The sequence below is a fragment of the Etheostoma spectabile genome, chromosome 16, assembly GCF_008692095.1.
Source record: "Etheostoma spectabile isolate EspeVRDwgs_2016 chromosome 16, UIUC_Espe_1.0, whole genome shotgun sequence".
Lineage (NCBI taxonomy): Eukaryota > Metazoa > Chordata > Actinopteri > Perciformes > Percidae > Etheostoma > Etheostoma spectabile.
This window is the reverse complement of record NC_045748.1, coordinates 9235889-9302720: the sequence shown is the minus strand read 5'-3', so window position 1 is coordinate 9302720 and position 66832 is coordinate 9235889. Positions and strand designations below refer to the sequence as shown.

The 66832-nt window shown below is 39.3% G+C and overlaps 3 protein-coding genes and 1 long non-coding RNA gene across 6 annotated transcripts; 1 reads left to right on the top strand and 3 right to left on the bottom strand.

The window, feature by feature from the left end:
- The first annotated feature begins 19193 nt into the window (after window positions 1–19193).
- On the top strand, window positions 19194–24511 carry stard7 (StAR related lipid transfer domain containing 7). The gene is made up of 9 exons (XM_032539384.1): window positions 19194–20123; window positions 20594–20757; window positions 20979–21028; window positions 21474–21584; window positions 21741–21823; window positions 21919–22018; window positions 22105–22189; window positions 22436–24008; window positions 24203–24511. Exons 1-8 carry the CDS (start codon window positions 19669–19671, stop codon window positions 22612–22614), a joined length of 1227 nt encoding a protein of 408 aa, XP_032395275.1. The 5' UTR covers window positions 19194–19668; the 3' UTR covers window positions 22615–24008; window positions 24203–24511.
- Window positions 24512–26230: 1719 nt separating this feature from the next.
- Window positions 26231–28078, bottom strand: LOC116704488 (uncharacterized). The gene is made up of 3 exons (XR_004335694.1): window positions 27800–28078; window positions 27381–27469; window positions 26231–26772 (listed from the first exon to the last, which is right to left on the bottom strand). It is a non-coding gene; the product is annotated as an uncharacterized LOC116704488 (long non-coding RNA).
- Window positions 28079–33486: 5408 nt separating this feature from the next.
- drg1 (developmentally regulated GTP binding protein 1) lies at window positions 33487–40237 on the bottom strand. The gene is made up of 9 exons (XM_032540013.1): window positions 40030–40237; window positions 38511–38634; window positions 38186–38361; window positions 38019–38088; window positions 37293–37462; window positions 36424–36554; window positions 34903–35070; window positions 34618–34740; window positions 33487–33835 (listed from the first exon to the last, which is right to left on the bottom strand). The coding sequence occupies exons 1-9, from the start codon at window positions 40066–40068 to the stop codon at window positions 33736–33738; spliced, it is 1101 nt and encodes a 366-aa protein (XP_032395904.1). The 5' UTR covers window positions 40069–40237; the 3' UTR covers window positions 33487–33735.
- An 889-nt stretch (window positions 40238–41126) lies between these two features.
- Window positions 41127–65883, bottom strand: kcnn2 (potassium calcium-activated channel subfamily N member 2). Of its 3 annotated transcripts, none has more exons than XM_032539994.1 (9): window positions 64921–65883; window positions 64423–64515; window positions 52418–52836; window positions 52014–52155; window positions 51753–51863; window positions 51531–51658; window positions 49623–49631; window positions 46656–46725; window positions 41127–43157 (listed from the first exon to the last, which is right to left on the bottom strand). In XM_032539994.1, the coding sequence occupies exons 1-9, from the start codon at window positions 65692–65694 to the stop codon at window positions 42882–42884; spliced, it is 2022 nt and encodes a 673-aa protein (XP_032395885.1). In that variant the 5' UTR covers window positions 65695–65883; the 3' UTR covers window positions 41127–42881. The 3 variants fall into 3 exon arrangements, with proteins under 3 accessions (XP_032395885.1, XP_032395884.1, XP_032395886.1); XM_032539993.1 differs by having other exon boundaries at window positions 64423–64518; window positions 64921–65694; XM_032539995.1 differs by lacking the exons at window positions 46656–46725; window positions 49623–49631 and having other exon boundaries at window positions 42890–43157; window positions 64423–64518.
- Between the last annotated feature and the right edge of the window lie 949 nt (window positions 65884–66832).

Here is a 66832-nt window from a genome sequence, read left to right as displayed (position 1 = left end):
AAGGGGATCATAAACCATCCCAACGGAATGCATACAGACTTTTTTTAAAAAGCCCCCCAAAGTATGCTTAAAAAAGTAAAATCCCCGGGTAGGGGAAAGATGTATAAAACCCTACACTTACGGTTTGAGAGGTTTTACACCCCATGAAAGTTATTAAAAAGAGGAAAAAAAAAACATCTTTTAAAAATTGATTTATGCCTTAATTCAAAAAGCTTTAAAAAAACCAACCTTTTAAGGGGGGGGGCCCCTTTTTTCTTTGTAAATGAAAAGATTGTAAAAAAAAATAAAGTTTTCCCTTTAAAAAATAAACCCGGGGTTTAAAAAACCCCCTTTTTAAATTCCCCATAGGGGGCAGACAGTTTTCTGTCATTAAAGACCAGTTTTTAATTGCCGGATACTTAAATTTGAAAAGTTCCCTGGTTTTTGGAAATTTAAACTACCCCAATCAACTTTGGCATTTTTTTTTTCATTTTTTTGAATAGCGGTTTTTGACTTAGGGAAAGTTCCCCATGTATTTTAGTAGGTAAGTGTTGTGATGTGTGGGGCTTTTAACCCAAAAGGCCAAGGGAATTTGACAAAATGCTAGTACCTGACCATGAAATAACTGGCCTTTAAAAAATAAAAACGCTGTTCTAGGGAAATTTTAACATAGGGGTATCCTTTTTCCCCCCTGTATTTAAGGAAAAAATTTATTTATTAAATACTTTTTCATTCAAAAAGGCAATTGGTGTCCTTTAAGGTTGAATTTTCCATTATTATTTTTTTTAAATTAAGACATTAAGATAAATTTCCCAAAAAGATTTTTTTATTCCCTTTTTTAACCCTTTTTGCTTTGGTGTGTAAACTTTTCAAGACACGTATGTCTGAAAAAAGGGGGGTTTTTGCCCCTTGCTACTTTTTATTGTTTATTAATATTTTTATCTTTAAAACCCATGGGGGAAATTGTTACTATTTGCAGGCTGCCAACTCTCACGCAGGGCCCGTGAGACACCCCTTTTTTACTGGTTTCACCGCCCACCCCCGTTTTCACGCTGAATGTAACCCGGCGGTCAGTTTTTGAAAAGAGTTTTGTAGATCCCCTTTTGACCACTCGTGATGATTAGTTTCTTTCAGAGATGTGAGGGGGTTCAAGAGCGCCCCTGTCTTGGAAGTTTCGAATTTTCGCAAATGAGAACATTTTTTTTTTCCCCATCCATCCCCGTTGAAACCCTGGCTAGGTATGAGCTCTGAGTATCACAACCCATCCCCTCGTTTTTGGGGCCACTCTCTTGAAAGATAGAGGTGAGCACGCGGTGGTGTAGCACCCTTTTATTGAAACCAAATTTCAAAACACGGAAATTTTACAGAAAAACAAAAAAAACACGCCAAAAAAAAATGCAAACAACGCGCAAAAAACGCGCAAAATACACGTAAACAAAAACGTCGATTTTTTCACCGTTAACAAATAAAATACACGAAAATCAAAAAAAACACAAATCGCGTAAACAGCGTTAAAAACACTAAAAGCTAGACAAAATGTTGTTTTGTGTTCTTTCATGTGAATTTTACCTTTGGTCCTTTTTTCCCTTTGAAAGGGTGGCGTCCTAAGCTCCCAGGGTGTGAGCTGGGTTAAACCATTTTTGAAGCTGGGGAGGGGGGCCCCTGCCAAAATTCAAAATGCAAAGGGTCCTCTCCTTTTTTTTCTTTCCATTTTTTTCTTTTTGGGTTTGCCTTTTTTTTTTTTTAAAAATTAAATTTAAATTCAATAAAATTTTCCCTTCAATTAAAATTATATTTCTTCTTTTTTTTGGGTTTGGCCTTTGAAAAAAAGTTCCCAAATTTAAAAATTTTGAATTTACTAAATCAAATTTTAAATTTTTTTTATATATTTTAAAAAATTTTAAAAATAACAAATATATAATATAATAATTTACCTTTTTTTGGGGGCCTTCCCGTTTTAAAACACCATTCATTAAACCCTTTAAAACCCCAAAAAGGGTTGTTGAGGGGGATGGCTTTTTTGTTTTTTTTTTTTTTTTAAAAGATTTTTTTTAATTGCCCTTGAGAGAGGGGCAAGTTTAATTGTTTCTTTTTTTTTTTCTTTTTTTGCAAATTATTGTCTGGGGGTTCCTGGTTATTTGGGTGGTGTAAGTTTTTTTCTGTCCAAAGGGTTTTTTTGGACTATTTTTAAGGGCGCCCTTTTTTCTTTATTTTTGGGCTTTGTCCCACGGTTTTTTAAAACCCCCCCAAACCCGAAAAAAAAAACCCCCCGCCCACAAACCCTTTTGGGCCCGTCCGAGGTTTTCCCCCCAAATGGAGTTTTTTCCCCACCACTATTAATTTAAAGGGTGGAACCCCCCAATTTTAAAAAGGCAAAAGTTATAAGCTGTGAATTTTTTAACCTGAAAGGTAAACCATTCATTACAAATCATCTAGCCCTTCGCCCTTTTTGCGGGGAAAGGGGAAGGGTTCCAACGTTTTGGGTTGGGGGTAGTGTTGGTTTTTTTTTCCCTTAAAATTTCTGACCCAAACCTGTTTCTTAGCAAAAATTTTTATTTTATTTGGATTCCAATTTTTCAGAAAAACCCAAATTTTTGTTACAAACTTGTGATCCGTCTGCCTTGATGGTTAAAATTATGGGGATATAAAAAAAAGCTTTTAAAAGCATTTTGGGGGGGTTTTGGCGTAGGGCAGATAAAAACCCTACTTTGGGAAAAACCCGAAGGAAATACCCAACCCCAAAACCACATTTAAACAAAACCCGGATCGTTTAAAGCAAAATACACCAACCCTCTTTTTTTTTTTTTAAAGGTTTGTCATTTGATACCCTGTAATTCCCGTTTCTGTAATATATAATTTTGTTAAAACCGAGAATTTTATATTTTAAAACCCAGAATTTCAAAAAAGGAAAAAAAATACAAAATTTTGGGGAGGATTTTTACCCCAAAAACAGGCATGTCTGTGGGAAAATGTAAATTTTTAAAAATATTTAAAAGTGTTTTTCAAATTTAAAGTTGAAAAAATTTTTAATTTTAAATTTTTTAGTTTAAAAATCCCGTAAAAACCCTTTTTGTAATGAATTGCAAAATACTTTTTTTAAATATTTTTTTGTTTTGATACAGGGTTTTTCAAATAAGTATTTGACACCTTGGGGGAAAACAAGTTTTTTTTGAAACCGTAGCCTTTTTTTGCAATTTCAAGGGGTCAAAGTTTTCCCGTAGTTTTTTCCCCCAATTGGGGCACACACTGCAAAAGGGATTTTGGCCAATTTCCCCCACCCAATTTTCTTAGGGTCATTTAGGGGTTTCCCGGGTGTCGGGTGAGAAAAACGGGGGGGTTTTAGCTCCCTCAAAAAAATTTTTCTATTGGGTTTTTGGTTGAGACTGCGCCCACGCCGAACCATGATAGCTTCATCCAAAAGCCCCTCCTTGGTTTTTCCCGGCTGTGTGCTTTGGGTCTTTTTTGTTGGGAAAAACCCCGCCCGAAACCCTTTCCCAAAGCTCTAATGAGGGAAGGAGGTTGGTCCCCAAAATTTTCCCAAAAACCATTGGGCCCGGTCCTCCCCCTCCCTTTAAAACATGCAGTCGCCCTGTCCCTTTTTGCAGGAAAAAAACCCCCAAAAAAAATGCTACCCCCCCCATTTTGGGTAATAAAAGGGGGGGGAGGGGCCCTTTTAAACAGACAACAGGTCTTTGAGGGGTCAGAATTTATTTTATCCCCGGTGTTTAAAAACTTATTTGCACTGTACATACAAATAAATAGTTTTAAAAAATCATACATTGGGATTTTTTTGGGGTTTTTTTTTTTTTGTTATGTCTCTTACAGTGGGGCATGCACCTAGTGAAAAATTTTAGTACCCCCCATAAATTTTTAAGTAGAAAAACTTGCAAAAGGAAAAGGGGGTTTTAAAAATTATTTTTTCACTGGGAAAATTTCCCATATGTGACATTCCCCGATTGCCATTTCCCCCTTTTAACGATTTGATTTTTAAAAAAAAGGGGACACCGTTGTGTTCACCATCCCGAAAAACCCCCATATTTTGGGAAATTTTACACTATTCAACCTTTTTTACCCAAAAATAAGGTATTTTTTCCCCCGGAAAGGTTTAAACCCTTTTTTTAAACGTTTAATTTTCAAAAATGGTCACCCCCAATGAAAAATAATTTTTGGGCGACAACCCACAAAACCCGTCTTTCAAATAAGTTTAATTTTTTAGCTTTTAACAAAACTGTTGAGTTTTTAAAAGCAAAAGTGGGACGGGGGTTGTTCATTTGGGCCCCCCGGATTAGAAATTAAACCGTTTAACCACATCCCCCCAAATTCCCCAAAAAAAATTTTTTTTTAAAATTTTACTGTTATTTATGGAACTACTTCCAAAAGGTGTTATTATAGTAGGGTTGGTTTTTAAAGGGGTATAAAGTCTCTTTTTAAAGTCTGTTAATAACTAAATTTCCGTCCCTTGAAACGCGATGGAACCCGGGGGATTGAAAAATCATGCACAACATTTATTTTTGAAATTTAAAAGCTAGAAAAGTAGGGTTTTCCAAATTTTTAACATGTTTTTCTATTGTGGAAAAGGGCGTTTTTACAAGGTTTTTACAAAGAGTTATACCATTGGGCTAAAAAACGCCCCCCCGCCCCCCTTTTGTCCCATAGGATAACATGGGAAAACTCGAACCCCCCCCCCCTGGTGGGGTGAAATATTTTTCATCTTTGTAATATAATTCATTATTTAATTATCATAAAAAAGAATTTAATTAAAGGGAGTAAAAATTTATTTTAATTTTTAAAAAATATGGTTTTTTAAAAAAGCCCCAAACCCCAAAAAAAAAGAAATAATTTTATAATTTAATAGTAAATTCATTTTAATTTAAATTTTTTGCTAAACCCCAAAAAAAAAGAAAGAAAAGAAAAAAGGTGAGAGGAAACCTTTGCATGTTAAAAATTGCAGGACCCCCCCCCCCAAACTTCAGAAATGGTTTTTAAAAAACCCACCCGCTCAGCAGGGCCCAAGGGGGGCTTGGCGCCCCAAACCCCCCCCAAAAAGGGAAAATTAAACCCCCAAAAGGCTCAAATTCCCCATTGGGAAATGAACCCTAACAACACCCTTGTCTAGGTTTTTCCCATGTTGGGTTTCCGCGTCCCTTACCCCGTTTAAATTTTGTGTTTTTACGGTATTTTTCGGTTTTTACCCCGGGTGAAAAATCGACGCGTTGTTTACGTGTATTTTGCGCGTTGTTTGCGCGTTGTTTGCGCGTTGTTTTTGCGCGTTTTTTACGTGTTGTTTACGTGTTGTTTACGTGTGAAAATTCACGTGTATTTGGATGTTTGGTTTTCCATAAATTTCCCAGTTCATGTTGTGGACCCGCTCTGCTGGGGGCAGTGACGCGTTGCATCCGTGTAGTCCTCGATAATGCGCAGCGTACAGCTCCTCTAAACTTTGTCAAGACCAAGAACCAAATGGGCCTCTGTGTCTGTGTGACGGTGTGAATGACCACCATATCAGCGGACAATGACATGCACAGCAGACTATATTACAACTCTCCAAATCTCGGACACCAGATGGGAGAGTTTATTCTAAATGTGCAAAAATTTGTAAACATGGGGCAGAAATCTGATGAAACCATCTATACTATACTGCAACGTTGGGCCACTGTTGTGCTTCTCTAACCTCGGTGCATCTCTAAATGTAACTGTAAATAATTAATTTGATGTTTTATAAAATGAAAAAATAGTCTTTATTTTCCAAAAAAATAAATCCAGTAAGTGGGGCCCAGAGGACGAGGGCCAGACTTACTGAAACCTCGTCACAAAGGTTAAGATTAGAATTTAGTAACTCAGGGTTTCCTCATTCTTTAAATTTCAGTGGTCTAGTTGATCCTCACATTTAATTTAAACCTTTGGGTCCCTGGTCCTACCCATGGCCCCTGGACCTGTCCCTACACCAGGGCCCGCTTGACCTGTTCCCCACCGACCCCAATCTTCTCAGCTGTTCTGACATTCCCTGTCCCCCTCTTCATGTGGTCTCCATTGTCTGGGTCGTGGTTATATCATAAGCATTAATAATGTAAATGGCTGACTGCCTAATACCGGATTGATGTACTACAACAAATGCGAAGGCCTCTTTGTGCTCTTTTTGAAAAAAAACTCTCCAGAAAAGTGCCATTTAATGTCAGTTTCAATTTTTTTCCTGGGGGAAGCATACCCCCAACCCCTTAGGGAGCGCCCCCTCCCCCCACGCTAACAAATCCCATTTAAACCCCGAAGAAAAGCGCACGAAATTGCTTTGTACCTGCAAAATATTGGGTTTGTCCCCCCCTAAATCTCACTCCAAGGTTTGGGAAAAGTTTGGCAGCCCTGCAAACATAACAAATAACAATTCCGTTGTAATAAATAACTAACCCGCTTTTTAATATGTTGTGTTTTTCTTTACACAATCAATGCCCCTCATGTCTTTTCTATATTTGGTGCCAAGAGTTCAACCTGAGGGAACCGGCACCAGATCTTCAGCCTGGAGATAAAACATTCAGGTATTCTGCTAAAAATAACAAAGCTCTCGTCAAAGTTTTCCGTTCTTATTTCAAGGTTTAGTGGGATTTTACTCCACTTTAACCAAACAAAGCTGTCCTCTTCTCACAGGCACATGGATATACAGCTTTTTTTGAATATAGATCATAGGTATGCAGTGGTCCCTCCTGAAACGTTTCTGAACACTGTTGATTGCCTATCATCAGAGAAGGCAGCTAGACTCAACTAAGACCTCTAAAGAAGAGGGACATGATGAAAAGAGTCGAACAGACATTTTTGTTTACTCTCATATTTATACACCGAGGAGACTGACCTGTTCTGTCGGGACTATTTATAGAAGAGATTCTCCGTAGCCCTTGATTCAACAGGGAAAACCACTGAATGTAGTGATCAAGTCCTCAAAAGGCCATCATGTGTAATTAATATTTTGTATACAAAAGAAGCTGAAGATGTGCCTGCTCTGAGCAAATGTTACTGTGGTCTCTGTACATATCTTTTTTTTTTTTTGTCCCCTAACAAACTCATAACTTCTTTAATACACATAGATTAGGTTGTAATCCGCAGATTGACTGAATTGACCACTTGGGGACAGAGCCCCCTCTCCTTCTTCTTCAATTAGCCCTTTTTTTATTTTTCCCCTTGGTTTTTTTTTAAAAACATATTATTTAGAGATGTTGAAAAACCATTTTCCTGGTCGCGTGCATATTTTGGAGGACAATGTTCGTGCTTTTCATGTGGAGACGAATGTAGGTCAAGGAGGGGTTGATTTTGTTTTTTTTTTGAAAGGTTTTTTTGTTTTTTTCTCTCTCTTCTTGGACGTGGAAGAGTTGAGAAGTCCTATCCGCCCTGGCTTCCATAAACCTGTGCGCACTCCTCCACGTACAGACCACTTCTGTTCCCCAGTTCCTTCCCTCACAGCGACTGCTGCATATCACCGGACCGTACCCTACCTTCTTGTGGAAACAACCCCTCGCAGTATAACTTCTGGAGACTGTTGGGAGGGAGTCCCTGCGTGTGATTTAAATAGGACTGTTAATGGAAAGGAATTTAATATTGGCAAAATGGGAGAGGATATGTATAGCATTTTTCCTCATCCTTAATCTGATTTTGCATTCAAATGCTGTTGTTTTAAGCAAAGTTATACATTTGGGAAACGCTTATTTAGCTCTCAGGCGACTTGGAGGATGAGAATATGTACAACAACGAGCACCAAGAGCGTAGCTATCGATCCACTCCGCTACTCTGATCTTTTTTTCCACCAGAAAGTGATACACGCACTGTATTTCCAAAAATTTAAAAACTATTCTTTTAAGCAGAGAGCCGGCGGTTATGCTAGTTAACCAAAGCAAGTTTTGGAAATTGTGGACTGAAGGAAAAGCATCAGACAACTGACAGAAAGATATCTTTGACAAAGAGCAGGTCAGTTGGCTCATAAGGTTTTTTTTTATTTATTTTTTTAGGGCTTCATCTTTTCAGGCAGAATGAGTGGATAAGTGTTTGTTTTCAGGGGTTTTTCAACATCTTGCCGTTTAATTTTTTTACATGGGAGAAGACCACAGTTTGCCTTTTGGTTCTAAAAAATGTCCTCATGCTTTTTACTTTGATCACTTTGGAGCATTTTTTTCTTTGCTGTACAGAGTAGAATGGGATAAACACGTGGTCAAGTGCCATAGACCTTGAACTTTTTACTAGGGGAGTACCTTTGACCCCAGAACCCAAGCAATATTCACATGTTCACATCCTTTTGCAGCATAATGGCTTAAAAGTAAGCCTTCATTTTCATTCAGAAACATCGGATTGCATTTTTTTTTTTTTTAAACAGTCTTTTAGTGATCACCGAGGATTTTACATGAATTTTATATTGTGAAGAAGAATCGTTTTTTGTAATGAAATAGCACAGAAAATATATACAGCATTGCTTAAACAAAAGATTTCTCTGCATTGTGTGTAAGTGAATGTTTGTGTCACTTTGCCTAAGAAGAGCTTTTTACTGTTTGTCACTTAGATTACCATAACTCCTGATGTTTATTTGTGCAAAATCAACTTACAGCGTTGAAAATCCAGTCAAAGCTGCATCTCCGAACATTCCTAATGTTTGTCAAAGAAGTGTCAGAAGGAAAGGAGTTTTTTAAAGGCAGCATGTTACCTCTCTGTTAATATTCATTCACTGGTTAAAGGAAACTCTTTGAGACGTGTTTCCAAAAGAAATGGAAATGATCAACAAAGTGAGTAAAGGCCTGAACAATACATGTGTGACCACTGAATAGTTTGTAATAGAATATCATCACACAGTGTTTCCTCGTCTTGTTTACCGCGGAGTGTGTCATCTACTGTTCCCACATGTAGTTAAGATTGACCCATAAACACTGTGGTAATTAACCAAAATTAAATACCCCTTTTAATAATAGCAGTCACACTCTTTTAAGGTAGCTGTTCTAAGTGAAGCTGTTTTTTTTTTGTTATAAAAGCTAAATCTAAAATTGGTCATTTTATTTACAAGTAAATTACATTAATAATGTGTATTTCCCAAATTTTCCACAGAATGTAGTATTTTACACATGAACTGTTTATTTCGATTAATTTGATGGTGGTTGCTGTTGACTTTTTAAGGGGGGGGGGGGGATTTCTGTGGTAAGTCACTTTATATTCATGGCAAAAAAAAAGTCTGACATCACAGACTATCTAGGAAGATAAAACATTTTCTTCATTCATGTCCGGTAGGTTTCATATGCTCCCACTTTCTTATTTATTTAGTCTTCTGTGGTTTTTAGACCTTACTAATCAAATTGTAAATACTCTTTAAAAAATTGAGAAAAGAATTAATAACGGCAATAGTGACTTGCGATTGTAAAACCAGCAATAAATTGCAATGCAGAGGCACTCATTTTAATGTATAGCTAGTATTTCTAAGGTTTCTCTGGAAACAGCCACAGCGAGATGATGATTGATATGCATTTATCCAACATTCCAGATTTTTGTACATAATTACCTGTTTCTGAAGTAACCTGTGGAAAATAAACTAATTAATGCTCTTTACACGGATTCTTCTTCTCCATTTCATCTCCTTGGTTTCAGCTTTAAATTAGTCACGGTAACAGATGGACAGTCAGTGTGCCGAAAAACAGTGGACTGTGTTCAGGCTGCATTGGTTACAGTATAAGATGTGTACAGCGCTTAAATTAGCGGTCTAGCACCAGGAATCCCAATAAGGAATTTAATTCCTACTTACTGGTAAATTGTGTGTGTGTGTGTATGTGGTGTGTGTGTGGTGTGTGTTACAGACTCCTGCTTGCTTCTTCTGTCAGTTCAACAGTGCTGAAGGCCTTTTACTCACTCAAACCATGCTGATGTTCTTAATTGTAATTTGCATTGAAATCCCTTTGTTTTCCTCTGAAATTATTTATTATTATTATTTTCTTCAGCGGTCAGTTTCCATTGAAGTGTAGCAGAAATGTTTACATTTTTGACTAGATCAGACTGGTGAGTGTTGTGTTGAATGATTGTTCTGTCACGTAACAACATGGGCCATACTTCTGGTGCCACCCTTAGGCCAAACCATGTTTTTCATCCCTGGGGGGTTTGGTGTGGGGGTCTTGGGGTGTGCCGGTCCTTTCTATATTAGTGGGTGCATGATCATTATATCCTCATATCCTTACCTTTAGCATGGCTTATTGCATACTTATTGTATGTGTGGAGGAAGCATACTTTTTGTTTGTCTTACACACCCTAATTGATGCTTGATTACTTAATGAAATAGTTAGATTACACAAAACTTTAACTGTGGTTTGTATAGCAAAAATGATAGCAGCAATTTTAAATGCATAACAAAATCATATGTAGGTGTATGTACATTTCCAAATGTCCTGTTACCGTTCATTCTTAGATGATGTTGATATAAAGGAAGTGTGTCCCATGTGTTTTGACTTTTTGATCTTTTGCAGTGGCTACATGCTTCAGTACGCTCTGTCTCCCATTTCTGAAGTGGACCTGCTTGTTAGGACCCTTTAAGCCACTATACATTTTATGACATCTGAAACCACTTAATTATTTAAAGCCTTTGTCTTAACTAACATCACTGAAGTAAAAAACAAAAAAAACAATCTCATAATACAGTGTAATTTTAAAAGACTTAAGTGTTTTTTATTAAATCCAAAACCAAACTAGTTAAGTTGATAAAATAGGGTGACAAAGTGAGCTCAGAGGGCGCTGGATTCTGGCTTTGTGTGCTTTGGTTGACGCTGACTGACTCCAGATTGACTCCTGATTGACTCCAGATTGACTCCAGATTGACTCCTGCCCTAAACCAAGAAACACACAGGTCTGTGCTTTTTTTAATGTTTAAGAATGTCCCAAATTCATCCAACATTAATCTGACACAAGTATACATCATTTTAATCTAGAAATCATTTATAGACTACATCTTTTATACTGACTATTAGAGCGATGAAATATTAAAGAAGTTAGCTATTTTTGTTGAGCTCTATAGGACCTGTGTGAGGAAAAGAAATTAAGTAAGACATACATAGTAAGACTTATGAATTATAAGGATGAGCAGATGCTTATATTTGAAATAATGACATACATTACCGTTCTTTATCATTATATAAGTCAGAAGCTGATCACCTCGCCGTCCACATGCAGAGAACGGCAGCAGCTCAGGAGGTGGAGGAAGAGAAGAAAAAGATAAATAGTGAGTAAGACAAATAATTGTTTGCTTATTAAATCACTGAGAACCAGGTTTACAAAATAACATGTTATTACCTTCTCAGTCAAGTCAGAGGCTCGTACATAGCGGAGTAGGACAAAAGTATGTTGAAATGGTTAGTCAAACAATATTTGAATTATTGAAGTAGTATGAATAAGCATACTATTTAATAATAATCAAAAGAAATTACAATACAAACACACATTTCTTATTTTGTCTTTACATTAGACTATTCTAAGTCACTTTCTCTTCAGTCAGAAGCTCGTACTCACCTTTTTGGGCCCCAGTGAACAGCAGCGGCGGCTCAGGTGAGAGGGAAAAATAAATAATGGTCAGTAAGATAGACAAATTATTTTTTTAATTACTAAATAAGTGATATTATATGAACGCATAGATGTAACATACAGTTTGTTGGTAGGTTACATTATATTGATTTATTGTAGAAAGTAGTCTGAAGCTCGTACTTACTTTTTTCATCCACAGTGAACAGCAGCGACTCAGGTGGAACAATAAAGAATGGTTAGCAAAACGGACAAATAATCTTTGAACTATGAAGTGATAATATATGAGAAAGCAGGTGTGGTATAGAGTGTGTTTTTTTGTCTTTATATTATATTTTTAAGTCAGACGCCCGTACCTACTTCTTTCGTCCACAGTGAACAACAGGTCAGGTGGTGGAGTTAGATCAGAGTAAAGTCAGACAAAAATGGTTAGTAAGATGAACAATCTCTAAATTACTGAATATTATAAATAATACATATTTTATATTGTTACTGTACCTTTTTTGGCAATGTTAATTTGGGCATTTTTAACCTCTGGATGAAGATGTTCAAACTGCCCTTGGGGACGTTACTTGGTGCCTTGGTGCCATGAGGTTTGCTCATATCTTTGGATGTGCGGTTTTTGCAGGTGTCCAGTGCATTTCCAGTCAGTTGATGACATGGGAATAAAGTGCTTTGTCTTCTCTTTGATATTGCAGATTTTTTTCCTGTTTCTTATATTAGTGCAGTTGTTTTTAGCGATAGATTTAGTGTTTAATGGAGGGCTGTCTGCAGTCCTCCAACTGCAGGCAGCTTTACATTACACACACGCCTAATGTTGGGCAGACTTTAATTAAACTGCCTCTGGGAGCTTTCTTGGTGACTTGGTTCCATGAGGTTTGCTCATATTTGGATGTTCTGTTTTTGTTGGTGTCCAGTGCATTTCCAGTCAATTGATGCTATGGGAGTAAAGTGCTCTGTCTTCTCTTTGAATTTGAAGCTTTTTTTCCAGCTTCTTACATCAGTGCAGTTGTTTTTAGCCCTCCATTGCACGCAGTGCTGTCAGCTTCACTGTAAAGGGAGGGATTATTGTGTTCATTTGAACGACGACCAAGCTGAAGGTTCCTTGCCCCGCCAGACGCAAAAGCAACTTTGTCTTCATCAGCCCCGCAAGACGCAAAGGCTACCCTTGTCTTCATCAGCCCCGCCAGACGCAAAGGCTACAACTCACGGGGAATCGACAGCCCTGCCAGACGCAAGAGCTACCTGAGGCATCACAGGCCCTGCAAGACGCAAAGGCCGGCCGTCAGGGTGACAGAAATACAGTCGATCGATTCCCCATACATATATGAAGAGATACAAATATATATTTACAAAACATTTCCAAACAAGCCCCAGTGCAAGACGCTACTTGGGGTGTTGACAGCCCTGCTAGACGCAAAGGCTACCCTTGTCTTCATCAGCCCCGCCAGACGCAAAGGCTACCCTTGTCTTCATCAGCCCCGCAAGACGCAAAGGCTACCCTTGTCTTCATCAGCCCCGCCAGACGCAAAGGCTACATGCACGGGGATCGACAGCCCTGCCAGACGCAAGAGCTACCTGAGGCATCACAGGCCCTGCAGACCCAAGCCCAGCAGTCAGGGGTGACATAAATACAGTCATCGGTCCCCTCATTCAACAATGAAGAGATACAACCACATATATATACAAAAACTTTTTCCCAAACAAGCCCAGTGCAAGACTTCTACTTGTTGTTTTGACAGCCCTGCCAGACGCAAAGGCTACCCTTGTCTTCATCAGCCCCGCCAGACGCAAAGGCTACATGCACGGGGAGTCGACAGCCCTGCCAGACGCAAGAGCTACCTGAGGCATCACAGGCCCTGCAAGACGCAAAGGCCGGCCGTCAGGGTGACAGAAATACAGTCGATCGATCCCCTATGCAAAAATGAAGAGATACACAAATATATATATATACAAAACATTTCCAAACCAGCCCCAGTGCAAGACGCTACTTGGGGTGTTGACAGCCCTGCCAGACGCAAAGGCTACCCTTGTCCTCAGCCCCGCCAGACACGCAAATTATACTGCACTATGGAGTCGCAGCCCTTCCCATTAACGCAAGATCTACATGATGCATCACGGCCCTGCAAGACGCAAGGCCCGCCATCATGTGACAAAATACAGTCGATCGATCCCCTATGCAAAAATGAAGAGATACACAAATAGATATGTACAGCCCAAAAGCTACCATGGGAACCATTGGTCCTACTGTGATGTGGAAGTGATGAAGGGCAGGTATGGACTTGCTCCAATGTTTCAAGGAGGGATGTCAGCCCACCCATTGTAGAGTTAATCCAAGTCCCACACATCAGACCACTTCCACCTCTTTGCAGGAGTCTCCTCCTCGTTGTCGCTCTCGTGCCTGCGTCTCCTGGAGCAGCCGAGGCCAGGGGATTCAGGAAGGACTACCGCGTCAGACCAATCTACTAGGACGACTGACCGGATGAGCTCAGCATCCCGTTCAGAGATATCAAGTCCAACGATATCTATCTCAGAGTTGTGCTCGTTGCTCGTGCTCGTGCTCGTTTTCACCCTCATGCTCGTCCTCGTTCTCGTCCTCTTCAAATTGCTCATACCTGTACCTGGCCAGTTAATTGTCAACATCAGGTATGTAAGGATCATGAAAAGGTTCACCAGGAGGATCAGCAGGAGGATCAGCAGGGGCATGAGGATAAGCGTAATGATCTTGGTGAAAAGCATAAGGATCATAAGGGGGTTGAGGATAAGGGTGAGGAACAGCATTGGGAACAGCATAGGGAACACCATAGGGAACATCATAGGGAACACCATAGGGAACACCATAGGGAACAGCATAGGGAACACCATAGGGATCAGCATAGGGAACACCATAGGGAACAGCATAGGGAACACCATAGGGATCAGCATAGGGATCAGCGTAGGGAACAGGGTAGTAAACAGGGTAGTAAACAGGGTGGTAAACAGGGTAGTAAACAGGAAAAGGAACTTGCTCTTGTTCTTCCTCCTCCACCCAATTATGCAGTGGTGGAAACTGCTGCTCACCTTCCGCATTACCTCCCTGAGGCTCAGCCTCCTGAAGCCCAGCTTCCTGAAGCCCAGCCTCCTGAAGCCCAGCTTCCTGAAGCCCAACCTCCTGAAGCCCAGCTTCCTTGAAGAAGCCCAGCCTCCTGAAGCCCAGCCTCCTGGAGCCCAGCCTCCTGAAGCCCAGCTTCCTGAAGCCCGTCCAGGATTGGGTTATAGGGGGCGATCACAGCGACAGGGCGGTCAGGGTTCGGAGGCCCGAATAAACCACCTGAGGATTCAAAAATAAATTCAAAAAAGTCACATTGTCCACTTCCAAAACACAGACTTAAACAGGAGGATTAAATGCCTAATTAATCATTTTTCACCAGATGCGTTACAAGCACCGTGTAGAAATACAACCAAGAAACACGGTGCCATAGCCACATCTAAGATCAAATACTGGGCTGTTCTGCTGCTGTTATTATTATTATTATTATATATTATTATTATTATTAAACATTGTGACAGGATGATTGTGCTCTCACATTGTGCTCTCACGTAATTATCTAAAAGTTTTGCTTTTAGATAATTACAGATAAATTAGGTACATTTTAGATAAATTGTGCCATATTTGACCGCCAAATGCTAAATGCAGATTTACTGTACATCATTCTTACTGGAAACGGTAATGCAGGAATGTCAGTGATATTTGAAATAAGAGAAAATCATGTAAAAAAAATATTGAAATCTTGATTTTGCAAGATGAAAATTCCACATAAAGACCCTGTTAACATTCCTGTTTTTTGCTTTACTTGCTTTACATTACTTGTTATTTAAAACAACAAAAAAGTCAGATTAGTATAAAGCAGTCAGAGCAATGTGCCTTAATTCTGTCATGTTGCATCACATTCCGGTTGTAGGTGGCTCTGACTCTTCAGTGATATAGAGAGAAGAGATGATGTCCATGACACTGTGGGAACTTTTTTTTTCCAAGAGCATGGTATAACGTTTGCAATAATGTGTGAAAAACACAGATGTAGCCAAAACGTGTGATGCGTAAAGATATGCGTGCGTAATTACGCACGCTTAAACGCCTAATTAACAACAGCGCTTCTCCAAAAAAAACAACCCTAGCTAAATATGGGCATCTTCGCAAAATTATACATATTTTTTATATTTAGCCACTTCCCAAATTCATTTGATTTCCATGGTTGCCTATCATGCAGCGTGAGGGAGACTGTGGCATCTTGAACGCAGGATGTGCACAGTCCCTGCATGACAACCCAACCTCATCTCTTCCATTTAACGTTACAAGAGAATACCAGGTGAACAAGCAAAGCATCTTTCAATGTTATGACATGCAAAACATGTCAGTAGAAGCTCTGGGAAGATATACTGAAGATACTTTAGTTTTAAGGCCTAGACTTTCGACACTTTTCGTTCACTCATCCTCCTTCATTCAGACTCATTAATAACCTTTGATCAGAAGTATCTGGGAAGACTTCACAATGTGATAATGTCTTTTTCAAAGCAGACGACAGTTATCTCCGGATACATTTTAAGCAGCGAACGTACAGTAGGCGTTCCTCAAATTAACGTGCACTGATTGTTACACCTGCAGTTCTAATCCGTTCTTAAGTTCCATCGTTTTCCCATGGTTCACAGGAAAGTGTATTTTTTTTTTTTTTGTCATTATTGCGAAAAATGGCCCATCGCCATCTTGTAACCCAACCTTATTTTAATATTTTCGAACAAAAAATGTGTTTTTCCAAACCTCTAGCTACCCCATTATACCTAATCACCACGCCCCGCCATACTCAGTACATTATTACCATAAATTATTATTTTATACACCGAGAAAACGTCCAAGTGTCCACCAAACTGGTTTTCCTAACGGCCATCTAAATATAATAATTTCCTATTTTACCTACCAACTAACACTCTTTAAATCCAATTGTTGTTCAATTGCTCTTTTAAAGTTTAAGGATTCAGTGAATATAATAATGTAATAAATACATTTGGCATAACATTAAAAGATGTCTCACGTGGAAAATGAATTCTCCGTGTGGTCGACAGGTCCACAGCCGCAGGGGCTCCACTAGAAGTCATTTTAGCAGGAAATTCCAGTAGGTTTTACTGTAGTTTTACTGCTGTATGTTTTTTCTTCAGGTATCAGTTTGTTTTTAGAAGTTGTTTTCCAGGTGATCAAGTCTCCAAGAATTTCAACTGTCCGGGTTTTTTTTTGCAGGTCAACTTGTGTCAAGTCCAAATGCAAAAGAAATTCTAAAGGCCTGCAGCTATTCACATCACCTTGGTCACCGCATTAACATTCTGTTGCCATGACTTTCACTGACGCGTGCGAGCGTGTGCGTGAGCGAATGAGAGACATTATAAACATTATTGATAAAATATATATAATTGTAAGTTGTTTGGATTTTTGTTGTGTTTTTTAGGTGTTTCCATAAATAATTGATGTTGAACTCACCTGACCTAGAGTTCACTTACCAGGTTAAACCAAGAATGAATCTGTCAGCATCGGGAATACGATAATTAAAACTCAACTAAAATGTGTGAAAATAACATTTGTATTAACTGAAATAAAAATGACTACATTCTTCAAGCAAGTTTCATGAAAATTGGGTCATGGTGTAAATCAACGGAACTGAAAACATAACCTCCGTCACATAGGTAATAATAATAAAGCCCCGATTTATACATCATATCATTTTGCATTTTTCCTTTGCCATTGGGGTGATAGAGGGGAGCCCAGGGTTCCCCCAAAGCTCCACGTTCACTGTGTGGTACAACGATGCCTGGACACAACACATTACAGCGTGGTGTTTTTATATATAAGTAAACGGTCTGATTCCTGGTCTGAATGCTTTCTCCATCACTGTAAATGTGAGCATCTTTCCGTTGCTTGGGGCCATGGGCAGGGCTGCCAACTCTCACGCATTGGCCGTGAGACACACGCATTTGACTGGTTCATCACACGCCACACCCCCGATTTCCTCCAACGCTGAAGTGAACCCTGTCGGTTCAGAGTTTCTGAAAGCATGAGTTTTCTCTGTAGATCTAACCTTTGAGCCACTCGTGATCGATTAGTTGTGCTTCAGAGACTGTGAGGGGGTTTCAAGAGCGCGCCCTGTCTGTGGAAGTTTCGAATTGTCGCAAACTTAGCACATTTTTTTACCCGCGAGCCATCCCAGTTGCATATCCCTGGCTTAGGGAGCGCTCTGAGATCACAGAACCCATCCGTCGCTTCGTGCCACTCTCTCGTAAAATAGAGGTGGGCACGGGGGGGCGCTGGTGTAGCAACTTCAGTCATGTTAGTGGACCCGCTCTGGCTGGGTCAGTGGACGCGTTGCATCCGTGTAGTCCTGCGTAATGCTCAGGTACAGCTCCTCTAACTTTGTCAGAGACCGAGACCCAAAGGGCCTCTGTGTCCTGGTGACGGTCCTGAATGAGATCCACCATTAGCGTAGCAAATTACATGCAACCAGCAGACTATATTACAATCTCCAAATCTCGAAGACCAGAGATGGGGAGGAGTATATTCTAAATGTGGCACAAAGTTGTACATGAGCATAAATCTGATGAAACACAATCTATACATACTGCAAGGCAACGTTGGGCCCCGGTTTGTGCCCTCTCTAACCTCGGTGCATCTCAAATGTAACTGTAAATATTATTTGAGGTTTTATAAATGAACAAATAGTCTTATTTTCCCAAAAGTAAATACAGTAGTGGGGTAACAGCGGACGAGGGCCAGACCTTTAAAAAACCTTGAACTCGGCACAAAGGTTAAAGGATTAGAATTTATGTAACTCAGTGTTCTCATTTTTTAGAATTTTCAGTGGGTCTTAGGTTGATCCCCTTCATTAATTTAACTTTGGGTCCCTGTCTCCTACACAGGACCCCTGACTGTTTCCCACGACCCAATCTTCTCAGCTGGTTCTGACATATGCCACTGTCTCTTCAATGGGCTCATTGTCTTGTGTGCTCGTTGTTATATCATAAAGTTAATAATGTAATGCTATGCCCTAATACCTTAGTGATACCAAAACAAGCGAAGGCTCTTTGCTCTTTTTTGAAAAAAACAAACTCTCCGAAAGTGGCCATTTAATGGTTTATTTTCAAATTTTTTCCTGGGGTAGCATACCCCCAGACCCCCCTAGGGAGAGCCCCACCCCGGCCACATATAACAAATCCCAATTTAAACCCCGAAGGATAAGAGACTCAAAGAATTGCTTGTATACGGCAAACTATGGGTTTGCCCCCCAAATCTCACTCCAAGGTTGGGGAAAAGTTGGCAGCCCTGATTTTGACATCCCCCCCTCATTTTCACTAACTTGTCATAATTCCTATACATTATGTTATGTATAAAATATGGGTTAAACTGAATATATTCTGTTTAGGAGGTGTGCATTTATTTTAGAAACTCATACTTATATTGTTCCACACCGAGTTTGTATCTGATCCCAGATAATCCATAGACAGTAAAAGAAAGAGATAATCGAAGAAACTGGAAAGTGGGTAGCCTTGGTAGAAATGTAAAGCTGGACAGGCGCACATGCTGGTGCCTGAGCAGCTAAATATAAAACAGACTCCCACTAGGACCAATCAGAATTGCCCTGGAACAACAAACGCCCAATGAACGCCCGACTTACAGTTTTTAAGGCTGGATTTCCGAGTGGGTGTGTACGCAGACTGTAGGAAGAGGAGGTCAAATGCACTGCTAGCTAGAGTTTGAAAAAAACGTGTGGCCGTCCAGCCAGAAAAGAGACAACGTTGACAGGTAGACAGTTGTGTGGAGTTACAGTAACGTTAGACGATAACATTTACAGTGCCGTCATTAGAGTTTCGAGTGCGGCGGTGTTGGGTGCGGTTGTGTGTCGTAGACTACTAGTAAGCAATTGACAGATAACGTTAGCTAATGCTAACGGTAACGTTAGCTACATGACCCGTGCTCGTAGACAGCTCGCAAACTAACGTTACAACTAGAGTAAAATTATCATCCGTACAAAGGCAATGCATGTTGCATCTCCGCAGACCACCAGGTTTAGCCGCAGAGTTCGTTAGCTAAGGTTAGCTACGGCCTATTTGTTGACATTTATTTTGTCTTTGAGAACTTGCGTCACGGTCACAGCTGTCATGTTTCACTCTGTGCCCCGTCGCCCGATCTGCGAGATCGGTGTAAATACAATGAGGCTTCAAAGCAGCGGGTCATTCAAAAGGACTGTCGAGGAAGGCAAAGGAAAGCGTGAGGGGTTCCCGTTACTGGGCAGGAGCATGGGACTGCTGTTGTCCTGGCTTCAGAAGGCAGGTGTTGGTGCCTGTGAGGCCGCGGGATCTGGCCGAAAGAGGAAGGGCTTGCTCTCCATATTTGCAGACCACTGCAGCTTTGTGACCGGGCAGAGGCTCCGGCGTGCTTGCCAGATCGGCGAGCTTTACTCCAACCTGTACTCCGAGCGGACCAGGCGGACCCTGGTCGGTAACATATGGCGTAGATTTCAAAGCAAGCACGCCCCCAATGGGAAACTTGTCGCGGCCCTGGCTGGTCTCTTCATGTGGGAGAATGAGAAGATTCACGATGAGGAAATTCACAGGTTTGATATTTCTTTTAAATGAACATATGGATGCATTTGTGCTCAGATAAATTGCATCAGGGAAATCTGAATAAGTAAGTGGAGCCATGACAAAAAGAGATGTCTTTGTATGGAGTTACTCAATTGTATGATGTGAATTATATGTTATGGTCTTGAGATTCACCAGATTTTAACCCAGTTGAACACCTACAGGACATCTTGGGCGATCATGTAGAAAGCCATCTTCATCAGAATAAGGGAATAATCCTTTGGAGAATAGTGTTCATCCCTCTAGAGTAACAGATACCTTTTAGAATATATGCAAAAGAGCATTGATGCTGTTCTGGTAGCTCAGCACTTTATTAAAACAGTTACCATAGTTTTCCTTCCTTTCGCTTTGCAGTGCAGCATTTCATATTAATGGGAGTATAATTTGTAATGTCAAATGTGCAGTATGCTAAACCAGCTGTCCTGTTTGTATCCATTGAAAGGTGTGGACTTGAACTACAGGCACTGGGGGCTGTCAAATCTCTAAACACGGCTTCAGGGACAGTGGCTGGGCACCTTGAACTTGGCTGGGAAGTTGTGATGGAGAAAAAAGGCTTTAGAGTGTGGAAGCGACCTATACCCAACAGTCACCTCTATGAATACAGAGGTCAGCCAACTCGCAATCTTACATGTGTAACCAGGTCTCTTGAGTTACTTTTGTGCTTTTAGTTTTTCCTGAGACTTTGGTTGTGGTGATATTGGTATGATTTGTCTGATTGAGTCAGCATCCTTTTATTTCAATTTAACCTTTTTTTTTTAAATGTGCAGCACCTTGAATTGCCTTGTGGCTGAAATGTGCTATACAAATAAAGCTACCTTGTCTTGCAGTGTTGGGCTCCTACAACGATGTCACCCCAAGGCAGTTCTTCAATGTACAGGTACAATCTGTTCAAATGTCCTTATGTGCTACTAGGAATATGGGGGTCTCAGTTAATGGAAAAAATAAGTGAAAAGAATAACTTATTCTACTGAGGTACTGGCTTACAATAAGAAACATGAAAAGGGGGGGGGAGCGGTACTGACGCAATCACCTCACTCCTGATGTTTGACTGTTAAACCATTGGAAATCTTTGTACTACTGAAATTACATTATTATGCAAGTGGATCCAACTGTTAATTTAATAGTTATAGCAGTGGGATTTTCATGTATATATTTTTTTCATTGATTGTGTTTGGTATATTTGTTTGGCATTTCTATAACCCACCTGCTTTTGCGCTGCTTGTGTGCTGTGCAAACACTCAACTGTGTTGAAACTGTAACACTCACTCTTTGTGCTATATTAAGCATCTCATCCGTGACTTATGCGTTCTCCTTTCCCCTAGTTGGATACAGAGTACAGAAAGAAGTGGGATTCGCTGGTAATCAAACTTGAGGTGGTGGACAGAGATGTCGATACAGGCTCAGAAGTTGTGCATTGGGCTACACACTTTCCTGTGAGTTTCTGTAGTATTGCCTTTTTGTGTGTGTTACAAGCAAAGTATGATTTACCTTGGCTTATGTGATTAAGAACTACTAGCCAAGTTTCACTATATCTTCATCAGCTGTTATTTAATCTTGTTTAATCCCCCCCCCTTCAACTCCACACACAGTATCCCTTGTACTCACGGGACTATGTATATGTGCGCCGCTATGATGTTGACGTAGAAAACAACCTGATGATCCTGGTATCCAGGTGAGACTTCAAAAATGTCTCTGGAGTGAATTACGGTTTAGTTTTTGATACAATAGTAAATGAGTAACTTGTATATCTGTAATTCTGCTGTATAGAGCCGTGGAGCATCCTAGAGTCCCAGAGACGAATCAATTTGTGAGAGTCCATTCATACCAGTCTAAAATGGTCATCCGCCCTCACAAGTCCTTTGATGAGGTTTGTGTTGCTAGACAAATTACTTAGCTTGCACCTAGGTTCCTGTGTATTATAGCCACCGAGTTTGACTTGTGTTTTCATTACAGAATGGATTTGATTACTTGCTGACCTATAGTGACGACCCTCAGACTGTCTTTCCCCGTTACTGTGTGAACTGGATGGTGTCGAGTGGTGAGCTCTTTTCACTTATTGGAATGTATTAGGTCTGCATGTAATGATTATTTTTACAATAATTTTCTAATTTATTTGTCCATATTACATTTACAATCGTTGAGCAGCAAATCTGCACACTTGGAACTTGCAGATGTTTAGCATTTTCCTTTTGCTGTTGCATTCAGTTTTTATACATTTCATGTTTTATTTTCCAACTGAGTTTGTTTATTCAACCCTGATAATAATCCCTTTTGCACCTGGCAGGTATGCCTGATTTTCTGGAGAAGCTGCATGCTGCTGCCTTGAGGGCCAAGAACTTGGAAGTGGGAATCTTTGACTACACAGCTGTCATTAAATCCAGCGACACCAACCGCCAGCCAAGCCAGGAGCGCCTCAGTGGAGAAAAGCCACACACAGGTGGTCCTGGACAGATCTACGCTTGAGATGGACAGTTGGACCAGGAGTTATGTTGGTGTGTTTTCACTCTCACTTGAATCTCAAATCAAACCCTCCAGCCCTAACTTTCTGGGTAGATTGCATGAACTGCAAATGGAAGTTGCAACCTACATAAAGGACTAATATACAGTATGTCCATCTGTAGATATATGGCTACATTGGTTGTCAATAAGATGTCACAACAACAATGGACTGTATTGATGAAAGCATTTCTGTCCCTTGGGGGGGGGAAAAAAACGTCTCCATAGAAATTTTCATCTAGACTGCTGGCATTGGCACTATATTTGCTTAGCTGCCAATACATCGTGGCATTTTGTTTTTGCCTCCTTTGGTAATGTTTGTCTTAGAACTGTTGGTAAGATTTGAGCCAAAAATCCTAATTGTAGAAATGCTTTTGCCAAAATGCTGTTTTTCCCATTTTAATGTTCTATGCCTTGTCTTCCATTGTTTGACCAGATTTGACTTTTAAGGTTGTGGCAGGCTGATTGCAGACAAATTACTGTTTGTGGTGTGATTTCACCAAGATGTAATGGAAATGGTTGTGCAGTATTAGAACGGTAACTGACTGACTTCTAAAGGACATTATTACTGAAAGTTAAAACTACGGCCACGATTTCTGGACTGACCGATGATAACTAGAGGCCTCTGCCAGGAATACTTGCCACCGTGTTTCGTGGCTTTTTAAGCAACGGATTTCCTGTTTGCTTGCAGCATGAGTGATCGTCACAAGACTGGATTCGACGGATTAAAACAAAAGTTTAAATAATGCATTATTGGGGAATTTTTCCACAGAATTGTCTTCGTGTTTTGGATCTGGCATTGTTTTGCTGTCGGCACAGTCGTGGTTTCACTCTGTTCATCTCACCGTGTCTGTTCGAAACTGCCAGCAATGAACGGCCTTCAGAAGATAAACCAGTCCTTCAGTGTTAGGGGCATAGTGTCTTATAACAACCACATAAATCCTCTCATTCAATGGTACACTTTAGTTTCCCTAGCAAGTAAACTCTAAAAGACTTTTTTTAATAAACCAATGCCCCTTTTTAAGAGCTATTTGGAGCACTTAGTTTTGCCACATTATTTAACATGTTTGTCCTGCATTCTTCAGGTTTTGATATTAATGTGAGTCCTATGCGAACTCCATAGAATTAGTCCTTTCAAATCATCTTTTTTTTTGTTTTTTTTTAAATGAATGTACAAAGAGCGTCACAGTGGAATAAAACATTACCTAATAAAGTACACAGTTTACAGCCTAACAATCTGGCACTGATATCTTGAAATTCAATTGTTTAAAAACATCTCATCACTCATCTCATGTACTAAAATGTGATGTAATGTTGTTATACATCAGATTGATTCAGCTGCAGTACCTCGAGATAAAGCAGTACAGTGGTGTTTTTGTCAAGGAGGTCCCACCTGTATGAGTGTCCAATATTAACATATCCCCACTGTGTCAACATGTATAACTCTGTTCTGTAGTGAAGTATTTCTAGATATTGGATTAATAAAAACAAAGTATAATGTGTCAAACGGATGTTTAAAGTGGGAGGGAGGGAATTTTTTTTAAGTTTTCTCTAGTGATTGGACAAAATACTTTTTAAAAGAGATCACAATAACCCAATTAAACCTTATTCAACACTTGCTAATGTTCAGTTTGCGAATGTAACTATTGATGATTTGTTATTTGTAGACACCTGTGTGCCACCTGCAGTAGTCATACGGTTTATCTTGTTTTTTTCTGCAGGCAGTAACATGTTATTGGTTAACACGACAATTACTTTAGGAACAGAACTGATTGTGTGACTATAAGCTTGTGCAGCCTGTGATTTCAAGACTGAATGAAATCAAAGATTGACTCATCAGATCAAATAAACATCTTTGTGTAAAGCTTTCATTGCAGAGCATTCTTCTTTTCGACCTTGTCTTGATTTGAGAAAAAGGTGATTAGCATTGTTTGTGTGTGAAGCAACCAACGTGGTCCAGTCTAATGAGATAATCTGTAAAGCCTAAACTCCCTGTCTGGGCATAAGGTCAGGCTCCACAATTTACTGAAAGCTCTGTCTGCTCAATCGATCAGCTTGGAACAAGACTCTACTGGCAAAAAATAGCTATGTCCCAAATCCACACTACATACTAATGTGAAGTAGCTCCTCCAGTTTCTCTGTGCATTGTATTGTGGGAGAATAGTATCAGCAACACACTCTTAACACACAAAGAAAAAACAGTTTACACTACATCCCCAGTCCTGCATATAATCCATATGATTTCATTGGTGTGTGTAAGATAAATTGTTGTTAGAATCTAGCATTTTAGCTTAAAGTACCTACAAGGAGTTTATATCTGGTTATGAAACAGTCAATTTAATACAGTATATGCCTCTACATGATGTACATAAGCAAACAAGACCGTCAGCAAGAAGATTGTTTATTCCAATATAGTTATTCTCAATGCCTGGCCCCCCGATCCGATTCCCCACGAAATCAGACAAAACAATTTATGGCGCGCAGACTGGATGTACGGAGCTAGCTTTGTTTCTTTATTACATGCGAGAAAATAAATGATCTAAGAGAAAAGAACACAAAAAAAAATGTTTGAGAGAAAACGTTATCACACTGATAGAAAAAAAGCATTTTATGAGAGAAAAAAAATATTTGAGAGAACATTTTCACACCAATAGCAAAAACGAATCTCTTTCAAAATACTGTTTTTAAACTTTCAAAAAAAAAATTCTCTCAAAAAGAGTTTCTCTCAAAACGTTTTTCTTCTCGCTTTCAAAACCTAAGTCTTTGCTCTCAATTCGATTTTTTGCTCTCATCTCGGGATTTTTCTCTCGATGTGAAAATAGTGTCATGGGCGGGGTCATGTTCCTATTGGCCAGTTGGGTGAGCACTGTCTTGTCTTGGGAGTCCATCGGAATCATTACACCACTGTCACCATCATAGATAGATAATTAGCAGCCAGCCCACTTCTTAATAAATACCTTTTGATTATCTAAACACTTTTTAACAGTCAAACTGAAACACTGGCGGTGAGCTCCAGGTCCTGCAGCCGCAGACGGACCATCATCAGTGGGGCTCGGCCAGAGTGGAAACATTGCTAGAAAGCTTCGCTGCCGACCTCAACCTGATCGGAGCGATACTTAAAAGGTATTTATTTAGAAGCGGGCTGGCATCTAAATACGCTAGCTTCTGCACTCAACTAAGGCTGTGGTGACAATGGTGCAATGTTTCAGATGGACTCCAAGACAAGACGGTGCTCACCTGACTGGCCAATAAGAACGTGGCCCCGCCCATAACAATTTTCACATATATATTTGAGTTTAAAAAAGTATATTGAGGAATTTTTTTCCTCAGAAATAATTTTAAAAATGAATATTTATAACTTTTTTTTGTCTCAAATATTATTTTTTGCTATTGGTATGAAAACGTTCTCTCTCAAATATTTATTTTTTCCTCTCATAAAATGCTTTTTGCTATCAGTGTGTTTAATTTTTTTTCTCTCAGATCATTTATTTCTTGCATGCAATAAAGACTAAATCTAGCTCCATACACCTGCCCCAAAAAAGAAGTGTGCAAAAGCACAGTTTTTTAATCCAGAATTATTTAAAAACTTTGGTATGCAAATAAGTAAATCTCCAAGAAGAAATTGTTTGATCAAACTCTACTTGTAGGTTTTGTTGTGAGTGGCTTGTTAGATATCATTCCTTGAAAGGCATTGCTGTGCAGGGCTGGTAAAGTTGAGAAACTAGCAAGATTTTAAAGTAGCATCTCCTCTGGGCTTCGTCTCACTTGGATAAGGACTGGGGTTAAACTCATCAACACGCCATCATTTTACATACAATTCTACACAATTTACATAGTTTACCTTTGTATTTAATCCTTTTTAAAGTATGCCTTGTTTTTTTATATTTTGTTCAATAAAGATGAATTATTCAATGCATGCTATTACAACTATCACGACATATCTCATTCCTGTACATGCTGCACAAAATAATTTCAACCAACTAAAGTAAAACTTGTTTATTTTTCATATAGACAATTAATATATAGTAATCAATCTTTGTCTAGGGGTTCAGTGTTAGAAGACAGGTCTGGCTCTGGATGTGGTAGTATCATCAGCTGTGGCAAACTACTCTGGCAGAGATTGTCCTAGAGAGAGAATACAGAAAGACACCCACAATGAACAGCAGAACCTTTACCATCTACCTCTGGAGCAATTTACTACCAACTAGGGTGTCATTTCCACTGGGACAGGACAGGGGGGGCCATGCCTGCAGAATGTTACAGGTAGGTTATGAGCTATATGGAGGCCCAGACGATTTTGATTTGTTGATAATAAAAGATGTACATGAAAAGTAGTGCATACAGTTTGAATATTATCAAATTGTATTTTTTTTCTTGAAGGACCCAAGTTGAGTAGGGATATTGGGAGAGTTAGAATAAAATGCATCCTTATTTATAGAAACCCTGTGTCGTTTACCATGCTTTGTGGGTGTGATTTTTTTTGCAATGTCTTCACTATTCATATTTATACAAACAATGTTCTTATGGTTACATTATTTACAAGAACACAATATTGTTCTTGTAACCCCCCCCCCGAAAACCAAAGTCACACCCCTTTAATACCAATGTATTTCATTGATATAACTCATTGTTATTTCTTTATTTTACAGACTCAAGGTCCAAATGAATTGTGTATGTGTTGCCCATCAAAACAGTTCACTTCTGCATCAAGCAATAGACCTAACGTTACTCACCGGTCGGAGACAGACTGTGAAACACAAGTTAACACAGCAGGAGAGAACCGTGATTTCCCGGTGTCGACGTCGAATTATCCTCGCCATAACTACCAAATAACAAAAAGAAAGCGCAAATTCTGCATCAGCACATTTCTGAAAAGTTAATATGTAAATTACACATGTTCAGACCCTCGCGACCATATAACGTTCCACAAATTAGCGTTTTGTTAGATAAGAAAACGTAAACATACATTAACGTTAGCTAGTGCAGCTTAATTGCTAGCTAGTAGTAGCCTAGATCGACAGGAAAGCTAACGTTAGCGTTGGGCTAATATGACTTACAACAGTAGCTAACATAAATCTACGTTGGCTAGACATTTCGTGAAAACAACAAATCCCCCCCCCCCCAAATAAAAACCACGTAACTTTAACCTTACCTGTCCAACAAAAAACGACAATCATCAGTTTTTATCCCTTTCAACTCTTTCAGCGGTCTCCATCGCTGAAAAGCATTTCCACAATGTATTCCTGTTTGTCCTCTTGCTGCGTCTAAAAAGCCTTTAAGTTGTCGCTGTTTCAGCTCCACTCTTTCTTTTCTTTTAAGAAACGCCGGTGGGTGCAGGTAACTGCAGCAAGTGGTTAACTTTGCTGAGGTTTCTTCCATTCCGGCGGCACGGACACATAGACAGTTAAAGAAACGTACACCTGTGGTGGACCCTCAGCGGTCTGTGACGCAACCGACCAATCAAACAGTTCGGCCCGATCATTTTGATTGGTCGGAGTTTTTAGTGGGTCACGGCAGCTACAGATGATGTATCTTTTCACTTCTTTTTCAGAGCCCATAAGTTATTTCTAGATGTCGGGTTATGACGATTTTAAAACATTTTTATTAAATTAAATTCGCATATCAGAAAATGTTACCAACAGAAATGTGTGCCATGTTGTCTGCGCCTCTAATTCTGATTACTGGCCTTTAGGATTTTGATTTTATATCCCTCTTAGTCTCACAAAATAATCTTCAATAGGCTTTTTATAGAAGGCATTTTGACTTGTGACAGTAGGAAAAGTACAGGTGTAAATAATAAAAATGAATTGCTGAATTCCATTTAGCTGCTTCACTTCATGGTCCTGGTATATTGTGCATGCTACTAAATAGAACACAGCCATCCGTATTGTTACAAATAACATGTAAAGGAACACTCCGACTCATTGGGACTTTAGCTTGTTCACCGTATCCCCTAGAGTTATATAATTCCGTACATACCCGTCTCCACTCCGTGCACTGCACCACCACCAAAGTGAACATAAAAGAAATGTACATACATATGACACTGTTGTCAAAACCATCGCAAACAACATACACACACTTGAAGGTGGCATCTTGGAAATTTGTTTAACCAAGTGGTGTGCCATCTCATAGGGGTGTGTTCCCAGGCCCTTACCACTCGGCGAGGGCCAAGGGCTAGGGGTCAGATGAAGGGGAAGGGGTAAGACAGAGACTTAGGATTCAGCCTAAGTTTCTGCGGTAAAAAGGCTATTTTTATTTGTTTTTATTAAATGCATTTGATAAATTGTATTTGAAACATAAATAAAATAACTGCATTCAAGACAGCAGCTACAATTGAGGAATTACGTCACCTCATCCATGGTGAGAATGCAATCCCATAAAATAAAGGCATGGCCAACAATGACAATCTATCATCATAATTCTCAGTCAAAGGGCTTCATTTGGTTTGGAAATATGTCATCTGAGAAATGACAAATGCATGGATGGATATGTCTCCAGGATAGAGTGCATTTACTCAGTATAACATGACAAGACGAGGTTCTTGGTGTACTTTATTGCTGAAAGGTTCATTCTGACAGTGATTCAAACTCAAAAGTCATACATCGATATTTTACAGTGTACATTATCATGTAATGCCTGCAGCACATGAAGTGTTAGTGAAGACTATATTCATTAAAATAAGAGTCTTATAGAAAAGGGCGAGTGCGGTTCAATCATTTCAAATTTATTGGTTAAATGTGATTTGACTTATGGGACAACATAGACTGAAAAATAACTAAGATATTTAATCCTCATTTCATGAACAAAAACTAACCGTCTAAAACCCCATGGGCTTGGATGTCTAAGGTTTTGATTTACAGATCAGTGATGTGTCTAGTCTTGACAGACTGCACGTTTTATTACAAGACATCCACTGCCTGAAATTATTAGCCATAGTTAAAAGCTGCGGAGCACTTACATCAATTGATCGTTTACACAAATCTGCCATATTGAAAATGACTGTTTTATCTGTATGAATGCTATAAACCCTTTGAGCCCCACTCTCTCTCTTTTTTAAAATCAAATTTTGCCCTTCATTCAACATTAAAAAAACAATAAAACACACAGGATGTTTAGATGATATTTATTGGTCATAGTCATGCATCTGAATGTACACAGTGAGAAAAAACAACAGGAATAAGAATTATTAAAACTAAATTAGAGCCAAAGCTTTTATTACATACACCATATTTTTTCCCAAAATATTCAAGTTTCATTACCCTATATTAGAGTTAATTTCATGTATATTTCTAGATTCCCAAAATATTCAAGCACATGAAAATGAAAATCTGAGTTTTTTTTTTTTTTTAAATGGATTTCACAACAGAAGGCCGATAGTGCACACAAGGCTCCAAGGTGCTTGGCACAACCATGGACAGAAGACGCACTGCATGGTTAGATCAAGCACAATGGGGTCCAGGGCAAAGACAAAAAAACAACGCATTTCAGAGGGGATCCAGCTTTACATAAGGCGTCCGAGGAACTTGAAAGCTTTGGTTTAAACGTAAATGGAATTAAGGGAAGAAAATCAGTGAAACAGAATATATCTATTACTTTCATCAACCAACTCATCAAGTATCAAAACTCACAAGAAACATCATCATCAAAGTATTTTCTTGCAGTTAAAGAACAATCCAACAGCTGCGGTCCAAGATTCTAAAAAGTCCAAAGTGTGAGGAAGGAGATCCGAGCTCATGGATAGACAGAGTAGTTCACCCAATGATTAGAGAATAATTATAACACAGATCCAGTAAAGTACATCTGCAGAATCAAAAAAAGTCATAGGTCACACTCACTGCGGAAAAAAGGGCTACACCCTTCCTGCGCCCAAACTGCGTCAAACCCCACCCTCTCGCCGTTCGTGCACGACTCTACCAGACACGAAGGAAAAAAAGTCTAAAAACTTAACTATTGCATGATACAAACATTTAAATAAATATTATTTTTTTTTACAAAAGATTTACATCAGGCTTGAGGAACAGTGGCTTAATCAAATTGGGTTTCTAACAGTCTGTTGGGTGTTCTTCGACTGATCAATGGAAACAGAGTTTGGGTGATTCGTCAAGTCCAGAATCTGAAATTGAACATGTAATTGACTAAAAATAAGTCTTGGTGGCTAGAGAAACCAACATTCTCAATAATGATTGCCATGTTGCTGTTGTTCATCTAAGGACATTTGCTGTCTTCTTAGAGTAAAGACAAAGCCCCTTCTGGCAATTTCATCCTAACTCTGTTAACGGTCACCGAGTGCAATGTCAAGAGTCATGATACTATCAAGCTAAGACAGCTGTTTCTCCAAAAGGTTTGTCAATCTTGTTACTTTCTCTTTAGTGTCTCTTTCAGCTCCCATGAGACATCTAACTAAAATGAAAGAGCATGGTACAATAATCAACTTAGACCACTGGCAACTGAACCACTTTGTGTGATGAAATTACACCACAATGCATATTGATGCACTAAAGAGAAACCCTGCATTTGTAGTTGACCAAATAGCCCGAAAATGGGAGTACTTTGGGTGAAAATGGTGGGCGGTGGCGGTCAAACAGACCTCTGTTTTTCAGAACAATGAATGAATGTTTCAAAGGGATGCAGTGTGGCTGATGGGATGGCGTGATGGTTTTTATGCACGGATGATTGTGATACATACTTATGCGTCCTTACCGTTTTAGGCGTTTTTTTCTTTCATCAAAAATGTACATGGATCACCACAATCACTGTCTTTCAAGAGTTGGTCTTCAAACTCATGCATCTTAGAAAGAAGGTTCCTAATTAGTTATCATTAAAAGTATCTGATTTAACGCAATGCATCAAATTGTTTTCAGACTGAAGGTCACACCTCAACAAACTACAAATATAACATTACAAATTTGCGACTTAGTCATAACTTACTCTGTATTTAACTGACGACCTCCAGTTGCCGTCTTTGGAAACTTGCCTCTATGCGTCTGGTCTTTCCATGAAACCTACCTTTCCATCCTCTGGTCCCAGAGTCGCTGTTAGGTGTAGCCGGCTGAGGGCTGATGAAGGCGATTGGGAGCTCTGAGCTGTGTCTTCCAGTTTGCTCAACTGGAGACAGACTGTCCTGACTGCGTCCTCAGCACCCTTCAAGTCTCCATCTCCTGCCCCTCCTTCCAGCTAGGAGGGGTTGGTGATGTTCTCTTGGGATAGGTGCACTGGCAAGGAGGACTTGATCAGGCTGGGATTGGATGTTGGTTGGGGAGTTTGGGGGGGCCCACCGGTTCCGCATTTCATAAATATTAATACAGAGTCCTCCCTCTTCAAATGGGTAGATTCTTTAATTTTGTTAGAGGGGGAAGTGCTTTATTCACTTAATGGCTTTTATTAGTGCCCGGTCTTCAACTCTTTCATTAGCTAAAGTGCTGCTATAATTTACAGGGTAAACGGGGGTGGGGAAGAGGTGGTGTCTGAGGAGAGTTGATCCTGCTGCTGCAGGACAGGCATGCAAAACCCTCAACCACTGCAGCTTTTTCTACAAAAGTGGCTATTCTCTCAGTAAGAACTGTAGTCTATAACATCAAATACACACAATCACATCCTCATTGACCATTATAGTGTTGTTGCACATCTAAGTCCTTGTTAAACACCCAAGACTAACATTGTTTAGACACAGTGTAACCTGCAATTAACGGACAACATTAATAGCCCTTCTGGCGATTACGTGGCTTCTTATATATGAGCGGGAAAATATTATATTTGTGGTCAAAGCAGTTTTTCTTCTCGACTGGACTGCAGAGTATTTATTCAATAGGGATCAAATATTGCACATGTATTCTTTTGGTAAATGAAGATATACAAGATTGTTTAAGTACATTGGATATTTTGTACTGCCCCAAAGCTTTTTTACATGTCTTAAAATGCCAACATTTTCCAGTTTGATACATTTTATAAGTAATATCAGATGACATGTAAGGGTCAGCTTATTTAAACAAAACAAGCTGTAAATTATAAAGGCCAGTACCACATCTTTGCAGCATATTAAAAGCTATGAAACCCTCATATAGCTTTGGGAAAACTACGCTTATTTGTATGGCTATTAAGTGTAATCTTTATTCTTCAAATTTCCATCTGATAACAGCATATTAGTCTATATACTTTTGTATGCTCTGCCGTCATCCACTGAATCACTGGAAAGTATTAAGTGCTTAGGCGTAAAATGGCCGCTACAATTCATGCAGGTTGCAACATATCGACAACAGATAATGCAAGCTTCCCAAAGTGCCCCCAGCTCTGATGAAATGCTCTATATTTTGCTCTGCAGAGTCTTGTTAGTTGTGAACGGCTGTTGTATGATGTCCCCAGACTGTGTCTGAGTGAATGAACTGATTAACCTGAGTGGCTGTCCCTACCAGAAAAAGGGGGAGGACCACCAGCCTGAATTACTGCCTTCCTCATCAATGTCACATAAATCACTTAGCTGGACAGGGATCTCAATGACTTCTTTTCTCTGAGCCAGACTGAAATGGTCATGGTAATGCTGCTGCTTAGCTCTGGTGTGTTTCTGAAGGAGACCATGTTAGTGTGATAAAGCGCAGGTTTCAATGATGCAACATTTCTGTCATGCTTCTGTGACAGTGACACATTACGATTTAGATGGAGAGAAAAACTGTGCCTGTCTACACTTGATACATACTGTACATGTTAACATTGGACCACCCTGGTAAAGGCTTGTTAGACAAAAACCTTGAATAAAGAATGGTGTACTGGATAAGAGTGTTGCAATGGGTTTTAATTTAGAAGGCTGGATACAAAGAAAAACATGACTGTGGTATGTGGTTATAAGTTTTTTATTGAACATTTTTTTTTAGATCTTATTGCAAGACTTAACAAATATTCAATATGAACTATTCATGGTGTTAAGTATTGTGGGTTCTTTTGAACGTGACACATTCATGTAATTTTATTCTTAAATTACAGCATAAAACTGGGAACCGCAGGACACAGATGCTCTGATGGATGTTTGGTGATTTTATGAGCACTTGTACAGAAAACTTTGTAATACACAAGATATGCAGTGAACGACTACTTTTACTTTTTCACCAGCTGGATAACGTCTTCATCGTTCATCACGTGGTCCTTGCCCACCTTTTGAGGGTTGTGTTTCACAGATGCTCCCCACACAAGTGCACTGAAAGAAAAAAAATATTTTAATGATGGTACATGAATGATACCTTTAAGGCAGTAAACGGGGTGCGTGTTTAACGTTAAACCACCTCAAAGAACCACAAAAAAGGATGAAAGTGCTCATCATGGGATAATTAAGACCTTAATTACAACAGAAAATAACTGACACAGATACTATCACCTATTCTTTTCTACAGCAACAATGGTTGTGCACTATAAAGTAACCTACAGGATACAATGACATCCTTCAGTTACAAAGGCTTTCTAATCGTGAGTCACTGTTTGACCCATTAATTCCCTGGAGGATGGGTAATGCTCAGCAGCGCTAACATATAAACTGATTGACGATCTTAGCGCTCCCATTTGGAGATGGTGGTGCAACACATCTCAGATCCTAATCCAAACTCTCAAATGAATGCTTATCTGGGGTACCTAGCCATAAAGAGGGTAATGGCTGGGATTAAAGCCACTGTGTTGTTTTTAACCATTTGATAACCACTTATCATTCTGGTGTAAGGTAACTATCAATGCCTTTTAGTAGGAGTGTGGAATAAAGCAGATAAACATATTCTTGTTAAAGATCTAAGTTACAACTGTAATTTAAGTGAATACATTACAATTCTAATGTACTGAATAACCATAATCTTTTTGGATTAAGACATGATAACATAAGAAAAGGACAGAGGAAAGAAACTTCTGTAGGGAGATAGCACACATGATCAAATCTGTGGGCTAAGAGAAAATATTCCATTTAAAAAGTCAAAAATCAAAGCCAAATCTACTTACTACTTAAGTTCTTTGATGAGGTTTTTGTGAATCTTTAAGCAGAAATCCTCGACAGCAGTTCTTCCGTCAGGGAGTACAACAGGAGATGTGTAATCGGGAAGCTGGCCTTTGGGTTTAGTGTAGCTGGAAATAAACACAAGATCTCAGTTAAATCTTCCAGTCTAAACCAACAAAAATAATTGTGATTCACAAACGGTAGATTTCTAGTTCTGCACCATTTAAATCCCCAACTCTCTTTCACTTCCATTCACACCCTCTAGTGGTGATTGTATAAATAACTCTTACATGCGCACAAGCCTTAGGTAGTCCCACATCCTTTCCAGCAGGTCATCGAAGTTCCAGCGGTGGTGGGCCGAGATGGGAACACAGTGGGGCACCTTGTAGATGATGTCGAGCTCCTCGATGGAGATCTGATCGATTTTGTTGAGGACATAAATGCATGGGATGTAGACCCTGTGGACAAGAGACTGTAAGTGGCCAATACTCATGAAAGTGATGCATAACAAGCAACCGTCAATGTAGAACAGGCTGAAGTAAATTTAAAGCTTTGTGTGTAGAGAAATATGTCAAGTCATGTGTGTGTGGCAGGGATGCCGTGAAGCTTGCAAAGCCAGTGTACTGAGACAATGCTGGTTAGTGTGGAATATTTTATGACACTGGCACAGAGCATTTATGCAAAAGAGATCTTGTGAATGCATTCTTTCTATACAACTGCATACATATGGGTTAGTGTATGGATATTCATTTATGTGAATTAGTGGTTTTTATTTTACAAGGTTTATTTTTCTCACTGCAATATTTATGTGCATTATGCTCTCCATTTTTGTTTTGTTTTTTCTTTCCAGGGAGGGCACAGAGTGTATTTATGCAGTAAATACGCTGTGAATGCTTTGTTTCATTACAACTGCAGGGAGGTTATGCTGTTGCCATGTCTGGTGCCTTGCAATAAAAATGCAGAAAGACACTGAACATCTCTCCCTTATTCTGTATTCCAGGTATAGACCATCATTCTCCGGATATTCCATCCAATTAGCTAAAACCTCTTAAAACCCTGCTCTTTTGTGCTAGAAGATGTAATTTATTGAAGTGGGTGTTGGAGGAACCCCCTTACTTTGCCCAGAGAATATGCAGTGTACTAGAGTTTACTCCCCTTGAAGCCCTTAGCTTCTATCTGAGAGAGAAACCGTTTCAGTTTCATAAAGTCCAGGGATCCATTTACAACTTACTTGGAGTCTGCTTGTCTGCGTACAATAACAGTAGAGGTATATGGGTTGGCTTGGGGAAAACATATCTTTACTGTCTAACTGTATTTCTATAGATGTGAATTCCTAATTTGTATTGTATGATGGATTGTTGTACCTTCTTTTGAAACTGTCATGACCTGTAAATCTGTCAATGTTCAATAAAAAAATGCAGAAAGACAGTCCTGGGATGACAAGTCCTTGTCCAATATACAACACAGCACAGAGCTAGACCAGCTGCACATGCCCCACCCTACATCAACCATATCCTTGATTTGAGTGCATTTGCTGAGTTTTTATATTTAATTACATTGAGGAATGTTAATCCCATAGGCTTTTAAAAGTAAGAGATGACATTGCTTACTACAATTGCTTTACACACACGTATGAAAAAATGGTAAGTGGTCTGCAAATGCATGTGGTTGGAACCCATAAATAGCATTTTTTAAATGCATGTACACTGGTGTAGTGAGAACTGAAATGGGATTTACGATTCCAACAGGCCACACCCACTGGGAATGACTAAGGAGGGCCAATTCTGGCACCTCAGCAGCTTACAGCTTACCGATTTCCCTCCACCACATCAATGAGGTCATCAGCTGTGGAATCACTGCGCAGAGTGATGTCGGCGTTGTGGATCTTGTACTCTGCCAGGATACTCTTAACAGTATCACCATCCAGCTCAGATTGCGCACACTAAAGAAAGAGGGAATGACAGGCTTCAGCTCAAGCCAGAGAGACAATAAAAAAAAATACTCACATTGTACAATTACATCACGCTTCAAGTTCAGTATAATGAAAATCCATAAGAGAATTAGATATAGCCAATGGTAATCGTGGCATTTACCAAATACTAAATAAATGTTGATATTTTGCAGGACAGGAAAATAAATGTGTAGCAGCAACTAAGTTAAGAGTAATCTTATACATGTCCACCAGAGGGGGCATTGAAAAGTGTTTGTTCCCAAGGTGATACACATCTCATGTAAAAATGTATTGTCTGCAGATAAGTTAATTAAAGGTTTGCACTTATTTATACACACAAAGGTTATTAAAAGGCTTTCACATGTTTGTTTAAACTAATGGGTTGCGAGAAAAATTGTCCATCATCAAAATGAACTGACAATCAACGACAGATTTCCTGACAACTAAAATCCTGCAGGCCAGAATAATGGCAGTATTAAGTGACATCCTTTAATTGACTATCAATGTTTAGATTGATGGTTCTCGTCATGATAATCTCACTTTTGCAGCTCATCATTTGGTTGAATGACAAATAGACAACCCGCATTTATTACAATGTCACACACATAACACATTAAAACCAACTATACACTCTTATGGGCTTTAGAATATTCATTTCTGTGACTCGCTTAGAGGTAAAAATATGGACACGGTTTGTACTTTTGTATTTAAATTCTGGGTGAGACATACTGTAGCTGTGAAGTTGATGCCTCCTTTGTCCTTCCTCTTGAAGCCAATGTTGGGTGGTTGCTTGTTAAGACGAATGCCAAAGCCCTCCAGCTCATGTTCTATTAGCTTCTTATGACCAAGAGGCTTCAACACATCGAGCACTATCAGGATTAGGTTACAAGTTCGAGCCACTAAATCAAAGGGAGGAGACAGAAGCAGACACTTGTTAGAGCAGTGTGGATAAAGGAATCACATTGCTTCTGTAGTAGATACAGTTTGCATCTGCAACCATTCAAGAATAATAACACGGGTAAGGTTTACTTTATCCTGCAAAAACATCTGAATCAAAAATAAATCTAAATGTGTTGGTCCGGGTGTACGTGGTTTGCTTCAGCATTAGCTGTACGCCAATAGTATATTTTGTATTATACTATAAAGCTTTGTTAAAGCTGGTCTGTGCCCCTATAGTGGCAAAAAAATCTTTGGGCGTAAATAAATTTGTTTAAATCATTGCTTCTAAACATCACCTTAAATCTTTTCTAAGCTTTATTAATATTCTTTGCTGCAATTAGAAGCAAACATTCAGTAAGGACAAAAAGAGTCTCATTTAATGGAACGATCATGCACAATATTATTGACAGGGAAATAACTAAATGTATCTGACATCATCCTTTGTTTTATCTTTCTATTTTTTCAAGGAAAAACCTGTCTCAATCTTAGCAGAAACTTTACTGATCACAACTTTACCTGCGATGACCTGTCTGCCTCTGCCCTTGCCATCCTTGGCACCCTCAATGATTCCTGGAAGATCCAAGAGCTTAGAGGGAAGACAAGAAAATAAAATTAGAAACCCACTGGAAACATATCACACAGAAAACTGTTGCAGGTACTGAACAAACAAGAAATGTGTGTACCTGAATTTTGGCCCCTTTGTAGCGAATAACTCCGGGTACTGTCGTAAGAGTGGTGAACTCGTAAGCAGCAACCTCAGAGTACACACCTGCAAGGTTACTTAGCAGTGTTGACTTTCCCACTGAGGGAAAACCAACAAAACCAATACGAGCATCACCAGTTTTTGCGACATCAAAACCTAAATGACAAAAAAAGAACCAGGAAAGTGTATCATGAAATTACACGCTATAATGCTTTAGATGACAGAAAAGGCTTAAAAGGCCCATTTGAAATAAAACCTAGATGAGAGTAGAATATATACTAAGTCATTAAAAATCGTGATCTTACCTTCTCCTGTTGCACCACCACTGCCTCCTTTTGGTGTGATGAGTTCCCTCCTCAGTTTGGCAAGACGAGCTTTGAGCAGACCCAAGTGGTGAGCTGTGGCCTTGTTCCTCTGCGTCCTGGCCATCTACAATTTTAACAGTAATACCACCAGCGTGAGGTCCTATTCTTGTTTCATGACAGTTTTGTAGTAAGGCAAGGCAGCTTTATTTGTATAGCACATTTCAGCAACAGGGCAATTCAAAGTGCCAATTATAGTAGTAACCAATTTTTACTGTTTGTTATCAGGTTTAACTAAACATTACACAACTAAAAAAAATAAAGACACAAAAATTGCTTGTGAGTATCGATACACTTTGGAATACATAGTGTAGAAAAGGGAACTGTAGATTTGGTGCCCCTTCACTTAAATTGGAAGTGCAGAGATCTTTTAATGGCCATAAACAGGCAAACTGATTATAATATGAAGACAAAAATTGTCAGTGTTAATATGGCCATATTGTTTTAAGAGAGACTTGAGCAATAGTGAACTTATCCCTAAAGTAAGGAGTTGACAAAATAATGACGACTACGAACCATGGGGGTCTGTTTTAATGAGAGGGGCTCCTTTACCTGGCCTCTGTTTCACCATCTGCTCAATTTAGCCATTTCAAGACAGCACCACAGTCTGAAGTTAATTTGAGCTTTAGGTTTATTGCTGAACCTAAAGCATCCGTTAGGTTAATGATTCTTTTTGTACAATATCTGCCGACGTACTTTGAAATAATGTAGCTAAACTATAGTGCTAAAAGCCCTGACTCCACCTCTAGCTAAATCCTTACGGTGCACTTCAAAACATTTTTCAAAAGCTCGTGTTCAGGGGTTACTTTTAAACCTCTTCAACATTGAAATGACTAAAATAAACACCCTGAAAAAATAATATTGTTTTCACATTTTGTTACACGCAATCTTTGGAGTCCAAAACGAAAGTTACATATTGACACGTCGAAAACTTTGGTTACAAAACGCCTTTTGTCTTTTATGTAAAGCTAATTTAGGATTAAGTTTTGATGTTCCGTGTGCTAACGTTACGGTAAATGTACTATCACAGAGATGTATCATGACCTAGCTAGCTAGCTAGATGACTGAGAAGCTTCACAGGCAAACGCAAACCTGTGAAGATATACTGTTGGTCACTAGTCAAGCCAACAGAATCTATAGTCATAACTAACGTTAACCGTAGCTATGCCAATGACCTGATGTTATTGTAACATTAAAGCAACGCCCTCTGACTTCTGATTAATAACGTATAAAGAAAAGTAAACGTAAAGTTACTTTTCAATACACAATGTAACCTGTCAAGAAAATGTCTGCAAGAAAAATTTAGTGTAACGAGTGGCCCAGCTGTGGGAGCTAACGTTAGGCTAACAGTTGCTACAGTTCACAGCCAACAGCTAGCTACCGTTAACTTAGCTAGCTAGCAGTTAGCGTGTAGCTAAAACGTGACTGATTCATTGAGTTCATTGAGTCTCACATCACTTACCTCATTTTCAATCTCTGCTATTTTGGCGAGTATACTCATGGTGACGGAGATTTCTGTATATAGCCAAGGTTAAGCGAAAGTACTCAAATTTTACATGGACGTTGGCAAAGTTAGACGTTTAGCATGCATGCACACGGGGCCACACCACGCAAGTGCCGCTGTGGACAGTAGGGCTGCCTCGCGGGAAATCTCGCGAGGACATAGATTGGAGGACCAAGACAAAATTTCTAAAGGAGGGAATACAGCATAATAGCTTTGGAATACAGTATCTAAAAGATTAAGTGGTAGAGAGTAACAAAGTATATTTACAGAAATACTCCACTTTGTTATATTTTGTGGTACTTATTGTACTTTTTACTTCACTACATTTATTCTACAGATAAAATTACTTGTTAAGTTTTAAATATAAACATGTGATTATCCTATAGAAGAAAATGTGTTATTAAAGATTAACTTGTGACATATCCCATGTAACTTTTGGTTTCATTTAAATAATATTTAGAGGGCCAATAACTTCGTTTCTGCTTTAACTCACTCCCTGAGATTTATCTTGCAATCGTTTGGAGGGGCCCGCTCCATAGGCTGGGAGCCACTGAACAAAATTACTGTACCTAACTGTATATAAAGTTTTTACAACTACCGCTGCAATAGTAAAATGCTGTTTACTCATTGATGCATTGGTAATAATCTAATAATGTCATGGTGATATAATAATGTATCTGTTTTCAAGTATAACACTTATTTAGGCTACTTTTAATTAAGTACTGGTGGATTTTTATTTTGTGGTATTTGTACTTTTATATCAGCAAAAGAGTACTTCTTCTATCACTGATGGTCAGCTTCTTACATTCTGAATCAGATAGAAAGCCTGCAAGTTACTAGGGAAAATGTACCAGAATAAAGCCTACATGACACCTCACTCCTTCAGTAATTAGTCAGTGTCAAAACCAAGAAAGGTTGTCACAACAAATTAAATTTAAATTTAATTAAAAAGTTATTTTTATACAGTTAAATGTCAATATACTTAACACTTAACCTAATTTGTCCAATTCAAAACAAATTCTAACACAATAAAAAAAGGATGCAGGCCAGTTACATTTTGTATATTTTTTATTGTTTAATTGTCTAATGTTTAAGTTGCAAACAGTATAATCTCTCATTGGTTTCTATGTTGCTGATGTTTGTGGACTGAACATCTGTCATGTTATTGACCACCGACTGACTTATTGGTTAGTGGGTGGGCTGGTTGAACAAGATCAGTGCTGCTGGTTTGATGATCTCCTCTGATCGATACTATGCTCTGTGAACCTTGGAAAGGTTGCATAAACATGTTCATACGTAAATATTAATATTTAGAGGTTATATTGGTCACATCAGGGCCTTTCACACAGTTCATACAGAGATAGACTGTCTGAAAGGCCATGGAGGATATTTCAATCAAATTTAAATATCTTTATATCTCATTTTTGACATTAAAACTTCAACACCTAATAAATGCCAGCCACTGTAGGTAGATTTACCAGTTCTGCTCTTAAATATTGTTCTTCCAGCTCAGCCAACAGTGTCATCTAAAGCGTTAGCTTTAAAAATAAACGCAATCTGAAGAACAATGCAAATTCTTAGTCTATAATCAATTTCAGGAAATAACCTAAAGCTTTATGTATCTTAACTCCAGTCCAAGAAATAAACCATATGCTAGATATGCTAAATCTGTCACTTCATACATTCCCATTGTTGTTTGTTTAGTTGTAAGAGGTGTGCTTGTCCTCATCAAAATATATAAAAATAGGCATTTTCTTTTTAAAAGGTAGATACGGTTTCAGAGAGTTGTTGTTCAGCATCTGTTGTTGCCCAGCTGGGGTGACAGCAAGCATAAATAGCACAGGAAGGAAGGACAAGAGGTGAAACACAACAAGATAGGCCGTAATTACTGAGTTTGTGACCACTAATTACATTTCTGTAGACCTCTACAGGTCTAAGAAAACAACAAAAAGTGCTTTGACTTGATTCATCAACACTAGCCACAACTTGAGAATTGACAATAATAAACCCATGCCCAAACATCTCAAATGTTCTTCTTTTAATGAGCAACGCATCTTTATATCATACGTCAGTCAGCATTGAAGTGCATTGATTAAAAAGTAAGTGCAAGTACAGATTTTGATGCATTCATTTTGACTAGAGGATTAAATTATTTGCAATGTCGCCCCAAAAATAGTCATTCTAAAGGGGCAATCTGCAAAGAAAACCGCTATAGATTGATGCTGTTTCTAACCTAAAAGATATATACTTTTTTCCTCATTTCAAGCTTTTTAAGTTATCTCTGTGTGCAGGAGCGATTTTCATCTGCTGTCTGTTCTCAGTTCACTCTAGTCCATCAAACACAGCACTTTTTCCCAATATCACTGTCATGCTTCCTGACTGATTTCTCAGTGGTTTCTCAGTTTGCTTTGAGGAACATGACAACTGAATCAAGTCAGCGGAAGCACAAAGTCTGTGAGAAGCACTATTTTAGTGCAATAGTTTCACACATGGTAACCTTGCCAACTAAAACTGGCTATCTCTGCATAGAGATGGAGTAGAGTTTGTATCCTACCCTCATCGATAGGCCTTTTACTGAGGAAAGCGCCATTATTTGTGGTCATGTAACCAGAGCAAGGATAACATCATCTTTTGAGGTAATAAAAACAAATAACAGCATGAAGTTATCCCGTAAAATGCATTGTCCCCAGTATCTTGGATTCTGTCATCAGAATTTGGATAATACTTATTGAAACCATAAGGCATTACGATAAATGCAACTTGGCCATATGATGGCAAAAGTCTTCAGTGGAGGCATTCCCCTTTAGACTCTAGCTGCTCTCGGAGGAGGTGGGTGGTGCTGTGGAGGACGACCTCCGTCGGGACACTGACTGTGAGCGCTCAGTGCTGTGTTTGTCATAAGGCTGGAGCTGCACCTCCAGGAAGTCCCTGTGCTGCTGGCTGATGACCTGGCTGATGAGTCCCGGCAGAGCCTGCAAGTTAATCAGTAGAGTCTCCAGCTTTGTCTCCAGCAGGGCAATCCTCTTTTCCATGTCCTCTCCTCTCTCATTTAAGTCCGATATCATGTCATACATGATGTTCTGAGTCTGGAAGAGGGGAGAGGGAATACACTTAACATGATTTTTCAAAATTTGTATTATTTTTGATAGACAACCCGGTAAACCTGGTGTTTACCACACACACACACACACACACACACACACACACACACACACACACCACACACACACACACACACACACACACACACACACACACACACACATTATATAGAAAAACACAGGCTTTCTCAATACTTTAATTATTAAATTAATATAGAGTTGAAAGAGTTTGTTCTGAAAAAGAGAGAAAAGGAAATAGATTGAGATTTATTTACTTTTTCAACAGATTCTGTTCAGATAATTGAAAACCAACTGGTGACTGTCTGACAGAAAAAAAAATTAAAGGATAGGTTCACATATTGTTAAGTCTATTTGAAAACAATACTCACATGCTCTATTTACATTGAAAGCGTTAATCTGTTCTGGCAGCAAAGAGATCCCTCTCTAATGCAATTTCAATGTAAATGATTGGGGACCGATACATTTTAAAGTTTGATTGAAGCCAATACGAGGCTTATGAGCCTCAATTAGACAAATTAACTGGGAATCTTCCAAAGCTACAGACTTTTTAGATCCCTTTTTGTGCTTCAATGGACCATATTTTATTGCTGAACTACAGTAGAGGGAAGGTAACACAGAGGGGATTTTGTACAAAGAACAGAGTAACTTCAGAAGATACCCTCTTGAAGTGACTGACTCAGACTGCTGAAGCCTCTTATTAAGCCGTTTTCACATATGAACTCCGGACTATGTCTGAGGAATCAGGTCCTGACATTGTCTAAAGTTTCAGTTTCTCACATGTAGCACACCAGAAATTTTCCATCTCAAACGTGTTCTTACTTACTGGAAATACTCTGTTTGGTTTAAACGAGGGTAGAGCGTGAAGGAGGCAAGACTTGACATGGATTACACCCCGTCAGCCGTTTCGTAATTTGGTTTTAAACAACTGAGTCTCTTGTCATTCCTTCAATTTGTCTGACAATTTCAGCGTTGGCCCTTACTGACAGAAGTTACCAAATCTAATTGTTTCTCCAGACATTGTATCCAAACTGCATTTTGTTGCATTGTACCTGTACAAGTGTAATGACAATAAAGTTGAATCTAATCTAATCTAATTTGCTGTGAATTCTCACACTCTGGGCTCAATCTGAGATTACACAGATTTTGTATTTGGGAGCTGGCAGGGTAACACCTGTGATGTCCAACTGATTCAGACATTTGCATTGTCACATCCAACTCTGCCGGGTAATGTCTAGTTTACTTCAGGGTGGCAGTGGTGTTTTGATATGTGAACCTATCCTATAATCTCAGCAGCTAAAAAAAAATGCATATAGAAATATCAGCTATCATCATGAAAATCCAGTCCTATTGACAAATCAAATTTTACAGGTTAAAGTAAATACTTTCATTATGGTAATATCATGGAGTCTACGTTATCCATTTCGTCGGCTGCGATTTCCCAGTGAATCCATTGTCCTTCGGTCTTGGGGGAGCAGAAGTTGAAGCATATTCCACATTAAAAAAGGTCAGGGGGACATCAGGTTAAATTACTGCCTTGAGAACAAATTTCTGTTAAAGACTGGCTGAGAATGGCACATTTTAGGACTAGTTTACAAGAGTTCATGATGCAGACCAGAGAGCATTATGAACTTGAGGAGACAGAAAGGTGCCTGCTGAGTTTGCATGATGCTTGCCTTTGATGCATCAATCATCTGTTCATAGAACTTTAAACTCCCAAAGTTCGGTCTTCAAAAAATAGTCAACAACACACCAAAGAAACCTATGTGACATTTCGGATGAGGTGTGGGGATGCTGCTGGAGGTATTATTCAGTGGAGGGCTGATAATCCCTGGCAGCCTGGAAGGGATGCCATCCATCACTTACCTTGTCCTCTTCTGATTTGAGGTGGGAATAATGGGATAGGTTGTTTATGTGAATCAGTGAGAACTGAAGTAGCACTGACAGCACTTAACCTGACAACTGCAGTGGAGACAAAGGTTTCGCTGTGTTGCATTAACTACATCAACTACTAATCTAATCCTTGATTTCTTGAATTAGAATTCAACATTTAAACAGTTTGTGTAATGATAAATAAATACTTAAATGTATGGATATACTGTCTTGTACAAATGTAATTTGCCCTTTTACTAAGAATTTGTTTGAAAGTGGAGCAGAATTGACCTAAGTATTGGCCTCATCTGTAAATCATGAAATGTAACATAAACACATTAAAAAGTGATTGTATCAATTCCTCAAACCAAAAACATGGACAGAGTAACGCATGAGAGAATAAGTATCATAAATAGAAGAGGAAACTGATGGAGCAAGAATATATGCCATTATTATGGATCCACTTTAACTGTATAATAAAACAACAATTTGACACCATCAACCCATTTCTGGAAGAGAAGGAGAGAAGGAGAGTGGCGGAAATTGCTTTAAAAAGCAGCATGAGTGAGCATTTTTGCAATTTGAGGACATATAACAGCCTGAATGGCAAAATGAAGAGGATGCTGTGGAAAGAGTCGACAAAATTCACGCAAGCAGTGCGGCCAGATAAAATGCAAAACCACATTCTATATTAGACTGTAGAGGAGATAATGAGCTAAGGGGATACATTGTGATCTGAGGAATTTCACATTGCACTGCAGTGGTGATGCAGCTACCAATGATATGTTCAGCTCTATTTGGCTCCATCTTTCCACTGAGAGCACAAGGAGACTGACGCTACTCTGCCCTCTTATGGCAACAGACTCATATAACGATTACAGATTCAGCTTAGCGGATCTTGCTTTAAGCCACCTTATATCCAATGTCCCATCCCAACTCTCGCTGCTGTTTTACAGCCCGAGGCGATTGGGCAATATTAACTAATACCTTTCATGACACTCTGGCCTGAATCTAGTTTGACTGTGCTGTATGTTTGAATGTCAAAGCTCTCTGCCTTTCTCCCCTCCTTTTCTCTGCCTTTACTTCTGGCTGAATCATCAGATCACATTGTGTCTCCCTTCCCAGGTTACTGTTTCTGCTGTTTCAAGCTGGCACACTGCCTGGTGCTTCCCTAAGGTTTCTCAACTTCTGTTTAGTGCATCTGGAGACAAAAATCACACAATACATAAAGTAGCAAAAACAGCACGGACACAAAGGGGTTTCTCTTCCCTCTCCTTCAGTAATGTTACGGAGAACACGTCACAGAGATATTAATTTACACAGTGAAAATAAATGAAGGTATTACTTGAAACCCAAAAGATCAGAATCTCAAGTGAGTGCAGACAACCACAAGCATCACACAGATTTATTTGTAATCACCCTGTGAACAGCCTGTCTGTTTATTTGACACCTGTAGACTTTGATTATCAAAAACAACTAATTCAGCGAGTGAACTAGCATGCATTGAATTCATTCACACAAAGTAAAGAAACTCATCCGGATGGTTGTGTGTCCTAATGTGCAATGCAGCAGTAGACTGTTAGTCTAGCTTACCTTAGCAAGGTCCACTAGTGAGTTTGCTTGGTCATTCAGCTTGCGTTGCTCCATTTTAACACTTCTCAATCTGAACACAAGACCATTCAGAACCCAATAAATTAACGCTATCACGATTTTGTCATCAAATTTGTGCACACACAAGGCATACACATTGAGAGAACACTCCTAGGACATGCACAGGATGTGTGTAGAGAATGCAGGGGTCAGTCTGTTTGGTTGAGCTGCATGCAAGTGAAAAGAAGACCACAAAGGGTGGAAGAGCTGTCACTGAGGAGAATGAGACCCTACGTCGTTCTACTCAACCAAGATATGCAACCTTAATAAAGGAATAAGTCGGACTCATACCACTCAAATTCCATACTTGGCATGTCAGATTATAAAACACCAAAAACTATTGTGTCTTTAAAGTTCTGGTCTTTCTGGTTAAACCAACTTTTCTTAGTTTAAGTTCATGAATTATTTACTCACTCAAAAGCCACAGATATCAAACACTGTATTATACATAGAGAAGAATCTGTACATATGTTTTCCTTTTGAGACTTTCCAATACAAACATTTTAAAAACACAACTTGCATCATTGATAGAAAATTAAGCATAACTTGTTTAATGAGTCAAAAAAGCATAATTTCCTCAGTGACTTGACTTATGGTCCACTTTTATCAACAGCCAAAGATCCTACTTGTGAAGTCAGCAAAAAACAACTTGCCCACTTCATACAACATGATTAAATAATTCACATCTCATGTTTAATTAGCATGTTTTTACTCATCTACTCAAGGCGCTCAAAAACAGCAACTGTGCAGTATTGTAGAGTCCCCCCCCCCCCGAATCGCCTACGCATGCTCAGTTAAACAGGACACAGTACACGAAATAGCATCATGATGGCAAGTTTGCCAACGTTTCAGATTTTTTTTTTTTAAATAACAACAACAACAACAACCTATAACTAACTGAGACATGAATTCAGTTTGAGGTGGTTATAAGGTTGTGTGTGAATTGAAGGCAAACAAGAATTAAGATTGAGAAGGGATTTAACAGGCCCCAATGGGGGGGGGGGTCCTGCTAATTAGCTAAGATGCATCCGTTCTCATGCAATGCGGCATCATTTCTGTTTCTGGTTTGACAGGCAGATGTGGAGCAAAGGTTAGACCAACAGAGGGTGCCACAGGAGTCACTAAAGGAAACTACAGGCAAGGGAAAGTTTCCTGACAACTGAGGACCAAAATGCTTCATACAGAGCAGACTCTCAACACAAGTACAGAACCCTATTTCACTTCTATTAATAATGTATTTAAATATAATAAAAACTAAGGTATCTACAATGAAGGAAGACAGAGATAGATTTTCAATGTTAAATAATTTTAGTTGATGTAAGACCTGTTCAAATTTCATCGTTGGATGACCAATAGCTGGCCGATGGGGTCAAAGCACAGGGCATCCCTAGGTCAGGACGAGGAAGCCCACTTGTCCTGTCTTTTGTATTCTGTTCCCTCGGTCAATCACCTCTCATGGGCATTTCTCCTTTTCAATGGGCACTCTAAATCTGCTTGCTATTCATCAGGGGGAAACGGCAACGCTAAGCTTTTCAATACCCAATAAATCAGTTAAAGCAATCTCAGTTAGTGCTGCGCCATATTTTTTACAATCTTAACTAGCTTTCTATGTCATGACCTCCTTTTACCTCATTGTGTAAAGAAATGCTAATTTCTTTTCAGTGTAATGGGCTGGCTGACCATTCTGCAGTCATTTTTTTCCGTCCCTTCTGACAGCTTCATGCTGTCGGTCACAGTCGCAGCCTCTTGGCCGCAGAGGGGATTGCTTGGATGCTTTACCCATGACCTTCCTCTCAGGTCACCTTCCTGTTTCTCCAATCCACTGATCGCTGGGCTAACAAGCACTCACTGCCCTGCCTCTTGCTATGATTCCCACTTTAACCTTAGAGTATTAGATGGAATAGTGGATGGAAAGTGACATCGTTCCCAAAGGGGATGTTCTGACAGCACTGAGACACTTGACTTAATGGCCTTAAACATACCGGAAGACATTTGATTGCACGCATGCAACATCATGCCTGTGGTGTGATAAATTGCACTATACAAACAACCTTAGGAGTATTTAAACTGTGAACACATCTAACTCTGCTAATTCTTCTCAGTGCAGAAATGCATGACAGCTGTATGTGTGTGTTATTATGCTGTTTACCAGCCATGATAACACCTGATCAGCGTGTTTGCTACTGGGTCATCCAACAGAGAAATGGAAGAAATGGGGCTGCAAATGTAGCAACAGGCGTAACAATGGTTCCACACGCCGAAAGATGACCCTGAGCCCTGGTCTGTATGAGCATGTCTGCTAAGTTAACATGACTTGAGGGACTGTGAGTTATATACTTGTGCTAATGCAGGTCTGTCTCCTGTAGAGCTCTAGTCGTCATCCTTCGGTACGTGAAAGCACAGTTGATTGGAGTTTAATCAGTGGCTTTCTGATTAAAGATTAAATTCTCATCACATCCATGCAGAAATGGAAAGAAAAACACCCTCCATCACCGATAATTGAAATTCACATAATATGAATCTGTAGGTGTGTTTATCAAGTGCAACACGGTTCCACTCAATGATGAAACAAAACAAGTCTTTGTGCTGATTATTTGAAGCTGTTTGTTTGCAAAATGTTGAATGAAAAACAAGAGAATAATGTGTATTTTATCAAATTGATGTGTTACTCAGCTGAACAGACATCTCATATAAACCTTTGTAGTAGCTTAAATGGAACAATCTTGCAACATTAGGATTTTGTCATGTGAAACGATTCAATTGTTGCAAGCTACGACATTTTTTTGTGGCATGAATTTCACTTATCAAATGAGGGAGTGTAATTTTTTAGTCACATTATTGGGTTCAAAGACAAGCTCTCGTTAGCATGCACACAACAGGTCTGTATCTACAGGTGAGGCGAAGACTTACTTTCGAGCTCTATTGCATTGTGTCGACACAAACAGGAAAAAAAGGAAACATGAAGTAGACAAATGAATTATTAAAACATCAGATAAACATATTGAGACGGCAAAATCTCTTTGCTCAAGTCTGGCTGCTGGAACCCTCATTTCTACGCTGTCACCTCACCTCTGAACAGCAGCAACAGTTTTTCTTGACTTATTTCAGCAAGTTATCTCTCTGTGTATGGACTGTTCTGGTAGCTGCAGCTCTGCTTGCTCTCTAAGTCTAATCCCTTTTTTCCACACCGGTCCTGGTTATCAGAAATGCAGTAAATCAAAACACACTTCCTATAAACTTTCACCAACACAGAGTGCCTCAAATCATCTAGGGCCACATTTTACAACTGTTAAACCCCACATCCTTTACATGGATTGATGAAGACATCTGTGAACATTTTTTCCACACTTTCTTGCAGCTTTGACCAGCGGAAACAGGCACAATGATATCCGATTTGATGTCTGCTACCACCTCATGACAAGTCAAGGATGACTGTAGCCCTTTCCCAAACTCTCCACTTGAGCGATCTGCTCACTGTCAGGCCATTTCCTGTCCTATCTTATTGTCACCTACAGGCAATACCTCTCAAAGATAAAGCCTGTGAACACATTACCTTGTGTACAAAACAGATAGACAAATGTGTGGCGGAAGAATGAAGAACATTTTGAGTAGTTGTCCTTACTTAAAGAGCTAGACAAATCTGCTTCTCTATAGATTTAGATGTAGCTCAGAGGGATTTCCATTATTAGGCTGTCCTAGAGAACAGGAGGGGGACATGAGACGCTGTCATCGCTGCTCCAAATCGGCTGAATACGACAGCAAGGACCTAATGACTCGACAAAGCAACCATGACAAAATGCGATTAAACAGCACAAATCTGGATGCGGTTAGCAGCAGCAGCAGACAGTTTGAGTATTTCTCTATCTCTCTACCTTGTAATTAAAGATCCTAATGTGTTTGAAACACAAATGTAAAATTAATGAGCAAATCAAAGTTGCACGCCACATAGACCCATATACATAAAACCACAGAAAGCAAACAAACATACAAAAAGGGGGCATTTTACTTCAGCAAAGCTACATAATAGCAAACATTGCACACTTAGTTGAATGCCAGTTATTTAAAAGAAGCCACAGACTGGAGTGAGGTGAGGTTAAAATCGATACTGTTTTGGACTTAGCTAGCACATTGGGGGGTCCTTGGGGACCCAGTAAAAGACTAGCTGACAGGTAAGTTTCTGACCAGCCGTAAGAAAAGTAAAAACCCATGTGTCAGCCCCGAGGTCAGTCTGCCATCTGATTTACAGCGGAGGAAACACACAAGAGTCAATGTGACAACTAAAAGTGAGAGGGGGAGAGAGATTAAGATCCTACTGCTGTGAATTCTGTTACTCAAGAATATTTCAATGGAAAATTTGTTTCAGGAATAATTCTGTAAAACTGAGTAACGACTATTTCCATAATGTACCCACACGCTTGACGGATGCTTTCCACAGCTCATTCAGAGAAAAATGCAATTTTTCATGTCAAATATGTTACTTTTATATGTCACTGACACTCACTGACAATTTTTACTCTACTTTTGCATAAATGGATAACAAGAGCCTCTAGTGTATCAGTGAATGTAGTTCTCATTCACATTTTACCACTATATATGATGCAGAATCAACAGGCCAGCTCAATATCCCATCTGCAAATTTAAAGTTAGTTAAGTCAGGTGAAACAAGTACAAGATCCTTCAATAATATGAGCACATATATTTTGCTACAGGTGTCAAACAAGTCAGATTTCAGGTTGGTGTTGCATCGGTAAATCCAGTGATGAAAGGCATTAGGCTGACATGAGTGGCGAGGTCAGGGGTTAAGACCGGGGTACCTACTGGTGAATGGCTTGGAGAAATTTCCTCTGGTGTTTCCTGACTCTGGCGTGGTCCATCTTCCTCACCAGTTTGGTGTTCTTATAGATGAGCCACGTCTCCCTGAGAACATTCGCAGCTGTGTTTTTCACCTAAAGTGCAAAATAGGAAACATTTTGGTCAAGAACGCTGAAAGGTAAAACTATCTGTAATGTCAAAATAACAGAATCCAAAGCTTTCACTTACTCTTTTTGTTAGCTGGGTGTCCATCATAAAATTGTGGACATGTTTTTCAGCTTTGGTTAACTCCAGTTTCTTTGCCACCACAGCCACCACCAAGGCAGTGCAGCCAGCGCCCTGGGAAATAGCAAGAAAGGACAGGCACAAATATACATGGATAACATGGATAGTAGCATATTAGTTACTTTTTAGTGAATACTAGAAACATTGATTAGTAAAAAAAAAGAAAAAAAGAAAAAAAGTAAACTGGAGCTCAGCTTTTCTCACCATAATGCCAGTCAGGAGGCAGACTCCTTTCCCACAGTATGTATTTGGGACCATATCCCCATATCCAATGGTAAGAAATGTGATTGAGATCAACCACATGGCTCCTAGAAAGTTGCTGGTTGTGTCCTGGTTGTCATGGTACCTGTAATAAATAATAAACGCAATAGGTTGACCAACCTCCAGCTTCAGCTTCTAACTAATTCTCATTTGAAAAAAGCAAGTACTAAGATTAATTGCGTCGTTAGGATACTGCAGGGCTTTAATTTTTTCTTGTAAATCTTTCTATCTTAAAGCTCAGATACAGCGTGAGCTAAGAAGTGTGTACAGTACAATATCTATTTTTATGCCTTATCTATGTTTCATGCTGAGCAGTGCTGCATAACGTGAGAAACTGATCCAAGCACCTCTCGCAAGCTCTCACAGTCCATGCGGCAATGATCCACAGTGAGATGGTGAAGACCAGCAGCACAGTGCCGGGACAGATGGTCATGAGGGTCTTCATCACAAAGCGAGTGTTAAAGTTAATCTTGTTCAGTGCACCGATGCTGCGGGACGAGGCGTCCGTGAAGAGCTTGCTGTGCAGCAGCATGACACGAGCGATGAGGTACAGCCGCAGGAACATGGGGATGGACAGAATAATGTCCACATCTGCATCCGTCTTGGATGGCACATACGAGTAGGCCAGGCGTGCTGTCCAGGTGAAGGTGTAATTTCCTGGGATGGGGTGAATGGCGCACACCAGGATTTCCAGGCAGATGAAGAAGATGCGCTCATATGTCATGGCTATCCTCCAGTCATCAGCTGCATTGTCCACCATAAATAACTGCAAGGAAAGGGCATGGTGAGTCTAATGCAGGGTAACATTTTCATCATGGTGACACAGCTAGCTACAGGAAATCATTAAACCTTATTAAACAATATGTCACAAATAGCCTTGAGTCATTCAATTACATTTTTGTAGTCACATTTTTTAAGACCTTAGCAATCCCCATTCCACGTTGCTGCCCATTTAAGACAACTTATACAAATTATATATATATAAATATATATATAAGTATATATATATATACAAATATAAATATATGTATAAACATATATATATATATATATATATATATATATATATATATATATATATATATATATACACACATATTCTGTATATATACAGAATCACCATGTCACTGAGTTAAGGAAATAAAAGGGGAGAACGCTTTATATGTTTTCATGCGGTCTGTCCTGCCTTGCAGGTAGCTATTTGTTTCTGTTAATTTCTGTATGGTAAGAAAATCCCTGCGAATCTCAAGCTTCAAGGGTTTTCAAGCTTAATTTTTTATATTTAAGTGAAATGGATTGACTAGAACGTCTGTCTGGAAGGTAGAAAGAAACCAAAATTAAAGCTAAAACAATGAGTCAAGTAATCAATATCAAAAATAGTCTGCAACTATTTTGATGTAATTTTTTAAGCAAAAATAGTGAAAACATGTAAAACATTATCTGGTTCCAGCTTCTCAAATAAGATTTGCTGCTTTTCTTTGTCATACACGTAAGCTTATTCACTGTCAAATCAATATCTTGAGTATTTGACTTTTGGTTGAACCAAACAGGACACTTGAAGACATCACATTGGGCTCTGGGATCTAAAATTCTACAACAAATGGCAAGAATTCATGTAAAGTATGTCATTTGTACTAAGATAGCCCAAATAGTCTGTTTCCCCAGGTTTGTCTTTACTACACAAATAACTTTCTGTCTTTGCTTTCAGACTCCATGAATAAGTTACAGTAGCAGCATGCATTTTCAGCTTTAAAGCGTTATACTGAAAGAACATCTGCCGCCTTCACATTAGCATTATCTTTTGATCGCCTGGCCACCCCGAACAGAAGGTAGGCCGTTCCACTGGGGACTTCAGTGTGGGTGGATTGCAATCCCCGTCATCACTCTTCTCCACCCTGTCCACCAGCTTCCTCACATAGGCATCTCAGCTGCTGTTTCTCCCTCCTCTTGATCATCCCCTTCCTTCTCCTCATTAATTTCAATCCAATCTATTGTTATCTTCGGCCAGAAGATTCACTGCTCGGTGTATTCAACCTGAACTAATGGCAGAGCCCATGACGGCCATCGCCAGCTCACACAGTGACTCCCGGTCATAGATGCACACTTTCTTAATCTCACTTCTCTTTCTGAGTTGTATATTTACTGGTGTGGGTTGCAGATTAAATAGTACCAAATTGTATTAGCTTCCCCTACATTTGTCAAATAATTCCTCTTTTTGACACACAACACTGATATTCCTTCATAGCTGCTCCTGCTCTATCCACTCAATCACCTCAAGGTTCTCTGCTTGCCTACAGGCTGTCACAACTAGCAGTAGATATTTCACAAAATGTTGCTGTCAGCAATTACAAGCAAGGTTTCCTGGTGGCTGATTTTGCCGTGAGAGCAGAAGACTCTCTTAAAGGAACACGCCACCGTTTGTTGAAATAGGGCTTATCACGGTCTCCCCTAGCTGTAGATAGGTGGGCCATTGTCTATTCTTAATCTGAATTGCTATTTTTACTCCTTGTGAATACGCAGGCCACAAGAAGTAATTAGTTTGTTGTTGTTTGTTGTTGGCTCACTTTTACTCACAACATGCTAACCGGCAACATAGGATTCCATTCACTTCACTAAGCTAACTAGCGGCGGCTCTGACGGTGTTGCATTGGATTAAGACAATGCATGCACTGAGACAAAAAATGCGTTGGCTCACCTATCTACAGTTAGGGGAGACCGTGATAAGCCCTATTTCAACAAACGGTGGCATGTTCCTTTAAGGAGTGAAAAGAAAAACTGCACAAGATTACATTTTGCCGGACAACTCCTTAATATGCTTATATGGATTTAAAATGATGTTTGCACATATCATGTTTTTTCTTACAGTTTAGCATCTCTGAGCACAGGATTGGGTACTTTTCCGTTTATCTTTCAGCTTAGCTCATCTTTAATATTCAAAGTGTGCAGTTTGGATTGTCATTTTTGTTTTCAAATCCACTAACACCGGCCAGCATTACCATTGAGGAAGAATAAAGAGGAACACATTTTAAGTTTAGGGGCTGTACAAAAATGATTAGGGGTCAGAAAAGAGGGAGTATTTATTTATAGTATGTAATGTATTTATTTATTTTTGCTGAAAAAAAAGAAATGCTTTCATGGCCCTTTTTTATAATCCAATTCATCATTTTCTTGCAGCATTTACTGCAAAACAAGCTTGAATAGATCAAACTCAGAAACATAAACATCAAAAAAGTTACGTCAAAAACATGCCTTTTGTGTGAGCCATGGATTTTAAAGTCAGCCTACGTTTTGCCATATGCAGAGGACAACAATCATGTCTCCATATTAGGGCTATTTTCCCTCAGGTTCTGGTGGCTTAAATATATGTTTTCCCCTTTATGGATATTAAGGATTGAACATAAATCTCTTGCGTGCAGTTTTTTCACATTCCACCAATTGCCTTTATTTTTTATCTGCATTATGAAAGAATGAAGGTAAAGAGTGAAACTATGACATGATGGATTTGTAGCACAACCAAATGCTAATTCCACTCCTAACATGCATTTGTTTTTATACATTACAAAACATGTTTATACCATTAACTAAGGGTGTGACGAGATCTCGTTTTACGAGATCTCGCGAGATTAAAACGTGACGAGATTTCTCGTCGAGGTGAAAAGTTGTCTCGTGAGGCAATGTGATGTCAGCGTGATGGAGCGTGAAATTACTATTGATGATCCCCCTGCCACTTTTAAATAAATTGGTTGGCAACATTTTGGTTTTCCTGCGGAAATGATAAACGGCGAAAGAGTGACAGACAAGACAAACACAATATGTAAACATTGTAAGAAGAAAATGCCATCATTCATCATTAATAGTTGATTTCAAAATGCAACTAAATTGTTTTGCATTTTGTGATTTTTCAGTTGAATAAAAAAACTATTTTCCATTCATATATTTCATCAAGGATTTCTTTAAATTTTTTAAAAAAATCTCGTCTCGTCTCGTTCTCGTGAACCCAATCTCGTGATGTGTCTCGTCTCGTGGAGTAAGCGTCTCGTCACACCCCTACCATTAACATGTTACGCTTAAAGTCAGAGTTGAGCTGAGAAATTAAGGAGGGTGGGTGTTGCAATTTTCTCTCTGTCAAAGAGAGGGTCCAAACCAAATGTCAATAATATCTAACACACACTGGAGCCACACTTCATGACTTGGCATCTTGCCAAATACTCTCCATTTGGTTTAATTTGGAATTTCCCAATATAGGTAAAAAACGGTTTCCAATCCTGAAGGGCTAATGGGATCAGTGACCTATATTGTTCATTTACCATTGATATGCTACATAAAATTGAATTGCTGAAGTAGTCACATTTCTCACTTTGAAATGAAAGCCCATTCAACATGTTCAAGGACAAAGAAAGCACATAGAAGAAATCAATAACATGGTGCACTGACACCTTTCTTACAGACATACATGAATGCACACTGATGCTTCAGCAGCCCACTTCTCTTTAACACACAACCTTCCCTGAACCCACAACAGCAAACACTGTATGCTTATTATAGCTTCTGAGCCAATTATATGTCCAACAGCCACTGTGCAAGAAACATCAACTGTCAACAAGCTGGCACATTACAACAAAAACAGAACAAGCTACAGCTAATACATGTCTCCGAACAAACAGTACGACTGACCCCCAAAGCTTGGAGGGTCAATGCAGCTCATTTATATTTATTTAAAGGCTAGAATCAAAGTTTTCCCCAAACATAGAAAACACATAAATTAAATTTTCAGAGGCAGTTGTTCATATCAAATGAGCGACACCGAGCTCCTTTAACACACTGACATCTGTCAGAGAAGTGTGTAACTCTAACCACAGCTCGTCATGTTCGGCTTTCCAAGTGAGTGTAATGTAGACACGGAAACACAAGCTGTGTCTCCACTCTGCTACAGTTTCTTACTTACAGAATTAGGGCTCTAAAAGCAGCTGAATCTATTGTTTACACACAGCACAAGCGGCGTTTTATTTTAAATTTTAAACAACAAACCTGTCCTGTCAAATACAGTTACAAAGTTTCTTGCCTCAAAACAATGCAATTAAACATTTAAACGCAGGTTGCATAAGGAAAGCCTACTTGGTGGGTAAAAGCAATTATGGTAATGGCCGACCCGTAATACAATACTCAAGGGCCCTTAACCTCAGAGCATCAAATATTCCATGCTAGCAGCAAACCAACAGTTTTAACAGAGAGGTGGAGAAAACTACATCTGCAGTGGAAAACCCTTAAACTGTGTGTTTTGTATCATTTAAATATAATAGACACTGGGAGTCAAGACCTAAAATAAAGTTGATGAAACAGGACACTTTTAAATTTGTTACAGGAGGCTGACAAATAATTTAAACACAGCAAGTAAAAGGATTTTAATTTTGAACTAACTTACTCACAGTTATAAACAAGTCTTTAAAGAATGAAAGCAAAGAAGCCGACAGTGTGGACTGTTATCTGGCAAATAGCACTATGAATAGCATTATGACTAATTATAAAAAAACTAATTATAACATTATAAAACTAATGGAGACACAAAGATTTACAATGTAAATCAAGCAATGATGTATACAGAAGAGGAGTAAGGACGTAAAGATGGTATCAAACACACCTCTCAGGAAATGGTCAAACTAATATAAACTACATCAACAAAGAGGAATGTCAATTTCAAGCTGAACCTTACCAACATACTAAATGAAAATTTGCAGACAGTTGGTTAATCCAAATGATAAAAGAAAAAAAAGCAGATCTGTTTAATTTGCGAATGTATTGTGATAGAAAAACATGCCAACATGCTGACAATAGCAAAGCTTACATGGTGGTATGTAGCGGGTATAATATATACCATGTTCAACATCCTAGTTTAGTGTGTTAGCATGCTAACATTAGCTAGTTAGCACAACACACAAAGTACACCTTAGGCTGATGTCATTCTGTTTTACAGATATTTGATCATAAACCAAGCTATTTGACACATTTCAACTTTCACATGAATAGTCGTTGAGACATTTCACTCAAAACCATAAATGTCAACCTGATGCTGGCCCTAAAAGAAAAGTCAGAGGATCACCAAAGACAACAGGCTTCACCCCCTGGAGAATAAAATGTCTGTACAACGTTTCATTGAAATCCGTCTAACAGTTCAATTGAATTCAATTTTATTTATATTATCAAATCATAACAAGAGTTATTGCGAGACACTTTAATGATAGAGTAGGTCTAGACCACACTCTATAATTTACAAAGACCAGACTATCCCAGTAATTCCCACAAGTTGTCTGGATCAAAGTGGTGGACCTACCAACTGGCATCGCTATCCACAGAGCCATGGCTAAAAATTCAACTGCAAGATTTCTTTCCAGAAACACTGTTCCTCATAAAATCCAGCAAACTGAGACAGAGATTTATAACTCCAAACCTGGGTCAATCAAATCTAAACTACAGCCATATGCCTTATAAGAAAAATTAGGTTTACAAGAAAAACACAATACGTTTGCTTATGGTAATTTGGCCCTTTACTGTAAGTCATTTTAAGTCACACACAAACACACGTTTGTAAATGTAAATGTGCTGTATTTATATAGCGCTTTTCCAGTCTTAACAACTGCTCAAAGCGCTCTTACATCTACAGGATACATTCACACACTGTGGCCGGGGCTGCCGAACAAGGCCGTACCGCCTGCTCATCAGATAAACACTCACACACATTCACACTCCGATGCGCAGCACCCCCGGTGCAACTCGGGGTTCAGTGTTTTGCCCAAGGACACTTTGACAATGACTGCAGGGGCGGGGATTGAACCACCAACCTTCCGATAGGCAGGCAACCGCTCTACCACTGAGCCACAGCCGTCCCATGTACCTCTGTCCATGTGAGTATGTGTGTCTCCAAATCTTAATCTAAACCTAATTCTAACCCTAGTGAAAATGTCTTCACTTTCCAAAACCTGGTATCCTCACAGTAAAAATAAAGTATAAGAGCAAACACATTAAGCCCCTACATTGTGCAACACATCTCAAACAGCTGATACAGTGACCATGAGGGCAATTTTAGGAGAACTCCAGCAGTTTCGGGCTTCTCTCAGCTTGTTTTCTGATGGATACAAAGTAAGTCTAATCACTAAGAGTGCGTGCCCCTTGGTCATCATGGGGAAGATTTATTCATGTCAGGTTCAGAGACAATACAACCAAATATGTCCTGTTTTTATTATCCGCCTGCCGCTGTCCTGCGTCTACATTATGCAGTCTCAGAAGAGCTCACCTGCAATGCTAAGCTGGGTTGGTTACTGGTTTCACGATGCTCAATATAACTAATGGAGTCCGGCTCAATATTTAATCTGTGTAATGTGGAGATGGGAACATATATCTTGTCACTGAGAATGAAAACGCTCAATCTCATTAGTGAATTAGGTTGAGAGGTTCTGCTCGATTAGACATTAATGCAATGCTTTATTTATGCTATCAAAGTGAGCCACTAAAAGGCCACTTTGCTGAGTAAATCTGAAGCTGTTGCAGTTTGCTTTTGTTTCTGAAATTAAGTCTCACATTTGCATTTCCATTCTCCTATTCAAAGCAAAGTAAAGCCTCTCTGAGCCAAAGTAAAAGCTTGTATAAATCTTTCTTTCTCAAAAGTTTTGCTGCTACGGCCAGCATATTAATAACATAAAATAATCTGCATGTTTGAAGTCCCACAGAGCACAATTTAGGAAATGCCATCAAGAAGCATTTGAGGAGGCTGAGTGTCTCTGCCCTTGAAAGCCTGTATGTTCAGTGAAAACATTAAGGTCACGAGCCAGCGGTGGTTATATGACTCCAGTCTGGAGTCTCAGGTAGAGGGCAGATTTCACTGTGAGAAACGCAGAGCGTCTCCTGCAGTTACCCCATATCTCTGACACATACACACGACCCAAGGGCAGTCTGACAAGCACTGCCAAGTTTGACTTTGGCAAGATTCGGGGATGTGTTGTTATTTTATTTTTTCAGCAAGCTGTAAAATGTAATACTGTGCAACTGTGAAACATCAGCGCTAGCTTTTATCACGAAAGTACAAAACCCAAACCCAAAGCATTTTGCATTAGTTTAAGAAAACTCAGCAGAACTGTCATCACAAAGTACATCGACACAGCAATGGCCTTAACACAAATGCCCCTCGGCAACAAGCCTTTGTTGTGTGAAGAAGAGAAAACTTTCAAAATGTCAGTGTCTGTCTGTTTGGGAATAAGGTGAGCTCATCAACCATCTTAACAGCAAGTGCAAGACAATGCTCCCAGCTCGTAGCTCATATCCCACTTTGACAATGACAAATCAAAGTCACGAAGCAGCTACAGACTCTAACCTCTCAATTTTCACTCGTACTGTACAGTAAGTCGCTGCCTGCCAACGCAGCAATCTCAACTAAATCATGGCGGCTCGCCAGCTGTTACCAAAAGACATCATTGGGACTGAATCAGGCCGATAACATTTGAAGTAGAAGCATAAAAAGATACTGAACAACATCAATACGTACAAAGAAGATTTAAACGGTATTATACACATCCTAATCGTGGTGGGTAGGACAGGTCTCAGGATATTTAGCAAAACATGGACAGACTGTTTCTTTTGGTTACTGCTCAGTAGGTCACCCATCACCGCCATGACAGCACAGCAGATGTATCCCTAAACAATTTAAATGACAGCTGGTATCCAACATCTACCCTGTCTGACCTGACCTTTTGAGTGTTAGTCACTCAGAGGAGGAAAAACTTTCTGTTGTTATACCCCATAAAATGAAAGGGCACAGCCTTTACAGAGTCTGAGAAGTAAATCAGTTTTAAGGGGCATGGTGGTGGGGAAAAAATTCATCATCCTGACTTATGCTTCTACATCTGACAGGCATCTGTGTGTACACATGGATGTGCATGCATAATTCATTTCAGCTACATTCCCCACATGGAAAAGTGCACTTAATAAAAGCACTCTACTAATATCACAAAAAACATTGGGCTCATGTCATAACAAAAATAAAGTGGGAGTCATAAACCTGGGCATGCCAGAGACATCGACTGTAGATACAGTATGATGGTGATAATACCACATATGGAGTCAAAGAATCAGGGTTTGGTTAAGTGAAATCCTATGTCAGAAAATTATGATCTAAAATTCTCCAGTCTCTAACCCCAAGCTAATATACTTTGTTATAATTTTTACATAATTTTATCAGAATTTTCAAAGCTTATCCAGAGCCACAGACATTATACAACGTATTTGCTGTGCTGTACTTCCAATGACTAGTAAATTGACTTTGACATTTAAAGTTGGATCGAGTGTCACAGGGGAACTTTGAGTCAGTGTCGGTTGGATCTGAAGACTACACGTTTGAAAATGAAACAAATCTGGTGGCGTGGAGTTAAAAAGAAGCGAGATAACCAGAACTCTGCAGGCCGCTCCTCATCTCTGCATGAGGCTAGCTGGCTGAGGCTACATTAGTTGCGACTGGCACGACGCACCTGAATATACAGTATGTTGGCAGTGAAGTTGCATTGTGGGTAATGTTGGTGCCAGGTTTTGACAAGGAAGGATAATGTGTAGAATGAAAGGGCAATATCTTTGATTCGTTCCATCTTTATTTTGTCCATCTTGAGTCTGACAGTGCTAAATCAAGAGAGTACTCTATTACTGTTACAGTAAGCGTTAGGTACAAAGTAGGGACAGGGCTACGTTTAAAAGGCATGGTTTTTAACCCGGCCATAAAAAAATAGAGCTGCAGTAATACAATTAAAATGAACACATATGAAGTCAAATCACATTTTTATCAGATGCAAATGAATGAAGCACAGAGAAAAGGAAACAAACACACACACACACACACACACACACACACACACACTACTTTTTCTGCTCAATCTGTGGACTGGATTCCATAGCAAGTGTGTGTGCATGTGTGTCATTACATTAAGATAGATTTAGAACTAATTTCTCTGTGTATGTGTGTGTGTTGTTTTTGTGTGTGTGTGCGTGCGTGTGTGCGTACAAGTACATATGTCAGTCCGTAAGAACCAAGTAATGACAGACTAGCAACGACATGCACAAAGCCCCTCAGGCAGAGAAGCAAAGGAGCAGCTGGTGTGGAAGTTGAAGCATAAACACTATGAACTGGATTTAAATAGTAAGACAGTCAGTTTCCAGGAACTGGCTGATAGTTTGTTCCAAAGGGAACTTGACAAATTAGAGGACAGACCTTATAATCAACTGGTACAGCAGGTTGTGAGTAAGACTGCAGTGAAGTGACAATGTTTCCTGATTCATTTAAGTACTCAGGTTTCTACGTTTTAATAAATTGCATATAAATCATTGTGGAGAGGGGATATGTGGTGAAATGTGCATTGCAGTTTTCAACTCTGGGTCAAACAATCACCTAAATAAAGTTTTCTAGGTCAGCAAAAGTGGAAGCGTCTTTATCGTGTAGAGAGAGAGCTATCTGGGGTGAGAAATGTTTTGGATATCGACATGACTGTCAGAAGCAATCTGGATCAAAGAGGTTTGAAACAGCCTTAATTTGGAGTAAGTGTGGAGCTACTGACAATTAAAGGAATGGAAAAAAAGCTAGTTTTAGATCTAAAATTAATATTTCATCTTGCCTGTACTGTAGGAAAGAATGTTGCTTTACAGACATTTTTATTGTGTAAAACCGAGGCTTCAAGCTATTTAAAACTGCTATCATTACCATATTTATCAATTGAGATGTGTTGCAGCATCACAACAGTGAGAATATATGAGAACCAGTTTCCAAAAATATGTAGCACAATCCAGTACTTTAACGTTTTGCTGGTTTAGTGTGAACAGACTGAGGCATGACTACCAATTTAACACAATCTGTCATAAAACTCACAAAACGGAAACCTGCTGTGATAAAAAAAAAGTGCACCTTTGCAAAATATTACTCACAACTAAATAATTACATTATTTAACATCAAGAAAGGTTTGCTCAAGCAAGAGGTTAAAAGCTCAGTTTAGGAATTGAATAATTTACACAGGATTAAGTACAAGGTGCAGAGGCCAAGGGAGGGAAGAATGAATATGATACTGTCATGCAAACTTACAGCATGCTTTCTAATTTATAAACAGCTACTGGGAACTGTCTGCTGGGGAAATGGAAACACTTCTGCTTTGCATTGAAACATGGTAATGGCGTCCGTGTCTTCTATCATCCGTCATAAAGAAAGGTTTACAATGAGACATCTGAAGGGGGCAACACATTTTACTGTGGGGCTATTTCTATGACTGATACTCCCCTGGGACTTGTCAGCACTCAATATACCAACAAGGCTGATGAATATACTGTAGTAAATGCAACTTTTAGCGCCGATAAGAACCAAATGTAATATTTTTCTGCTAAACTAAATCATATTTTACAATGTGAAAATGAACTGATTAAAACAGCTGTGTCAGCTCATACAATTCAGCTGAAGGCTTTTTTTTTGTTTTGTTAAATCACCATCGCCATCTTTCGTCCATTAACATGATTAAACATGGTGTCATTCAAGATTCAAGAAAATGCTTGCAGTTATGTTTCTTTTCAAATCATGTTTTCCTTTTTAAAAGTAAAAGTATCTAGTATAGTAAAGTATGGTAGAACGTATCTTATACATTAAAGCTTTCTGGCCACATACTGTGTGTCCATCATGCAGAAAGGGACACCATTCATTCTGTGTACGTTCAACAAAGACACACAAGTGTTGAAGCGCAGGAAGAACTGTAAGTAACGCAACAATACTTCGAGGCAAGGTCATAAAACTGTGTTAGAACATCTCAGGGGAGGCTGACAATCTATGTTCATCCACTGAGCCCTGTGAGGACTTCCTAAATCTATTCAAAACTTGTAATGAACTGTTAATGTTGCTTCACTAGACATATCCAATAACCTCTCCTGTCATCTATGCAATCACAGGGCTGGGTAGCTTTTTAAACATGGAGTCATGGATATAACATTAGACGTGTTAACTTTGCAATAAAGAATAATATACTACTATATATAAAAATGTATATGATTTAATTATGTAATTACAGTCCCACATTGCACAGAAACTGAAATACAACACTTCACTTGCTTTCACAAGAAGTTATTCAGATTTTGGAAAGTCAATAAAGAACCTTCTAACCTGCAAATACGAATTTTCGGAAAAACCTACTGACTACCAAACCTATTTGTGACATACTATAAAAGGTGTAAAGAGATATTCATTTCACATTACAAATGACAAAAAGTGGAGGGACATTTATTGTTAAATAAGACTGCTGACCCTTCAACACCAACAGCTAAAGAATATGAAAAGTGTTACAACATTACCTGTATCTCTCTTGCATGGTATATGATAATCAGTCCCAGGAGAATGATTGTAGAAAGGCTTATCAGGCATTTTAGAGCTAATGAATACAGGGACTCCTGGAAAAGAGCAACAACACTAAAGCCAAACAACACACATCATGGCATAAAAGCACATTCTTATGATGGATTAGTTACATGTATGTCCCACATCTGGAGAAAAAAACACATGTAGGCTAAGTAACAATTTTGCTTCTTAAAGTGTACTGCAACAAATTCTGACATGTGCTATATATTTGTACAATTGGACAGCGGTTGGACAGCAGTGGGCCTTTTGGCCTGCATGTGACAATGTGACTACATGGGACACTTTGCACTGAGCCCAGACTTCTTATATAAAGTGGCTGCTTTTTATATAACACTTTGAGCATAAGTTTTTTTTTTTTTTTTAATTTTTTTATTTACCTGCTCCGTCAGTCCCATGCTACAAAAATTAACTATGGCATATATATAAATACGCACCTTTCCATAGGCTCCCCATGAGAGTTCAGTCTCTATAACCATAACAACGATCCCAAACATCCCAAAGATTAAAGCATAGTCGCTGAGCCGCTTCCTTTTCTCAAACAAGGCCCTCCTGTGACCGAGCTTTTCCCCAATGTTCTGGTTCTTCTTTTTCCCCAATTTACCGCCGCTGTGGCCGCAGCCTCCCCCTCCGTCTCCCGATGCATAAGGCATCAGTGTGGTGGAATTATTCTCCGCCTTGGATACTAAAGTGTCAGACGCATCTGCGCCTGAGATGGGCTGCAAAGGCTGGGACTCGGAATCAAACTCGTGTATGTTTCTGCGGGACGAGCTCAAGTTGCTCAGCGGCCGCATTACGCCGCCGTTGTATCTGCAGCTGCTCATGGCTATTTCATTGTAGGAGTTACTGTCTCTGTGGCTGCTGCCCAGGCTGCCCTGCTGCCGATCGCGACAATGCTGTTGCTGCTGATTGTGAGGATGATGATGCCTGGATGAACTACCATGACTAGAGGGTGTAAACTCGCAGACGCTGTACTGACAACCTTGTCTCGAAGACGTTTCCGAAGGTGTCCTTAAAGTTCCCACAGTGGTCGGCGACGTCCCGCGAAAGACGAGGCTTTTTCTCGCATCACAGGTGCAGTTATTGCAGGTGCAGCATTGGTCGTGCTGCTTGCCGATCCGATCCTCCCGCCCGCAGTAGTGCTGGTACTTACAGTGCTGGAATCGCTGCTCTGGAAAGAAATCGTTCTGCAGCTGCAATGGAGTTTCCATGTCAGTGCTGCCGTTTAAAGCAGCAGTCGGGTACCACAGAGCACCCGACGAAGGGCGTTATGGTACTTACGGGAGGACAGAGCCGCTGCATGAATAGACCCATTTCGGCTCCGGTAGAATGTGAGCGGAGCCTCCGATTGGGCAGGGGGGACCAAAACAACTGTATCGACGTCATGAAAAGGTTGCAACCATAAGATGTGAAGCCCAGCCTTATTTCATCAGGATCAACCGAAACTATTAGTATGTTATTTGGGGAGATCTACCTGTACGTTTACACCTTTACAAAGATCTAAACATTTAACAAAAACACGTAACTTATTTCTGAAACTGCAGCCAGTGAAAATGTATTTTTCTAAAGTGTAGAATAATTCCTATTAAAAGGTGTAGTTTCCTTTTTTTTAACTGTTGTTAAATGTCACTTCACGAACACACCTCTGCGTTATATATACTGCCATTCACACAGATGTAATTTAGCTTTTGCACCCATCAGCCAGACATATTCATAAATTCTAACTGATTTTCCCATTTATTGACTTCATAGGAAACAGTAGCTCGCTGTCACCGCAGAGTTACACGGTGCTTATTTCATTCAGCCCATTGGCCGCTGACCATGTGATCGTGCAGGCCTGTAGCATATATGGCCAGTGCTCGTGTCTGCAGCCATAGATTGATGTGACCGCTGGTGGCTGCGTTATTAATGTAGTAGAAGAGTTATGTCACCCTTAGGAAATACGGCCAACTGCCTGAAATTGAGCAGCCGTGGAAGCATAAAGCAAAGGGTAAAACCCAATCATCCAAACGTCCCGGCTTATGTAGCAGCAACAAATTTAGTCTTAGGCTACATTGAAGTTATGTTTTTTGTATTTGTAGTGGGATTATAGTCAGAGCTGCGCATTTTGCTTACAAGGCTTTCCTTGCTTCAGTTGTATTGGAGTCGTAAAGTTGTCTCGTTCTCTCTAGATCTACATCATCAATGGAACCAGCAAACAACAATAAAGAATCTAAACCTCTGCAAAGTTGGAAAAGACGAGTTAATTTTTTATATGTTATTATGTGTTGTCTTTGAACAGGAATTATGAAAGTGTAGCTGTCCAAGGTGCTGAAAGTCAGTCTATCGCGAACTAACTTTCAGCACCGT

What these genes read in the sequence shown, in the direction of transcription:
- stard7 (XM_032539384.1), top strand. Translation starts at nt 19,669, where the DNA reads ATGTTTCACTCTGTGCCCCGTCGCCCGATCTGCGAGATCGGTGTAAAT. An exon ending in ATTGGGCTACACACTTTCCT is followed by an intron (nt 21,585 to 21,740) that starts GTGAGTTTCTGT and finishes CTCCACACACAG; the next exon opens with TATCCCTTGTACTCACGGGA. An exon ending in CTGATGATCCTGGTATCCAG is followed by an intron (nt 21,824 to 21,918) that starts GTGAGACTTCAA and finishes TCTGCTGTATAG; the next exon opens with AGCCGTGGAGCATCCTAGAG.
- drg1 (XM_032540013.1), bottom strand. Translation starts at nt 40,068, where the DNA reads ATGAGTATACTCGCCAAAATAGCAGAGATTGAAAATGAG. An exon ending in GCATCAACTTCACAGCTACA is followed by an intron (nt 36,555 to 37,292) that starts GTATGTCTCACC and finishes CTCTTTCTTTAG; the next exon opens with TGTGCGCAATCTGAGCTGGA. An exon ending in CTCATCAAAGAACTTAAGTA is followed by an intron (nt 33,836 to 34,617) that starts GTAAGTAGATTT and finishes TTTTTCTTTCAG; the next exon opens with TGCACTTGTGTGGGGAGCAT.
- kcnn2 (XM_032539993.1), bottom strand. Translation starts at nt 65,694, where the DNA reads ATGGAAACTCCATTGCAGCTGCAGAACGATTTCTTTCCAGAGCAGCGA. An exon ending in ACTGTGAGAGCTTGCGAGAG is followed by an intron (nt 52,156 to 52,417) that starts GTGCTTGGATCA and finishes TATTTATTACAG; the next exon opens with GTACCATGACAACCAGGACA. An exon ending in ACACCCAGCTAACAAAAAGA is followed by an intron (nt 51,659 to 51,752) that starts GTAAGTGAAAGC and finishes TTTGCACTTTAG; the next exon opens with GTGAAAAACACAGCTGCGAA.